The sequence below is a fragment of the Oncorhynchus tshawytscha genome, linkage group LG05 (genome assembly GCF_018296145.1).
Source record: "Oncorhynchus tshawytscha isolate Ot180627B linkage group LG05, Otsh_v2.0, whole genome shotgun sequence".
Taxonomy (NCBI): domain Eukaryota; kingdom Metazoa; phylum Chordata; class Actinopteri; order Salmoniformes; family Salmonidae; genus Oncorhynchus; species Oncorhynchus tshawytscha.
In genome coordinates, this window is record NC_056433.1 from 73,859,027 (window position 1) to 73,931,115 (window position 72,089).

The 72,089-nt window shown below is 42.0% G+C and overlaps 2 protein-coding genes across 2 annotated transcripts in view; both read right to left on the reverse strand.

The window, feature by feature from the left end:
- Window positions 1-5,548: 5,548 nt before the first annotated feature.
- podn (podocan) lies at window positions 5,549-41,661 on the reverse strand. Its single transcript, XM_024422275.2, has 13 exons — window positions 41,417-41,661; window positions 39,903-39,963; window positions 39,187-39,555; window positions 33,694-33,787; window positions 28,421-28,485; window positions 22,581-22,690; window positions 20,235-20,391; window positions 19,859-19,974; window positions 15,403-15,616; window positions 14,642-14,846; window positions 11,846-12,084; window positions 11,407-11,555; window positions 5,549-7,019 (listed from the first exon to the last, which is right to left on the reverse strand). Exons 3-13 carry the CDS (start codon window positions 39,469-39,471, stop codon window positions 6,833-6,835), a joined length of 1,821 nt encoding a protein of 606 aa, XP_024278043.1. The 5' UTR covers window positions 39,472-39,555; window positions 39,903-39,963; window positions 41,417-41,661; the 3' UTR covers window positions 5,549-6,832.
- Window positions 41,662-70,165: 28,504 nt separating this feature from the next.
- The window catches only part of scp2b (sterol carrier protein 2b), a 15,146-nt gene continuing 13,222 nt past the window's right edge, over window positions 70,166-72,089 (reverse strand). The window contains exon 5 of the mRNA XM_024422276.2: window positions 70,166-71,209. Within this exon, the coding sequence (XP_024278044.1) occupies window positions 71,114-71,209 (96 nt within the window). The 3' untranslated portion in view covers window positions 70,166-71,113. The remainder of the gene's footprint in view (window positions 71,210-72,089) is intronic.

A 72,089-nucleotide genomic window follows, 5' to 3' on the forward strand; every position in this document is an offset into this window, starting at 1 on the left:
TCCACACAGCAATGCTGACCAACCCTGGTGCAGCTGTAAGCAAGCGGGTCGGATCTGCTGGCTAAAGTCTAATCTGAGAGACATTGGTCTTTCAGAAAATTGCCCTTCTTTCATTTTCTTCTTCTCTTTTATTTATTTTTATTTAGTATTTATTTTTTGCCTTAACGAAGCCGGTGGTGCTGAGTGGGGGAAAGAGGACTTTTCAAGGTTTGCTACTGATCATGAAATACCATTGATGTTACCCTATAGATGAAAGCTTCTCAATCTTTTTGTGCACTGATATACAAAGGTTACATTATTTTTAACGCTTTGTCCATTTCACTTTTTTTCTTTTTTGGAAGATATTACCTTTAAATGACATGTGAATAGAGGTGATGCTGACACGAGACATGATTCATTAAAAGTGGTGTAAAGTACTTCAGTAAAATTACTTAAAGGTACTGCTTAAGTAGTTTTTTGGGGTATCTGTACTTTACTTTGCTATTTATATTTTGGACAACTTTAACTTCACTACATTCCTAAAGAAAATGATGTACTACTTAAGAATTTTTGGGGGTATCTGTACTTTACTATTTATATTTTGGACAACTTTTACTTCACTACATTCCTAAATAAAATGATGTACTTACTCCATACATTTTCCCTGACACCCAAAAGTACTCATTACATTTTGAATGCATAGCAGGGCAATAAAATTGTCTAATTCACACACTTTTTAAAAGAACATCCCTGGTCATCCCTACAGCCTCTTATCTGGTGGACTCACTAAACACATGCTTTGTTTGTAAATGATGTCTGAGTGTTGGAGTGTGCCCATGGCTATCCGTAAATAAATAAAAAACAAGAAAATTATGCCGACTGGTTTGCTTAATATAGTGTTTTATACTATTACTTTTAATACCTAAGTTTATTTGATCAATTACATTTACTTTTCACTTGAGTCATTTTCTATTGATGTATTTTTACTTTTACTCAAGTATGAAAATTGGGTACTTTTTCCACCACTGTGAATTAGTTGGTTGGTTGGGTTACCTGTTGTATCGTACTAAATGGTAGTCATCATGTTCTGTGCAAAGTGGCCATCAATTACAATTATGTCAATGCTGGCCTCTTATGTCACACACAACCACAGTAGATTATCATGTGTTTCCTTCCATTATATATATTTCCTAGAACTAACTCAGCACTTCTATAACTGGCAGTCTTGAAAAAAACAAGCGCAACATCTGGGTTACATCTGGGTTACAGAAACTTCGTAGAGCATCCGTTGGCCTGTCATCACAGAGGATGTTGTTTGGAATATGGAACTGGAATATAGAACTGGAATATAGAACTGTGGAATCATAGGAACTATGGAACTAAGAGGCTGTGACATTCTAATGAGTGTGTCGTGCAGCATTGGGCTCAGGATTTTGCTCTGCTCGCATGTTTCTCATCACTCTAGGATTAGCACACCAATTGAGTAAGTCTCTGCTGTTCACGGTGTGTTGAGGGACGACGCCTTTACATTCCATCAGCCCAGTCCTGAACATACAGTATATCCACACTTCTTAGAGAGATCAATGATGGTGTAATTCAATAGAAAATTATTACGTCTCTCCAAACTGCTTTGACAAGGAAGATCAAACTGGCCCAAGTGAATGAGCCAATTTTACCCACTGAGTAAAATATTGGATTTGTCTCGGGGAGAAGTAAATGTCAGGCATTTTTGGTGAAATGTATCTCCACCTCACTCACAGTGGTTTATCTATATTCTGTTTTATTACCCTGTTATGTTCTCAATGACTTTCCTGCCTCCCTACATCCCGGCTATTTATTTTGCTCTCTTTTAGATTGAATGTAGTAGTAGAGTTGGATAAAGGGTAAATAGCAGGAGGATAGATTTCCCTGCTGGGCAGACAGGCAGACTGGAGGCAGACCTATGTTATTTGATTTACTGTTCTGCCATATAGTGCACCATTTTTGACCAGGGTCCCATAGGATACAGTTGAAGTCGGAAGTTTACATACACTTAGGTTGGAGTCATTAAAACTCTTTTTTCAACCACTCCACAAATTTCTTGTTAACAAACTATAGTTTTGGCAAGTCGGTTAGGAAATCTACTTCGTGCATGACACAAGTAACTGTTCAAACAATTGTTAACAGACAGATTATTTCACTTATAATTCACTGTATCACAATTCCAGTGGGTCAGTTTACATACACTAAATTGACTGTGCCTTTAAATAGCTTGGAAAATTCCAGAAAATTATGTCATGGATTTAGAAGCTTCTGATAGGCTAATTGACATCATTTGAGTCAATTGGAGGTGTAATTGTGGATGTATTTCAAGGCCTACCTTCAAACTCAGTGCCTCTTTGCTTGACATTATGATCAAAATCACCCAAGACCTCAGAAAATAAATTGTAGACCTCCACAAATCTGGTACATCCTTGGGAGCAATTTCCAAACGCCTGAAGGTACCACGTTAATCTGTACAAACAACAGTATGCAAGTATAAACACCATGGGACCACGCAGCCTTCACACCCTCAGGAAGGAGACGCGTTCTGTCTCCTAGAGATTAACATACTTTGGTGCGAAAAATGCAAATCAATCCTAGAACAACAGCAACAGACCTTGTGAAGATGCTGGAGGAAACAGGTACCAAAGTATCTACAGTAAAACGAGTCCTATATCGACACAACCTGAAAGGCCGCTCAGCAAGGAAGAAGCCACTGCTCTAAAACCACCATAAGAAAGCCAGACTACAGTTTGCAACTGCATATGGGGACAAAGATTGTACTTTTGGAGAAACGTCCTCTGGTTTGATGAAACAAAAATAAAACTGTTTGGCCATAATGACCATCATTATGTTTGGAGGAAAAAGGAGAGGCTTGCAACCCGAAGAACAACAACCCAACCGTGAAGCACAGTGGTGGCAGCATCATGTTGTGAGGGTGCTTTTCTGCAGGAGGGACTGGTGCACCTCACAAAATAGATGGCATCATGATGAGGGAAAATGATGTGAATATATTGAAGCAACATCTCAAGACATCAGTCAGGAAGTTAAAGCTTGGTCGCAAATGGGTCTTCCAAATGGACAATGACCCCAAGCATACTTCCAAAGTTGTGGCAAAATAGCTTAAGGACAACAAAGTCAAGGTATTGGAGTGGACATCACAAAGCTCTGACGTCAATCCCATAGAAAATTTATGGGTAGAACTGAAAAAGAGTGTGCGAGCAAGGAGGCCTACAAACCTGATTCAGTTACACTAGCTCTGTCAGGAGGAATGGGCCAAATTTCACACAACTTATGTGGAAAGCTTGTGAAAGGCTACCTGAAATGTTTGACCCAAGTTAAACCATTTAAAGTCAATGCTGCCAAATACTAATTGAGTGTATGTACTGACCTAAGACAGGGAATTTTTAAATGTCAGGAATTGTGAAAAAATGAGTTAAAATGTATTTGGCTAAGGTGTATGTAAACTTCAACTGTATGTAGAGTGCCATTTTGGAAGCAGACAAAATGAATAGTTGGATTACTTAAACGTGAAAATTCTTGTGAAACTGTTTGAACGTTGTTCAAAACCAAAATCACAACATTTGTTCTGGATTGTCTCTGTTTCTATCTATATGAGGATTTACATTTGCTCAATGTTTTAAGTTAATATGCTGACATCTAAAAAAAATAGTTTATTTATAAATATAAAAGGAATTTTATATACAGTAGCAGTCAAAAGTTTGGACACACCTACTCATTCAAGGGTTTTATTTTCTTGTTACTGTTTTCTACATTGTAGAATAATGTGAAGACATCAAAACTATGAAATGACACATATGGAATCATGTAGTAACCAAAAGTGCGAAACAAATCAAAATACATTTTATATTTTACATTCTTCAAAGTAGCCACCCTTTGCCTTGATGACAGCTTTGCACACTCTTGGCATTCTCTCAACCAGCTTCATGAGGTAGTCACCTGGAATGCATTTCAATTAACAGTTGTGCCTTGTTAAGAGTTAATTTGTGGAATTTCAGCCAACAGAGCCCTTGTTGGCTGCTTTTCCTTCACTCCGCGGTCAAACTCATCCCAAACCATCTCAATTGGGTTGAGGTTGGGTGATTGTGGAGGACAGGTCATCTGATGCAGTACTCCATCACACTTCCTGTGCCCTTACACAGCCTGGAGGTTTGTTTTGGGTCATTGTCCTGTTGAAAAACAAATGACAGTCTCACTAGGTGCAAACCAGATGGGATGGCCTATTGCTGCAGAATGCTGTGGTAGCCATGCTGGTTAAGTGTGCCTTGAATTTTAAATAAATCACAAACATTGTCACCAGCAAAGCACCCCCACACCATCACACCTCCTCCTCCATGCTTCTTGTTGGGAACCACACATGCGGAGATCATCCGTTCACGTACTCTGTGTCTCACAAAGACACGGCGGTTGGAACCAAAAATCTCAAATTTGGACTCATCAAACCAAAGGACAGATTTCCACTGGTCTAATGTCCATTGTTCGTGTTTCTTGGCCCAAGCAAGTCTTCTTCTTATTAGTGTCCTTTAGTAGTGGTTTCTTTGTAGCAATTTGACCCTGAAGGCCTGATTCACATAGACTCCTCTGAACAGTTGATGTTGAGACGTGTCTGTTACTTGAACTCTGTGAAGCATTTATTTGGGCTGCAATTTCTGAGGCTGGTAACTCTAATGAACTTATCCTCTGCAGCAGAGTTAATTCTGGGTCTTCCTTTCCTCATGAGACCCAGTTTTATCATAGTGCTTGATGGTTTTTGCAACTGCACTTGAACAAACTTTCAAAGTTCTTGAAATTTCCTGCATTGACTGACCTTCATGTCTTAAAGTAATGATGGACTGTCATTTATCTTTGTGTATTTGAGTTCTTATGTGTTCTTGCCATAATATAGAATTGGTCTTTTACCAAATAGGGGTTCTGTATACCACCCCTACCTTGTCACAACACAACTGATTGCCTCAAACACATTAAGAAGGAAAGAAATTCCACAAATGAACTCTTAACAAGGCACAACTGTTAATTGAAATGCATTCCAGGTGACTACCTCATGAAGCTGGTTGAGAGAATGCCAAGAGTGTTCAAAGCTGTCATCAAGGCAAAGGGTGGCTTAATTGAAGAATCTCAAATATAAAATCTATTTTTATATGTTTAACACTTTTTGGGTTACTACATGATTCCATATGTGTTATTTTATAGTATTTCATAGTTTTGATGTCTTCACTATTATTCTACAAATAATATGTGTTATTTCATAGTTTTGATGTCTTCACTATTATTCTACAAATAATTATTATTCTACAAATTAAGAAAAAACATTGAATGCGTAGGTGTGTCAAACTTTTGACTGGTACTGTACATTTCACGCTTAATATTGGGTTGTGCTCAGAAAACTGTTCATGCAGGAAGTTTATTTTTATTTTTCCATCGATGTAAAGGAAAATACTTCAAATATTTCATAATTTTTCAAATAATGAATTGCTGTGTGAAATCCCTACGCATAAATCCGAAGGTACAATACATAGAAAAGCATTGGTTCATAGCAACGAGATTAATTTAATAGCATGAGTTTTTCAGAAACCATATACAAATATTTGCAATCGTTATCATTGTAAAACAAGACTGGATTAAAGCAAGGCATTAGATTAGCAGCATGGATCAAGCTCCTGGTAGGCTGAGCGAGGGAGGAGATTGTGACACAGTCACGGAACTTCTGTGGCATATTAACGATGATATAAGAATAACAGAATGACATAAAGCCAGACTGTCTTACCAGGCCATGACACACAATCACAGCCAGAGCCAGTATCCACAAAGCATCTCAGAGTAGGAGTGCTGATATAGGATCAGTTTAGCCTTTTAGACCATAATGAATAAGAGCGGGGATCTGATCCAAGATCAGTACTCCTAGTCTGAGACTCTTTACTGTACAGATGTAGGATCTTCATTTGAGCCAGTTTGCTACAGCAGGAAAATAATCCTGCAGCAACAGGAAATGTGAATTATTATGTGGATTATAATTCATGAACATCTTTGTAGGAGTTGATACATTCTTTTGCAATGGAAAATCAAGTCTGAAATTTCAAAGTGAGAATTACAAACTCCAGAAACCTTTTTAAACCTCAAATACACTACAGTACACAATTTACATTTCCTGCATTGCAGGAAAGTTCTCCTGCAACAGGGTGATCAAATTAAGATCCTACATCTGTATGAATACAGGCTCAGAACTGATGACAATAACTTCAAATCTCAACATAATCTTTTTTGTATGGTGACACAGCTAGCACACAGTAAAGTTCAGAGATGGGACTCATACAGCATGATCAACATATGAGGTCTGACTGTCTCTTTCTTTCTGGTTACACTAACCTGGTGGTGAGACAAGCGGTGTCCCAATTGGCACACTATTCCCTATATAGTGCAGTACTTTTGACCAGAGCCCTATAGGCCCTAGTCAAATGTAGTGCAAACAATAGTGAATAGGGTGCAATTTGGGATGAACAAAAATCGACCGTATCTGTCGTTGCATAGACAAGCAAAGGCCAGAAAAATAATACAACAAACAAAAATACAATTTCATCTAGTATCCTGCACCAGAGATATGTGCATCTGCAATTCACAACTATATGCAATGGGACAAAATACCACGTTCCCCTTCCATTCATAGTTTAATTTACATTTTTGAATTGAGTCTGATCTACTGCAAAAATAAATGTTTCTGTACGTTCAAAATAACAGGACTTTGGGATGGCATCCCAAACAACTGCACCATTTGGTTCCGATCATTCAAGCAGCTTGTGTCCATGGGCTAAACTTATTAAGCAAATCCCTCTCCCACTTCCTCTATCTCGATCTCTTCCTCCTCCTCTTCCTCTTGTCCGGAGGGGGGTCCGAGGGAGCCAGAGGGGTCGGAGTGACTCATGTGGCCAATGTCTAGCACCCGCAGGTTGGTCAGGTGTTTGAAGGAGTTCTCCTTCACAGAGTGGGCTGACAGACGGTTGAACCTGAGAGGGGGACAGAGCAAAGGTCTGTGGGGGTCAGGGCCCGTATTCACAAACTGTCTCATAGTAGGAGGGCATATAGGATCCGTTTTGTCTTTTTGTCTTTTTTTTTTTCATCATTAGATCATGAATACGATTATATGGCCTGGAGGATCTGATCCTAGACTTGAATCCTATACAACTAGCAACTAATCATAACAAAATGAATCAGGTGCTGAATTTCTCAATATTATGTGATGATGACTGAGCAGATGCTGGAGTTTGATGTGTAAACCAGCACAGCAAGAGCTGCTAACCGATAGGACGTTGTGTTTAGAATCTGAACGAGCATATTATGAGAACCAATCCAATGTGGACATTGTCCATAAGGACCGGCACAACATGTGGTGTAAACAAATCAGGTGTTGAGATTCAGTAAGTAAATAAGCACAGTATGTGGTCTTAGCCAATCAGATTGTCTGTCTGCTGTTCTGTCTATGAGTCAACTCTGATACTCCCTGTAATGCATCAAGGGTACATGACACCATGTTATCCCAATCAAGCCAATGTCTTGAGTGTCAGTGAAGTGGATCCATCTTAGTTTATAATACACTCATGATCTGTCCCAGACACTCACACCTTCTACACACACACGCGCACACACATATTTACAGTTGAAGTTGGAAGTTTGCATACACCTTAGCCAAAACTGTTTACATACAGTTTTTCACAATTCCTGACATTTAATCCAAGTACAAATTCCCTGTCTTTAGGTCAGTTAGGATCCCCACTTTATTTTAAGTATGTGAAATGTCAGAATAATAGTAGAGAGAAATATATTTATTTCAGCTTTTATTCCTTTCATCACATTCCCAGTGGGTCAGAAGTTTACATACACTCAATTAGTATTTGGTAGCATTGACTTTAAATTGTTTAACTTGGGTCAAACGTTTTGGGTAGCCTTCCACAAGCCTCCCACAATAAGTTGGGTGAATTTTGGCCCATTCCTCCTGACAGAGCTGGTGTAACTGAATCAGGTTTGTAGGCCTCCTTGCTCGCACACTCTTTTTCAGTTCTACCCACAAATTTTCTATGGGATTGAGGGCAGGGCTTTGTGATGTCCACTCCAATACCTTGACTTTGTTGTCCTTAAGCCATTTTGCCACAACTTTGGAAGTATGCTTGGGGTCATTGTCCATTTGGAAGACCCATTTGCAACCAAGCTTTAACTTCCTGACTGATGTCTTGAGATGTTGCTTCAATATATCCACATAATTTTCCCCCATCATGATGCCATCTATTTTGTGAGGTGCACCAGTCCCTCCTGCAGCAAAGCACCCCCACAACATGATGCTGCCACCCCCCTGCTTCACGGTTGGGATGGTATTCTTAAGCTTGCAAGCCTCCCCCTTTTTCCTCCTAACATAATGATGGTCATTATGGCCAAACAGTTCTATTTTTGTTTCATCAGACCAGAGGACATTTCTCCAAAAAGTACAATCTTTGTCCCCATGTGCAGTTGCAAACCATAGTCTGGCTTTTTTATGGAGGTTTTGGAACAGTGGCTTCTTCCTTGCTGAGCGGCCTTTCAGCTTATGTTGATATAGGACTCGTTTTACTGTGGCTATAGATACTTTTGTACCTGTTTGCTCTAGCATATTCACAAGGTCCTTTTGCTGTTGTTCTGGGATTGATTTGCACTTTTCGCACCAAAGTACGTTCATATCTAGGAGACAGAACGCGTCTCCTTCCTGAGGGTGTGAAGGCTGCGTGGTCCCATGGTGTTCATACTTGCGTACTATTGTTTGTACAGATGAACGTGGTACCTTCAGGCGTTTGGAAATTGCTCCCAAGGATGAATTTTTTGGCTAATTTCTTTCAATTTTCCCATGATGTCAAACAAAGAGGCACTGCATTTGAAGGTAGGCCTTGAAATACATTCACAGTTACACCTCCAATTGACTAAAATGACTATCAATTAGCCTATCAGAAGCTTCTAAAGCCATGACATCATTATCTGGAATTTTCCAAGCTGTTTAAAGGCACAGTCAACTTAGTGTATGTAAACTTCTGACCCACTGGAATTGTGATACAATGAATTATAAATTAAATAATCTGTCTGTAAACAATTGCCGGAAAAATTACTTGTGTAATGCTCAAAGTAGATGTCCTAACCGACTTGCCAAAACTATAGTTTTTTAACAAGACATTTGTGGAGTGATTAAAAAATGAGTTTTAATGACTCCAACCTAAGTGTATGTAAACTTTCAACTTCAACTGTATATCAACGCACACTCAATGTAAACAGATGCATGCACAAGCTACACACACACAAACAAGCACACAACCCCCCCCCATCCCTCCCCCACTGAACCCATGCAGCATTCCATCCGCTGTAAATTGGCTCAGGCCAGCAGCTCCCACAGCTGTGGAGGGATTTAGAGGAAAAACAAGCGTTTCTAACTGCTGTGATACTTCAGCAGCTGCTGAGGCTGACCCCACAGCATGAAGAGACCAACAGGCTGGAGGACAGAGTGGGCTGGATGAGGTCAGGGCCTGTAAAGTCCTTGAGCTGATAAAACAGCCTAGAGCAGTCAGTCAGACTCCTGCTGAAAAAAACAGCTGTCTCTAAACCAACCAGACAAACCCTCAGGCCACCGTCCCACCAATCTTAGATTATTTACTTTCCAAACTGACCACTGGCCAAAATGTCCTGAAATGATTAGTGGTCTAAGAGGTAAAGTAATATGATGGAAACTGATACTAACCTGGCTAGCTACATACACCAGTATCTATTCAGACCAGTGGTAGCAAGCAGATGAGGAGACAAGGATGTTAATGGTTTAGACTTTTGGGACCCAACCCCGCCCACAGACAAGGAAGAAGTCCGAAGAGGACAGAAGGAAGGAAACTAAGAGAAAACTAGTTGGCAGGTCTGAGCTGTTTTAGTTGGAAATCCAATCATTTCACTTGATTTAATCAATAGTAAAAGCAGCAGAGCATCACAAGCCAAGAAACAGAACTAGACACAGAGGGAGTATCCCTAAATCTTTACCACCATCAGTTCTGTTCTATCCTGCAAAAAACAGATAAACAAGAATTTACACCCAAATGAAACAGTGACTTTTACTTGGTTATCAATGCTGAGTTTTAGAAAAGCACCTGATGAATTTACATAATATACATTTCATACCCCAACCAGATAATTAGGAGAGTTTAGGAAAGTAGATAAATTACAAAACAACCATCTGATGGGTACTTTACATTGCATATATGTGTAGGAGATTTTAATGAGTACAGTCAACACAGAGGTAAAGCAGAGAAGGACAACTTGTTCCGTCAGCAGCTCCCTCCTTCTCTGTGTCCGTTACATAAGTCTCCTCAGCACAGCGCAACATAGATCAGGTCCAAACAGAAAATAACCACACGTAAGGATGATGAGGGAACTATCAACCAAATATCCATCAGAGCCCTGGGCCTGCGTCCCAAATGGCATGCTAATTCCATATACAGTACACTACATTTGAGTAGGGCTCGTTTCAAAAGTAGTGCACTATATAGGGAATAGGGTGCCATTGGACGAAGCTTGGGACTCAATAGACTAGGGGCTATGTGGCTCTGTCTTACAGCTGGCATCAATCAACAGGACTTAGTCACACACTCCCAGTAGAGGATGAATGGTGATGATTTGAGCTGAGTAGAAGGCCAGAAATGTCTCATTCAGAAACAATGCAACAGAAACGGATGGAACAGTGGAGTGGAAAGGAGAACACTGGGCCTCAGAGTTAATGGAAGGGGTCAGGAGTTGAATGACGGTTTAATTATTGTTATCTAAAAAACATAGTAAAGTGTGTGTGTGTGTGTGCTCCAGTTTCAACTGTTCTGCCTTATTATTATTCGACCATGCTGGTCATTTATGAACATTTGAACATCTTGGCCATGTTCTGTTATAATCTCCACCCGGCACAGCCAGAAGAGGACTGGCCACCCCACATAGCCTGGTTCCTCTCTAGGTTTCTTCCTAGGTTTTGGCCTTTCTAGGGAGTTTTTCCTAGCCACCGTGCTTCTACAACTGCATTGCTTGCTGTTTGGGGTTTTAGGCTGGGTTTCTGTACAGCACTTTGAGATATCAGCTGATGTACGAAGGGCTATATAAATACATTTGATTTGATTTGATTTGTGTGTGTGTGTGTGTATGTGTGTGTGTGTATATATATATATATATATATATATATATATATATATATATATATGGTGATTTGAGAGAGTTTGATTGACACTCGCATTTGATATTGGGACTTGAACTTACTGAACATGAGCTGTGGGTTTGAACTGAGAAATAGGTTCAGGTGCGAGTGTGTTTCTAGTTGTGTCGGTGTGTGTGTGCATGCATTAGTGTTTAGTCTCTCACCGTAGGAAGATGCCCTTGATGTTGGGGGTGCCCTCGAAGGCGGTGGCAGGGACAGTGCTAATACGATTGGACTGAAGGTACAGGTACTCCAGAGACTCAGGCAGGTCAGAGGGGACATGGGACAGCTGGTTACTGGACAGGTCCAACGTCTGGACAAACACATCAATCAAATCAATCACCTTGTATTTATTGGGCCCTTCTACACCATCAGAGTGCTAACCAACTACCAACAGTTCCAACAACTGAAGGTCAGAGCCAGCAGCCAGCTTTATCACACAGAAAACCTGTAGGTTCAGTAAACTGAGAGGAAAGAAGTGGTTGAGGGGATCGGACAGATTGTAATGGTGAGGTGTGTATTGGGGGGGTCAACATACATCCTCTTCCTCTCTACTTCTCCCCTCTCCCCTCCACCTCACACACCCCAATCACCCGGTCTCACCGTCAGAGCTCTGAGCTCCATCCAGGCTCCCTGGTAGATGGAGTTGAGTTTGAGCTGGTTGTGGTTGAGGTGGATCTCCCTGAGCTTGGACATGCCCTGCAGCGCCCCCTCTGGTATGGAGGTCAGCTGGTTGTCCTTCACCCGGAGTACCTGCAGGGAGCGGGGAAGCCCCAGGGGCAGGGAGTGGAGGGCGTTCCCTGACAGGTCCAAGGTCTCCAGCAGACGCAGCTTCCTGAAAGCTGGACGATCAACGCGGTTTCATTAGAATATGTCACAATAGAGATATTTAACCACTGCGGTTACAGTTGAAGTCAGATGTTTACATACACTTAGGTTGGAGTCATTAAAACTTGTTTTTCAACCACTCAACAAATTTGTTGTTAACAAATTATAGTTTTGGCAAGTCGGTTAGGACATCTACTTTGTGCATGAAACAAGTAATTTTTCCAACAATTGTTTACAGACAGATTATTTCACTTATAATTAACTGTATCCACAATTACCACAATACCACAATTCCCGTGGGTCAGAAGTTTACATACACTAAGTCGACTGTGCCTTTAAATAGCTTGGAAAATTCCAGAAAATGATGTCATGGATTTAGAAGCTTCTGACATCATTTGAGTCAATTGGAGGTGTAACTATTTTTCAAGGTCTACCTTCAACCTCAGTGCCTCTTTGCTTGACATCATGGGCAAATCGAAAGAAATCAGACAAGACCTCAGAAAAGAATTGTAGACCTCCACAAGTCTGGTTCATCCTTGGGAGCAATTTCCAAATGCCTGAAGGTACCACGTTCATCTGTACAAACAATAGTACGCAAGTATAAACACCATGGGACCACACAGCCGTCATACCGCTCAGGAAGAAGACGCGTTCTGTCTCCTAGAGATGAACATACTTTGGTGCGAAAAGCGCAAATCAATCCCAGAACAACAGCAAAGGACCTTGTGAAGATGCTGGAGGAAACAGGTACAAAAGTATTTATATCCACAGTAAAACGAGTCCTATATCGACATAAACTGAAAGGCCGCTCAGCAAGAAAGAAGCCACGGCTCCAAAATCGCCATAAAAAAGCCATACTATGGTTTGCAACTGCACATGGGGACAAAGATGGTACTTTTTGGAGAAATGTCCTCTGGTCTGATGAAACAAAAATAAAACTGTTTGGCCATAATGACCATTGTTATGTTTGGAGGAAAAAGGGGGAGGCTTGCAAGCCGAACAAGCCGAATAAAGTGGTGATCCTAACTGACCTAAGACAGGACATTTTTACTAGGATTAAATGTCAGGAATTGTGCAAAACTGAGTTTAAATGTATTTGGCTAAGGTTTATGTAAACTTCCGACTTCAACTGTTTATATCATCTGAGCTGAAATATCAGTTATGATGATGAAGACTTTATTTTAATCCATTTCTGTTTCATAATGCATTCCAGTATACATTCTGATATTCATGTAGACAGACATACAGAACATGACAAACAGTACATAGTGCAAGAGTCATCTAACATTAGACATATAGTATTCACATAGACAATTTCTGTACAGCATGTAACAAAACACAAAAAAATATACATATACAGTTTATTCGGAAAGTATTCAGACCCCTTGACATTTTCCACATTTTGTTACGTTACAGCCTTATTGAATAATAGTTTCATCAATCTACACACAATACCCCATAATGACAAAGTAAAAACTGTTTTTTAGAATTTTTAGCAAATGTATTACAAATAAAAAACTGAAATTCCTTTTTACGTAAGTATTCAGATCCTTTGCTATGAGACTTGAAATTGAGCTCAGGTGCATCCTGTTTCCATATATCAACCTTTAGATGTTTCTACAACTTGGAGTCCACCTGTGGTAAATTCAATTGATTGGATATGATTTGGAAAGGCACACACCTGTCTATATAAGGCCCCACAGTTGACAGTGCATGTCAGAGCAAAAACCAAAAAACCAAGCCATGAGGTCAAAAAATTGTCTGTAGAGCTCCGAGATAGGATTGTGTCGAGGCACAGATCTGGGAAGGGTACCAAAACATGTCTGCAGCACTGAAGGTTCCCAAGAACACAGTGGTCTCCATCATTCTTAAATGGAAGAAGTTTGCAACCACCAAGACTCTTCCTAGAGCTGGCCGCCCGGCCTTGGTCATCGAGGTGTTCAAGAACCCGATTGTCACTCTGACAGAGCTCCAGAGTTCCTCTGTGGAGATGGGAGAACCTTCCAGGAGGACAACCATCTCTGCAGCACTCCACCAATCAGGCCATGATGGTACAGTGGCCAGGTGGAAGCCACTCCTCAGTAAAAGGCACATAACAGCACACTTGGAGTTTGCCAAAAGGCACACTAAAGGCCTCAGACCATGAGAAACAAGATTCTCTGGTCTGATGAAACCAAGATTGAACTCTTTGGCCTGAATGCCAAGCGTCACATCTGGAGGAAACCAGACCTGGTGGTGGCAGTATCATGCTGTGGGGATGTTTTTCAGCGGCAGGGACTGGGGGACTAGTCTGGATCGAACGGAGCAAAGTACAGAGAGATCCTTGATGAAAACCTGCTTCAGACCTCAGACTAGGGCAAAGGTTTACCATCCAACAGGACATCGACCCTACACCCAAAGTTAAGTCAACACAATCTCTGAATGTCCTTGAGTGGCCCTGCCAGAGCCCGGACTTGAACCCGATCAAACAACTCTGGAGAGACCTGAAAATAATCAAGGGTTCTGAATACTTTCCGAATGCACTGTATATAGGTGAAAGCCTTATGTTCCACGTAGGATTAACAGGTGTACCTTCTCGGTGCAGCTTGGGGCTAATGAGGCGGTTGTAGCTGAGGTTGAGCTCGGTCAGGGTGTAAAGCATCACCAGGTCATTGCGTCCAATCTCGTTGATGCCGTTGTGAAGCAGCATAAGGGTCTTGGCTCGGCGGGGTAGACCCCTGGGGACACGCTCCAGCTGGTTGTTGTACATGTGGAGGGTGTGTAGCTTCTTCAGGCCCTGGGGAGAAGAGAAAATTATTTTTGTGAACAATTTAACATTATTGTAAGCGCATATCATTGCACATTTCACATTTCTCATAAATCATTTAACATATACACAAATGATGATAATCATAACAACACAACAATTGTGCCCGACACTCTGTGGTGGTTCAACCTGACCAAACTAACCATCAGATCAAGCTATATAGCCATCTATCATATTTTTTATGGTCCTTTGAGCTAGATACACCTGTGGCGGTGTATCTATCCACAGTATAAGATTTAACAAGTTGAATAAAAAAGGCAACATTTAGATTTCCGTCTAAATACACATACCCAAACATAATTATTTTTCATGAGATGGCCATTAACAATAAATGGTCATGTTGCATAGTTTTAGAAAGGTCTGGTACTCACCTTTCTTTGTACAAATAGTTGTACTCACTTATGAAGACACAAGCTCAAATACATAGTAGAAATATATATATATTTTTCTATTCAACAAAAGTGGGGCAATAGGGCCATATGGGGGACTTAAGTAACCCAAGTATTCAGCAATGCTGTAGGCATACATGGAATGCAGCTTGGTGTATGGAGCGGGAGCGTAGCTGATTGTTGTGCAGCAGTAGGTACTCCAGGTTACGGCAGGCTATGAGGGCATCGCCAGGGATACTGCGGATGTTGTTCTTCTCTAGGTGTAGCAGTATCAGACCTCGAGGCAGACCCTGAGGAACCACACTCAGGTTGTTGTTGGACAGGTCCAGATACTCCAGCTTGGTCAACTGGCTGAGAGGGGAGAAGAGAGGGTGATGTTATCTTTGATAGAGAAGAGGTTAGGTTATCACTTTATCTTTAAAGCTCATCTTTCCATGAATAGGCGAATCTCACTTTTCTCTCCCAATTTGATATTTTCTCAGAATGTACCAGCTCAACCTAATATCTCACCATTGGCCTCTCTCTCTCCCCATCTCTCTCTCTCTCTCTCCACCCATCTCTCTCTCCACCCATCTCTCTCTCTCTCTCCCCATCTCTCTCCACCTCGCTCTCTCCATCTCTCTCTCTCTCCCCATCTCTCTCTCTCCCCATCTCTCTCTCCCTCTCTCTCTCTCTCTCTCTCCCCCATCTCTCTCTCTCTCTCCCCATCTCTCTCTCCATCTCTCTCTCCATCTCTCTCTGTCTCCCCATCTCTCTCTCTCTCCCCATCTCTGTCTCTCTCTCTCCCCATCTCTCTTTCTCTCTCTCTCTCTCTCTCTCAATTCAATTCAATTCAAGGGCTTTATTGGCATGGGAAGCATGTGTTAACATTGCCAAAGCAAGTGAGGTAGATAATATATAAAGTGAATATATAAAGTGAAATAAACAATAAAAATGAACAGTAAACATTACACATACAGAAGTTTCAAAACAATAAAGACATTACAAATGTCATATTATATATATACAGTGTTTTAACAATGTACAAATGGTTAAAGGACACAAGATAAAATAAATAAGCATAAATATGGGTTGTATTTACAATGGTGTTTGTTCTTCACTGGTTGCCCTTTTCCCTTTTCTGGCAACAGGTCACAAATCTTGCTGCTGTGATGGCACACTGTGGAATTTCACCCAGTAGATATGGGAGTTTTTCAAAATTGGATTTGTTTTCGAATTCTTTGTGGATCTGTGTAATCTGAGGGAAATATGTCTCTCTAATATGGTCATATATTGGGCAGGAGGTTAGGAAGTGCAGCTCAGTTTCCACCTCATTTTGTGGGCAGTGAGCACATAGCCTGTCTTCTCTTGAGAGCCATGTCTGCCTACGGCGGCCTTTCTCAATAGCAAGGCTATGCTCACTGAGTCTGTACATAGTCAAAGCTTTCCTTAATTTTGGGTCAGTCACAGTGGTCAGGTATTCTGCCGCTGTGTACTCTCTGTGTAGGGCCAAATAGCATTCTAGTTTGCTCTGTTTTTTTGTTAATTCTTTCCAATGTGTCAAGTAATTATCTTTTTGTTTTCTCATGATTTGGTTGGGTCTAATTGTGCTGCTGTCCTGGGGCTCTGTCGGGTGTGTTTGTGTTTGTGAACAGAGCCCCAGGACCCGCTTGCTTAGGGGACTCTTCTCCAGGTTCATCTCTCTGTAGGTGATGGCTTTGTTATGGAAGGTTTGGGAATCGCTTCCTTTTAGGTGGTTATAGAATTTAACGGCTCTTTTCTGGATTTTGATAATTAGTGGGTATCAGCCTAATTCTGCTCTGCATGCATTATTTGGTGTTCTACATTGTACACGGAGGATATTTTTGCAGAATTCTGCGTGCAGAGTCTCAATTTGGTGTTTGTCCCATTTTGTGAAGTCTTGGTTGGTGAGTGGACCCCAGACCTCACAACCATAAAGGGCAATGGGCTCTATGACTGATTCAAGTATTTTTAGCCAAATCCTAATTGGTATGTTGAAATTTATGTTCCTTTTGATGGCATAGAATGCCCTTCTTGCCTTGTCTCTCAGATCGTTCACAGCTTTGTGGAAGTTACCTGTGACGCTGATGTTTAGGCCAAGGTATGTATAGTTTTTTGTGTGCTCTAGGGCAACAGTGTCTAGATGGAATTTGTATTTGTGGTCCTGGTGACTGGACCTTTTTTGGAACACCATTATTTTGGTCTTACTGAGATTTACTGTTAGGGCCCAGGTCTGACAGAATCTGTGCATAAGATCTAGGTGCTGCTGTAGGCCCTCCTTGGTTGGTGACAGAAGCACCAGATCATCAGCAAACAGCAGACATTTGACTTCGGATTCGAGTAGGGTGAGGCAGGGTGCTGCAGACTTTTCTAGTGCCCGCGCCAATTCGTTGATATATATGTTGAAGAGGGTGGGGCTTAAGCTGCATACCTGTCTCACCCCACGACCCTGTGTGAAGAAATGTGTGTGTTTTTTGCCAATTTTAACCGCACACTTGTTGTTTGTGTACATGGATTTTATAATGTCGTATGTTTTACCCCCAACACCACTTTCCATCAGTTTGTATAGCAGACCCTCATGCCAAATTGAGTCGAAGGCTTTTTTGAAATCAACAAAGCATGAGAAGACTTTGCCTTTGTTTTGGTTTGTTTGGTTGTCAATTAGGGTGTGCAGGGTGAATACATGGTATGTTGTACGGTAATTTGGTAAAAAGCCAATTTGACATTTGCTCAGTACATTGTTTTCATTGAGGAAATGTACGAGTCTGCTGTTAATGATAATGCAGAGGATTTTCCCAAGGTTACTGTTGACGCATATTCCACGGTAGTTATTGGTGTCAAATTTGTCTCCACTTTTGTGGATTGGGGTGATCAGTCCTTGGTTCCAAATATTGGGGAGGGTGTCAGAGCTAAGGATGATGTTAAAGAGTTTTAGTATAGCCAATTGGAATTTGTTGTCTGTATATTTGATCATTTCATTGAGGATACCATCAACACCACAGGCCTTTTTGGGTTGGAGGGTTTTTATTTTGTCCTGTAACTCATTCAAAGTAATTGGAGAATCCAGTGGGTTCTGGTAGTCTTTAATAGTTGATTCTAAGATCTGTATTTGATCATGTATATGTTTTTGCTCTTTATTCTTTGTTATAGAGCCAAAAAGATTGGAGAAGTGGTTTACCCATACATCTCCATTTTGGATAGATAATTCTTCATGTTGTTGTTTGTTTAGTGTTTTCCAATTTTCCCAGAAGTGGTTAGAGTCTATGGATTCTAAGGATTTTAAGTCTATGGAGCTGATTTCTGACATGCTGTTCCTTCTTTTTCCGTAGTGTATTTCTGTATTGTTTTAGTGATTCTCTCTCTCTCTCTCTCTCTCTCTCTCTCTCTCTCTCTCTCTCTCTCTCTCTCTCTCTCTCGTACCATTGTCCCTGCCTGTTTCATTACATAATCTTTGTCCCTCCCTGTTTCATTACATAATCATTGTCCCTGCCTGTTTCATTACAGTATCAATATCCCTCCCTGTTTCATTACAGTATAATTGTCCCTCCCTGTTTCATTACAGTATCATTGTCCCTCCCTGTTTCATTACAGTATCATTGTCCCTACCTGTTTCATTACATAATCATTGTCCATGCCTGTTTCATTACAGTATCATTGTCCCTCACTGTTTCATTATAGTATCATTGTCCCTCCCTGTTTCATTACATTATCATTGTCCCTGCCTGTTTCATTACAGTATCATTGTCCCTCCCTGTTTCATTACAGTATCATTGTCCCTACCTGTTTCATTACATAATCATTGTCCATGCCTGTTTCATTACAGTATCATTGTCCCTCACTGTTTCATTATAGTATCATTGTCCCTCCCTGTTTCATTACATAATCATTGTCCCTGCCTGTTTCATTACAGTATCATTGTCCCTCCCTGTTTCATTACAGTATCATTGTCCCTGCCTGTTTCATTACAGTATCATTGTCCCTGCCTGTTTCATTACAGTATCATTGTCCCTGCCTGTTTCATTACAGTATCATTGTCCATGTCTGTTTCATTACAGTATCATTGTCCCTGCCGGTTTCATTACAGTATCATTGTCCATGTCTGTTTCATTACAGTATCATTGTCCATGTCTGTTTCATTACAGTATCATTGTCCATGTCTGTTTCATTACAGTATCATTGTCCCTGCCGGTTTCATTACAGTATCATTGTCCATGTCTGTTTCATTACAGTATCATTGTCCCTGCCGGTTTCATTACAGTATCATTGTCCATGTCTGTTTCATTACAGTATCATTGTCCCTGCCGGTTTCATTACAGTATGATTCCCCTGCCTGTTTCATTACAGTATGATTCCCCTGCCTGTTTCATTTTGCAGTGTCATTGTCCCAGCTTTACATTGGCGTGTGTTGTAAAGTCTATAGGTCTTTGCTTTTCATCAATACCCTCAGTAATAATGTAATAGGTGTCCTGGGATATATTGAATCGTAGAAGAAGACTTTGCTCAGGTGGACTTAATGGCTCTCTGTTGTGTTTTTGTGTTTGTCTGTAAGTCTGAGTATCATACACACATTGACAGTAAATGGTACTACAGTACCTGAAGGTCTCGTTGTCCATGCCTTCGTTGCTAAGCAGGTTGTTCTGTAGGTAGAGCTCTCTGAGCTGGGTCAGGCTATCAAACACCCCTGATGGGATCTTCTCCAGCATGTTGTTCTGTTGTACCAAGAAGACACACACAATCATCATCACTTATGATTATCACAGACACTTGTCAATATTTTTGTTTCCTCTTCTCCTTTAATCCCCCTCCTCAATTCCCACTAACATGGAAGGTGTGGAGAAGACAGGAGGAGAGAACATGAGTAATCGAGGAAATTGAGAAAGAGCCTCAAATGCTTGGCTGTATGTATGTGGAGTGTGCTGTTCTGACGCGTCTTAATTGTCTAAGGTCAGGTAGTCTGTACATACAATACCTTTAGATGTAGGCGGTAGAGAGCAGAGGGCAGGTTCCTAGGGACGTAGCGGAGGAAGTTACTGGACATGATGAGAACCTCTAGGCTGTCAGAACCGTTAAACATGTTCTCTGGTAGCCCTGCATCTGTCAGTTTGTTGTTATGGAGATACACTGACCTGGGGTGGAGTTAGGACACAGGGGAGAAAGCATGTTATTAGTGGTTAAATTTGTTATGCTATGAAAGAAGCAAGGTAATTAAAGGCAATATAACACCTATAGCAACATCAAATCAAATTGTATTTGTCACATGCGCCGAATACAACAGGTGTAGGCCGTACAGTTAAATGCTTACTTATAAGCCCTTAACCAACAATGCAGTTTTAAGAAAAATACGTAAAAAAATAAGAAATAAAGTAACAAATAATTAACGGGGAGCAGTAAAATAACAATGGCGAGGCTATATACAGGGGGTACCGGTACAGAGTCAATGTGCGGGGGCACCGGTTAGTCGAGGTAATTGAGGTAATATATACATGTGGGCAGAGTTGTTAAAGTGACTGATGCATAGATAATAACTGAGAGTAGCAGCAACATAAAATGGGGTGGGGGACAATGCAAGTAGTCTGGGTAGCCATTTGTTTAGATGTTCAGTAGTCTTATGGCTTGGGGGTAGAACCTGTTTAGAAGCCTCTTGGACCTAGACTTAACGCTTCCGTACCGCTTGTCATGCAGTAGCAGAGAGAACAGTCTATGACTAGGGTGGCTGGAGTGTTTGACAACCAGTGGTTGCATCACTGCCTGGTATGACAACTGCTCGGCATCCATCCTCAAGGCACTACAGAGAGTAGTGCGTAAAGACCAGTACATCAAGCTTCCTGCCATCCGGGACCTCTATCCCAGACGGTGTCAGAGGAAGACCTTAAAAATTGTCCCCAAAAAATGTGTCAATGCAACATGGATGCTCTCGATGGTGCAGCTGTAGAACCTTTTGAGGATCTGAGGACCATTGCCAAATCTTTTTAGTCTCCTGAGGGGGAATAGGTTTTGTCGTGCCCTCTTCACGACTGTCTTGGTGTGCTTGGACAATGTTAGTTTGTTGGTGATGTGGACACCAAGAAACTTGAAGCTCTCAACCTGCTCCACTACAGCTCCGTCGATGAGAATGGTGGCATGCTCGGTCCTCCTTTTCCTGTAGTCCACAATCATCTCCTTAGTCTTGATCATGTTGAGGGAGAGGTTGTTTTTCTGGCACCACACGGCCAGGTCTCTGACCTCCCTATATGCTGTCTCGTCGTTGTTGATGATCAGGCCTACCACTGTTGTGTCATCAGCAAACTTAATGATGGTGTTGGAGTCATGCCTGGCCGTGCAGTCATGAATGAACAAGGAGTACAGGAGGGGACTGAGCACGCACCCCTGAGGGGTCCCTGTGTTAAGGATGCGCGTGTCGGATGTGTTGTTACATACCCTTACCATCTGGGGGCGGCACGTCAGGAATTCTAGGATCCAGTTGCAGAGGGAGGTGTTTAGTCCCCGGGTCCTTAGCTTAGTGATGAGCTTTGAGGGCACTATGGTGTTGAATGCTAAGCTATGGTCAATGAATAGCATTCTCACATAGGTGTTCCTTTTGTCCAGGTGTGAAAGGGCAGTGTGGAGTGCAATAGAGATTGCATCATCTGTGGATCTGTTGGGGCGATATGCAAATTGGAGTGGGATACTGGTAATGATGTGACCCATGACCAGCCTTTTAAAGCACTTCATGGCTACAGACGTGAGTGCTACAGGTCGGTAGTCATTTAGGCAGGTTACCTCAGTGTTCTTGGGCACAGGGACTATGGTGGTCTGCTTGAAACATGTTGGTATTACAGACTCAGACAGGGAGAGGTTGAAAATGTCAGTGAATACACTTGCCAGTTGGTCAGCGCATGCTCGGAGTACACGTCCTGGTAATCCGTCTGGCCCTGCGGCCTTGTGAATGTTGACCTGTTTGAAGGTCTTACTCACAACGGCTGCGGAGAGCGTGATCACACAGTCGTCCGGAACAGCTGGTGCTCTCATGCATGTTTCAGTGTTACTTGCCTCGAAGCGAGCATAGAAGTAATTTAGCTCATCTGGTAGGATCGTGTCACTGGGCAGCTCTCGGCTGTGCTTCCCTTTCTAGTCTGTAATAGTTGAATAAGACCTTTCTACCGTGAGAATGTAATGTAATCTACTGTGAGAATGTAATCCTCCTACACAAAACCTCCCACCAACCTACACACACACACACACACACACACACACACACACACACACACACACACACACACACACACACACACACACACACACACACAGACAGACAGACAGACAGACAGACACTTACTTCAGTCCTGGCTTCTGGCCAAATGTGTACGGGTAGATCTTTGTGAGTGAATTTGCAGCAAAATCAGCACTGACCAATGAGGGAGGCAGGTGTCTGGGTGCTGTGGTGAGCTGGAGGGAAAAAGACAGGAAGAGAAGAGGAGAGAGAGAGAGAGAGAGAGAGAGAGAGAGAGAGAGAGAGAGAGAGAGAGATACTCTCTTCATTTCTTTTCTACTGTTGTACTGACCACTGGCAGTAAGGGTTCATTTACATTCCTTCAGAAAGTATTCACACCACTTTACTTTTTCCACATTTTGCTGTGTACCAGCCTGAATTTAAAATGGATTAAATTGAGATTGTTTTTCACTGGCCGACACACAATACCCCATAATGTCAAAGTGAAATAGTGTTTTTTTAAACATTTTTACAAATTCATTAATAATGTAAAGCTGGAAAGTATTCAACCCCTTTGTTATGGCAAACCTAAATATGTTCAGAAGTAAGAATGCGCTGAACAAGTCACATAATAAGTTCCATGGACTCACTCTGTGTGCAATAACAGTGTTTAGCATGATTTTTAAATGACTACCTCATCTCTGTACACCACACATACAATTATGTGTAAGGTCCCTCAGTCGAGCATTGACTTTCAAACACAGATTCAACCACAAAGACCAGGTTTTCCAACGCACCTATTGGTAGTTTTTTTTTAAAGCAAACATTGAATATCCCTTTGATCATGATGAAGTTATTAGTTACACTTTAGTGTATCAATACACCCAGTCACCACAAAGATACAGGCGTCCTTCCTAACTCAGTTGTCGGAGAAGAAGGAACCCGCTCAGGGATTTCACCATGAGGCCAGTGGTGACTTTAAAACAGTTAGAATTTAATGGCTGAGATAGGAGAAAACTGAGGATGGATCAACAACATTGCAATTGCTCCACAATAATAACCTAATTGACAGAGTGAAAAGAAGGAAGCCTGTACAGAATAAAAATGATTCCAAAACATGCATCCTGTTTGCAACAAGCCACTAATGAAATACTGCAAAAAATGTGGTAAAGCAATTCACTTTTTGTCCTGAATACAAAGTGTTATATTTGGGGCAAATCCAAAACAACAAATTACTGAGAACCACTCTCAATATTTTCAAGCATACTGGTGGCTGCATCATATTATGTGTATACTTGTAATCTCTAAGGACTAGGGAGATTTTCAGGATAAAAAAGAAACAGAACGTAGCTAAGCACAGGCAAAATCCTTGAGGAAAACCTGGTTCAGTCTGCTTTTCACTTGTGTTTATTTTGGTTTAATTAGCTTCCCTATATGTAGTAGTTTGACCCGCCCTTGTTTTGTGCGGGATTGTCTTAATGTTACGTGTGTGCATGTTAGGTAGTGGTGTCTTTTCCTTACGTGGCACCCTGTGGTTTTTGGGTTGTCTTGTATAGTCAAATCAAATCAAATTTTATTTGTCACATACACATGGTTAGCAGATGTTAATGCGAGTGTAGCGAAATGCTTGTGCTTCTAGTTCCGATAATGCAGTAATAACCAACAAGTAATCGAACTAACAATTCCAAAACTACTGTCTTATACACACAAGTGTAAGGGGATAAAGAATATGTACATGAAGATATATGAATGAGTGATGGTACAGAGCGGCATAGGCAAGATAGAGTAGATGGTATCGTGTACAGTATATACATATGAGATGAGTATGTAAACAAAGTGGCATAGTTAAAGTGGCTAGTGATACATGTATTACATAAAGATGCAGTAGATGATATAGAGTACAGTATATACATATACATATGAGATGAATAATGTAGGGTATGTAAACATTATATTAGGTAGCATTGTTTAAAGTGGCTAGTGATATATTTTACATAATTTCCCATCAATTCCCATTATTAAAGAGGCTGGAGTTGAGTCAGTGTGTTGGCAGCAGCCACTCAATGTTAGTGGTGGCTGTTTAACAGTCTGATGGCCTTGAGATAGAAGCTGTTTTTCAGTCTCTCGGTCCCAGCTTTGATGCACCTGTACTGACCTCGCCTTCTGGATGATAGCGGGGTGAACAGGCAGTGGCTCGGGTGGTTGTTGTCCTTGATGATCTTTATGGCCTTCCTGTGACCTCGGGTGGTGTAGGTGTCTTGGAGGGCAGGTAGTTTACCCCCGGTGATAAGTTGTGCAGACCTCACTACCCTCTGGAGAGCCTTACGGTTGTGGGCGGAGCAGTTGCTGTACCAGGCGGTGATACAGCCCGCCAGGATGCTCTCGATTGTGCATCTGTAGAAGTTTGTGAGTGCTTTTGGTGACAAGCCGAATTTCTTCAGCCTCCTGAGGTTGAAGAGGCGCTGCTGCGCCTTCTTCACGATGCTGTCTGTGTGGATGGACCAATTCAGTTTGTCTGTGATGTGTATGCCGAGGAACTTAAAACTTGCTACCCTCTCCACTACTGTTCCATCGATGTGGATAGGGGGGTGTTCCCTCTGCTGTTTCCTGAAGTCCACAATCATCTCCTTAGTTTTGTTGACGTTGAGTGTGAGGTTATTTTCCTGACACCACACTCCGAGGGCCCTCACCTCCTCCCTGTAGGCCGTCTCGTCGTTGTTGGTAATCAAGCCTACCACTGTTGTGTCGTCCACAAACTTGATGATTGAGTTGGAGGCGTGCGTGGCCACGCAGTCGTGGGTGAACAGGGAGTACAGGAGAGGGCTCAGAACGCACCCTTGTGGGGCCCCCTAATGTCCTGTATTTTGTTGGGCTTATTATTTTGGTGTGCAAAAGTAAAGCACTTCAAATTAGTTATTTCTGTATTTCATTTTCAGTAAATTTTCAAAAATGTCCCATACGTCAACAGGAAGTTATTGCATTGTTGGCATACAGTGCATTCAGAAAGTACTCAGATCCCTTGACTTTTTCCACATTTTGTTACATTACAGTCTTATTCAAAAATGTATTAAATTACATGTTTTCCTCATCAATTTACACACAATACACTATATTGACAAAATGAAAACAGGTTTTTAGAAATTTTGTGTTCAGACCCTTTGCTATGAGACTCGAAATTGACCTCAGATGCATCCGGATTCCATTTATCATCCTTGAGATGTTTATACAACTTGACTGGAGTCCAACTGTGGTAAATGCAATTGTTTTGACATGATTTGGAAAGGTACACACCTGTCTATATAAGGTCCCACAGTTGACAGTGCATGTCATAGAAAAAACAAGTAATTAGGTTGAAGGAACTGTCCATAGAGCTCCAAGTCAGGATTGTGTCGAGGCACAGATCTGGGGAAGGGTACCAAAACATTTCTGCAGAATTGAAGATCCCTAAGAACACAGTGGCAGCCGTCATTCTTAAATGGAAGAAGTTTGAAACCACCAAGACTCTTCCTAGAGCTGGCTGCCCGGCCAAACTGAGCAATACGGGGAGAAGGGCATTGGTCAGGGAGGTGACCAAGAACCCAATGGTCACTCTGACTAAGCTCCAGAGTTCCTCTGTGGAGATGGGAGAACCTTCCAGAAGGACAACCATCTCTGCAGCACTCCAACAATCAGGCCTTTATGGTAGAGTGGCCAGATGGAAGCCACTCCTCAGTAAAAGGCACATGACTGCCCACTTGGAGTTTGCCAAAAGGCACCTAAAGACTTTCAGACCATGAGAAACAAGATTCTCTGGTCTGATGAAACCAAGATTGAACTCTTTGGCCTGAATGCCTAGCGTCACGTCTGGAAGAAACCTGGCAGCATCCGTATGGTGAAGCATGGTAGTGGCAGCATCATGCTGTGGGGATGTTTTTCAGCGCCAAGGACTGGGAGACTAGTCGGGATCGAGGGAAAGATGAATGGAACAAAGTACAGAGAGATCCTTGATGAAAACCCAGACCTAGTCAGGACTTGAACCCAATCGAACATCTCTGGAAAGACTTGAAAATAGCTGTGCAGCGACGCTCCCCATCCAACTTGACAGAGCTTGAGAGGATCTGCAGAAAATAATGGGGGAAACTCCCCGAATACAGGTGTGCCATGCTTGTAGCGTCATATGCAAGAAGACTCGAGGCTGTAATCGCTGCCAAAGGTGCTTCAACAAAATACTGAGGAAAGAGTCTGAATACTTATGTAAATGTAATATATATATTTTTTATATATATATAAATGTGCAAAAATGTCTAAAAACCCGTTTTTGCTTTGTCATAATGGGGTATTGTGTGTAGATTGATTAGGGGGAAAAAATGATTTAATCTATTTAAAATAACGTAACAAAATGTGGAGGGGTCTGAATACTTTCCGAATGCACTGTATGACTGTGGCAGGCTTTACTCTCCCCTCATCTAAAACAGGGTAAAACTCCTTTCAGTCACTCCTCTGAATATTTGATCAACTATTAGAAATGTAGTAACAGAGAGAGATTACAGAAATAGGAGTAACTGCTACAGTAGTAGCAAGCTTAACGTTAGTGTTACATGGCTTTATATCTGCTCCCCTATCAACATGCTTTTATGGATTAAAGAAACATGGGTTTCTTTTAGGCTTAGTGAGCACTTTAAAATCCCCCTTTCTTTCTGTTTCTCTCCCTTTCTCCATCTCTCCACCTCCCCCTCTCCCTTTCTCTCCCTTTCTCGCTCTCTCTCCCTCCCTCCCTCTCCCCCTCACTCTCTCTCTCTCCCTCACCCCTCTCTTGCACAGTCAAAAATGACTGTATGCCACAGCGACATTTTAGATCTGACCAGCTGGCATGGATACACTGGAAGTGATTACAACCATAAGCGGGCACACACTGGGTGAGAAGAGAATGGATATCGCCTGGTTGACTGTCTGCCACCTTTCCTTCTGGCAACAGCAGCACTGCTGGCAAACATACAGCATCACAACATAAAATAATATATTAGACATTTCACACAGAATTGTACTTTGACACACTAAGAATAGGAGATCCTGGGTGGAAGATCCAAGTATGGAAGGGAAAGGAAAATGTTAATTCTAGAACCAACAAAAGCATGAGTTTCAAATTCCATTTTTTTAACGGGTATTTCAGCCATTTGGTTATTTTGCGGTTTTGTTCAGAAAGCAATTACTCTTTGGAGGGAGATATTGTGTTATGGCTGTAGCCTGAGTCATTACATATTTGTATAGCTGAATTCTTGTGGATGTAGGACTTTGGTTGTCTCAACCTGGAGATCATCCAAGCTCACTCAGTATGGTTTGTATTGCTCAAAATAAAACTTTAAAACTGTTTTTTTTCTTATTATGATTCCTATAGGAGTAGAACCAAGTGGAGGTGTGAAGATGGTTTCAGAGAGCTCCATGGTGACCCTAGCAGCACTTTTAATGAGCACAGTACACTATACTGTGTGCTACTCTCTCCTGGGAGTTCTGATTATGTATGATTACCACATGTGAAAACGGTAAAACTTTAATTGGATAGTTCATCTGTAGATGCTCTAAAGACTATCTACTAATCCTAACCCTTATCCTAATCCTAACTCTAACCCTTATCCTAATCCATCTGTAGATGCTCTACAGACTATCTACTAACCCTAACCCTTATCCTAATCCTAACCCTAGCCCCAGTCTTTACCTTTACCCTAACCCTTATTCTAAACCTAACCCTAACCTTAGCAAGCAGTTACTTACCAGCAGATAGTTTGTTGATAGTATGACCATCTGTAGAGCATCTACAGATGGGAAATACGGAATATTCAAATAAAGTGTGACCATGAAAACGAACTGAAGAATGTTTACATAGGCCCAAATGAACCAGATTCAAGTTCTGTAACAGTGAGGGAAGAATAGTGACTTGTTTTTTCTGAAGGCGAAGGTCTGTGTTTACGACTGTGTTTATAATGACCCACCTTGTTATTGGCCAAGTACAAGTAGGTCAGCTGTTCCAGCACTGTAAACCCTTCATCTTCAAGGCCTGAAAACACACACACATGCACACACACACACACACATAAACACACACGCAAACTAAATGGAACATGAATATAGAACATGTTATTCAGCCTTCAACCCATGCTTAAAAGCATATACAACACAGAAGATAAAGATCGGACTGCTTTGCTTAAGTGAAAAAAGCTGGACAGCAAATAAGAGAAAATAACACACATATGTTAATCATAATTCCAGCTAAGCATATATTATAAATGGGGTGGATCTAGAAGAACTGGAGCCCAGTCTGTAAACCCGACAGTCTGCCAGAGGCTGCGATTCCACATGGACCCAGACAGAGAAAGACAGAAAGAACAAGACAATAATAATAGACACAAACAGAGTTCTCACAGTTTGTTGTCAACAAATAAAGAAATGTCCAACCATACATAATGTCTGTATCTCCACTAGCTACTTTCAGATATCCGTCCCCTGATGTCATTCATTTGTTGTTTTCATTTGATTCTTTCTCTCTTAGTCTCTGTGTCTGGTTTATCTTGCATGTGTAACGGATGTGAAACAGCTAGCTTAGTTAGCTGTGGTGCGCGCTAAATAGCGGTTCAATCGGTGACATCACTTGCTCTGAGACCTTGAAGTAGTAGTTCCCCTTGCTCTGCAAGGGCCATGGCTTTTGTGGAGCGATGGGTAACAATGCTTCGTGGGTGACTGCTGTTGATGGGTGCAGAGGGTCCCTGGTTCGCGCCCGGGTATGGGCGAGGGGACGGTCTACAGTTATACTGTTACACATGGTCAGACTAATGTCTGTCTGTCTCTTTCTCCCTTGGCTACTTTCAGACTAAATGTCTGTCTTTCTCACTGTATGCCTGTCCTGTCTGTCTGTCTGTGTGTCTGTCTGTCTGTCTCTTGCTCCCATAGTAAACTTAATTAGCTGTTTGCTCTTGATTCTCTTCCAGTCTGACTAGTTTTTACCTTGCTCTCTTTCTCTGTCTAGTTTTTACCTTGCTCTCTCAATTCAATTCAATTCAAGGGGCTTTATTGGCATGGGAAACATGTGTTAACATTGCCAAAGCAAGTGAGGTAGATAATATACAAAAGTGAAATAAACAATAAAAATTAACAGTAAACATTACACATACAGAAATTTCAAAACAGTAAAGACATTACAAATGTCATATTATACATATATATATATATATATACAGTGTTGTAAGAATGAACAAATGGTTAAAGAACACAAGGGAAAATAAATAAGCATAAATATGGGTTGTATTTACAATGGTGTTTGTTCTTCACTGGTTGCCCTTTTCTTGTGGCAACAGGTCACAAATCTGTGATGGCACACTGTGGAATTTACCCCAGTAGATATAGGAGTTTATCAAAATTGGATTTGTTTTCAAATTCTTTGTGGATCTGTGTAATCTGAGGGAAATATGTGTCTCTAATATGGTCATACGTTGGACAGGAGGTTAGGAAGTGCAGCTCAGTTTCCACCTCATTTTGTGGGCAGTGTGCACATAGCCTGTCTTCTCTTGAGAGCCAGGTCTGTCTACGGCGGCCTTTCTCAATAGCAAGGCTATGCTCATAGTCAAAGCTTTCCTTAAGTTTGGGTCAGTCACAGTGGACAGGTATTCTGCCACTGTGTACTCTCTGTTTAGGGCCTCTCTCTCTCTAGTTCTTACCTTGCTCTCGCTCTCTCTTGATCTCTCTCTCACTCTGTCTAGTTTTTACCTTGCTCTCTCCCTAGTTCTTAACTTGCTCTCTCTCTCTCTGTCTAGATTTACTTTGCTCTCTATTTATTTTTTAAATATTTATTTTACCCCTTTTTCTCTCCAATATAATGGTCTTATCACATCCCTGCAACTCCCGTACGGACTCGGGAGAGACGAAGTTCGAGAGCCGTGCATCCTCCGAAACACGACCCAGCCAAGCCGCTCTCCTTCTTTGACACAATGCATACTTAACCCTGCCAGCCTCACCAATGTGTCGGAGGAAACACCGTACACCTGGAGACCGTGTCAGCATGCATGTACCCAGCCCACCACAGGAGTTGCTAGAGCACGATGGGACAAGGACATCCCTGCCAGCCAAACCCTTCCCTAACCCGGACGACGCTGGGCTTATTACGCGCCGCCCCACTGGTCTCCCGGTAGCGACCGGCTGCGACAGACCCTAGACTCGAACCAGGATCTCTAGTAGCACAGCTATCACTGTGATGCAGTGTCTTAGACCACTGCGCCACCCGGGACCCCTCTGTCTTTTATACTTGCTCTCTCTCTCCCGTCTCTGATTAGTTTTTACCTTTCTCTCTGACTAGTTCTTACCTTGCTCTCTGACTAGTTATTACATTGCTCTCTCTCTCCCGTCTCTGTCTAGTATTTACCTTGTTCTCTCTCTCCCGGCTCTGTCTAGTATTTACCTTGCTCTCTGTCTAGTATTTACCTTGTTCTCTCTCTCCCGTCTCTGTCTAGTTTTTACCTTGCTCTCTCTCTCCCGTCTCTGTCTAGTATTTACCTTGCTCTCTCTCTCCCGTCTCCGTCTAGTTTTTACCTTGCTCTCTCTCTCTCTCTCTCTCTCTCCCGTCTCTGTCTAGTTTTTATCTTGCTCTCTCTCTCCCATCTCTGTGTAGTTTTTACCTTGCTCTCTCTCTCCCGTCTCTCTCTAGTTTTTACCTTGATCACTCTCTCTCGTCTCTGTCTAGTTTTTACCTTGCTCTCTGTCTAGTTTTTACCTTGCTCTCTCTCTCCCGTCTGTCTAGTTTTTACCTTGCTCTCTCTCTCCCGTCTGTCTAGTTTTTACCTTGCTCTCTCTCTCCCGTCTGTCTAGTTTTTACCTTGCTCTCTCTCTCCCGTCTGTCTAGTTTTTACATTGCTCTCTCTCTCTCCCCTCTCCGTCTAGTTTTTACCTTGCTCTCTCCCGGCTCTGTCTAGTTATTACCTTCCTCTCTCTCTCTCCCGTCTCTGTCTAGTTTTTACCTTGCTCTCTCTCTCCCGTCTCCATCTAGTTTTTACCTTCCTCTCTCTCTCCCGTCTCTGTCTAGTTTTTACCTTGCTCTCTCTCTCCCATCTCCATCTAGTTTTTACCTTGCTCTCTCTCTCCCGTCTGTCTAGTTATTTGCTCTCTCTCTACTGTCTTCCTTGCTCTCTCTCTCCCGTCTCTGTCTAGTTTTTACCTTGCTCTCTCTCTCCCGTCTCTGTCTAGTTTTTACCTTGCTCTCTCTCTCCCGTCTCCATCTAGTTTTTACCTTCCTCTCTCTCTCCCGTCTCCATCTAGTTTTTACCTTGCTCTCTCTCTCTCCCGTCTCTGTCTAGTTTTTACCTTGCTCTCTCTCTCCCGTCTCTGTCTAGTTTTTACCTTGCTCGTCTCTGTCTAGTTTTTACCCGTCTCTGTCTAGTTTTTACCTTGCTCTCTCTCTCCCGTCTCTGTCTAGTTTTTACCTTCTCTCCCTCTGTCTAGTTTTTCTCTCTCTCCCGTCTCTGTCTAGTTTTCCCGGCTCTGTCTAGTTTTTACCTTGCTCTCTCTCCCGTCTCTGTCTAGTTTTTACCTTGCTCTCTCTCTCTCCCTCTCTCTCTCTGTCTAGTTTTTACCTTGCTCTCTCCCTCTCCGTCTAGTTTTTACCTTGCTCTCTGTCTAGTTTTTACCTTGCTCTCTCTCTCCCGTCTCTGTCTAGTTTTTACCTTCTCTCTCTCTCCTCTAGTTTTTACCTCCTCTCTCTCCCGTCTCTGTCTAGTTACCTTGCTCTTTTTACCTAGTTTTTACATTGCTCTCTCTCTCTCTGTCTAGTTTTTCTCCTCTCTCTCTGTCTAGTTTTTACATTGCTCTCTCTCTCCCGTCTCTGTCTAGTTTTATCTTGCTCTCTCTCTCCCCTGTCTAGTTTTTACCTTGCTCTCTCTCTCCCGTCTCTGTCTAGTTTTTACCTTGCTCTCTCCCTTGCTCTCTCTCCCGTCTAGTCTTTTTACCTTGCTCTCTCTCTCTGTCTCTGTCTAGTTTTTACCTTGCTCTCTCTCTCCCGTCTCTGTCTAGTTTTTACCTTGCTCTCTCTCCCGTCTCTGTCTAGTTTTTACCTTGCTCTCTCTCTCTGTCTAGTTTTTACCTTGCTCTCTCTCTCTCGTCCTGTCTCTTGCTCTCTCTCTCCCGTCTCTGTCTAGTCTCTGTCTTTTTACCTTGCTCTCTCTCTCCCGTCTCTGTCTAGTTTTTACCTTGCTCTCTCTCTGTCTAGTTTTTACCTTGCTCTCTCTCTCCCGTCTCTGTCTAGTTTTTTTACCTTGCTCTCTCCCTCTCTGTCTAGTTTTTTCCCGTCTCTGTCTAGTTTTTATCTTGCTCTCTCTCTCCCGTCTGTCTAGTTATTACCTTGCTCTCTCTCTCCCGTCTCTGTCTAGTATTTATCTTGCTCTCTCTCTCCCTCTGTCTAGTTTTTACCTTGCTCTCTCTCTCCCGTCTGTCTAGTTTTTACCTTGCTCTCTCTCTCCCGTCTCTGTCTAGTTTTTACCTTGCTCTCTCTCTCCCGTCTCTGTCTAGTTTTTACCTTGCTTTTACTGTCTAGTTTTATCTTGCTCTCTCTCCCGTCTCTGTTAGTTTTTACCTTGCTCTCTCTCCCGTCTCTGTCTAGTTTTTACCTTGCTCTCTCTCTCCCGTCTCTGTCTAGTTTTTACCTTGCTCTCTCTCTCTCCCGTCTCTGTCTAGTTTTTACGTCTTGTCTAGTTTTTACCTTGCTCTCTCCCGTCTCTGTCTAGTTTTTTTTCTCCTCTCCCTTGTCTCTGTCTAGTTTTACCTTCTCTCCCGTCTCTGTCTAGTTTTTACCTTGCTCTCTCTCTCCCGTCTCTGTCTAGTATTTATCTTGCTCTCTCTCTCCCCTCTGTCTAGTTTTTACCTTGCTCTCTCTCTCCCGTCTCTGTCTAGTTTTTAGTTTTGCTCTCTCTCTCCCGTCTCTGTCTAGTTTTTCTCTCTCTCCCGTCTCTGTCTAGTTTTTACCTTGCTCTCTCTCTCCCGTCTCCGTCTAGTTTTTACCTTGCTCTCTCTCTCCCGTCTCTGTCTAGTTTTTACATTGCTCTCTCTCTCCCGTCTCTGTCTAGTTATTACCTTGCTCTCTCTCTCCCATCTCTGTCTAGTATTTATCTTGCTCTCACTCTCCCGACTCTGTCTAGTTTTTACATTGCTCTCTCTCTCCATGTCTGGTGTTTAGCTTGCTCTCACTCTGTCTAGTTTTTACTTTGCTCTCTCTCTGTCTAGTTCTTACCTTGTGTGGTCAGACGGTTGTTTTGCAGATTTAGTGTTTCCAGTTGCTGCAGACGTGCCAGGTCCTCAACAGTTAATAGTTCTATCCGGTTGTTCTAAGACAAAGCGGAGGCATAGAGGAGACATAAATATTATTTGCCAGAACAGCAATGGCTCATTCATTCATTATTGATTGACATAGACTCATTTGACTTCCACCTTGGAGAGCATCCACTAATGCTTTTAAAACCTTACATCAGTCCTATGAAGGAAGATCTATCAGGTTTTAGGTGTGTGTGACCCACTTGTGGTAAAATCTATCAAACATTGGGTGTGTCTGTCAATGTCCAATTCACTCATGCTAACTGACTGATATGTGACTAATGCAGGGGTGTCAAACACATTTCGCCCCGGGAGTCACAATCTTCAACAAAGTCCGGAGGGCCTCACTGAAAATGTGTTGTATTTCCTTGCCATCACAATTTTCAAAAAATAGTCCTCTATCCATCGTTTTTGGATTTTTCGATGCTCCCTGACTATCTAGCTTTCATTTGGGTGATTATTAACGAGCTGGACACAGTGAAGAAACTGTATGAATACAGGTCCATTATCATTTCTATACAGTTTCAATTTAGTTTTAATAATTTTAAAGTACAGTACCAGTCAAAAGTTTGGATACACCTACTCATTCAAGGGTTTGTCTTTATTTGTTACTATTTTCTACATTGTAGAATAATAGTGAAGACATCAAACTATGAAATAACACATATGGAATCATGTAGTAACCAAAAAAGTATTAAACAAACCAAAATGTATTTTAGAAAACATTTCATGTTACAATTAGTTTTGTTCTGTAGAAAAAAAGAAAGAAAGAAAGAAAATGTATATACAGTACATACAGTATATATACAGTATCAGTCAAAATTTCGGACACACCTGCTCATTCAACAGTTTTTCTTAATTCTTAATATTTTCTACATTGTAGACGAATGAAGACATCACAACTATGAAATAACACATATGGAATCATGTAGTAAGCAAAAAAGAGTTAAACAAATCTAAATATATTTTATATTTGAGATTCTTCAACATAGCCATCCTTTGCCTTTATGACAGCTTTGCACACTCTTGGCATTCTCTCAAACAGCTTCATAAGGAATGCTTTTCCAACCGCCTTGAAGCAGTTCCCACATATGCTGAGCACTTGTGGGCTGCTTTTCCTTCACTCTGCGGTCCAACTCATCTCAAACCATCTCAATTGGGTTGAGGTCGGGTGATTGTGGAGGCCAGGTCATCTGATGCAGCACTCCATCACTCTCCTTCTTGGTCAAATAGCCCTTACACAGCCTGGAGTTTTGTTTTGGGTCATTGTCCTGTTGAAAAACAAATGACAGTCCCACTAAGCGCAAACCAGATGGGATAGCGTATCACTGCAGAATGCTGTGGTAGCCATGCTGATTAAGTGTGCCTTGAATTCTAAATAAATCACTGACAGTGTCACCAGCAAAGCACCCCCACACATCTCCTCCATGCTTCATGGTGGGAACCACACATGCGCAGATCATCCGTTCACCTACTCTGTGTCTCACCAAAGGACAAAAGAACAGATTTCCACTGGTCTAATATCCATTGCACTTGTTTCTTGGCCCAAGCAAGTCTCTTCTTCTTATTGGTGTCCTTTAGAAGTGGTTTATTTGCTGCAATTCGACCATGAAGGCCTGATTCCCACAGTCTCTTCTGAACAGTTGATGTTGAGATGTGTCTGTTACTTGAGCTCTGTGAAGCATTTATTTGGGCTGCAATCTGAGGTGCAGTTAACTCTAATGAACGTATACGGTGCAAGAGATGTAACTGGGTCTTCCTTTTCTGTGGCGGTCATGACAGCCATTTTCATCATAGCACTTAATGGTTTTTGAGATCACACTTGAAACTTTCAAAGTTCTTGACATTTTCCGGATTGACTAACCTTCGTGTTTTAAAGTAATGATGGACTGACTGTAGGTGGGTGCCGGTACAGAGTCAATGTGCAGGGGCACAGGTTAGTTGAGGTAGTATGTACATGCAGGTAGAGCTAATTAAAGTCACTATGCATAGATGACAACAGAGAGTAGCAGTGGTGTGGAGAGGGGAAGGGGCAATGCAAATAGTCTGGATAGCCATTTGACTAGATGTTCAGGAGTCTGCAATAGAGACTGCATCATCTGTGGATCTGTTGGGGTGGTATGCAAAATGGAGTGGGTCTAGGGTTTCTGGGATGATGGTGTTGATGATGATGGTGTTGATGAGCCATGACCAGTCTTTCAAAGCACTTCATGTCTACAGATGTGAGTGCTACAGGTCGGTAATCATTTAGGCAGGTTACCTTAGTGTTCTTGGGCACAGGCACTATGGTGGTCTGCTTAAAACATGTTGGTATTACAGACTCGGACAGGGAGAGGTTGAAAATGTCAGTGAAGACACTTGCTAGTTGGTCAGCGCATGCTCGCAGTACACGTCCTGGTAATCCGTCTGGCCCTGCGGCCTTGTGAATGTTGACCTGTCTAAAGGTCTTACTCACATCGGCTATGGAGAGCGTGATGACACAGTCTTCCGGTACAGCTGGTGCTCTCATGCATGTTTCAGTGTTATTTGCCTCGAAGTGAACATAGAAGTAGTTCAGCTCGTCTTTTAGGCTGTTGTTACTGGGCAGTTCTCGGTTGTGTTTCCCTTTGTAGCCTGTAACGGTTTGCAGACCCTGCCACATCCGACGAGCCTCAGAGCCGGTGTAGTACGACTAGATCTTAGTCCTGTAAATTTTTGCTTGTAAGCAGGAATCAGGAGGATGGAATTATGGTCAGATTTGCCAAATGGAGGGCGAGGGAGAGCTTTGTATGAGTCTCTGTGTGTGGAGTATAGGTGGTCCAGAGTTATTTTCCCTCTGGTAGCACATTTAAAATTTGTTCAAACTGATTTAAGTTTCCCTGCATTAAAGTCCCCGGCTAATAAATCAAATCAAATCAAATTTATTTGTCACATACACATGGTTAGCAGATGTTAATGCAAGTGTAGCGAAATGCTTGTGCTTCTAGTTCAGACAATGCAGTAATAACCAACAAGTAATCTAGCTAACAATTCCAAAACTACTACCTTATAGACACAAGTGTAAGGGGATAAAGAATATGTACATAAAGATATATGAATGAGTGATGGTACAGAGCAGCATAGGCAAGATACAGTAGATGGTATTGAGTACAGTATATACATATGAGATGAGTATGTAAACAAAGTGGCATAGTTAAAGTGGCTAGTGATACATGTATTACATAAAGATGCAGTAGATGATATAGAGTACAGTATATACGTATACATATGAGATGAATAATGTAGGGTATGTAAACATTATATTAGGTAGCATTGTTAAAAGTGGCTAGTGATATATTTTACATCATTTCCCATCAATTCCCATTATTAAAGTGGCTGGAGTTGAGTCAGTGTGTTGGCAGCAGCCACTCAATGTTAGTGGTGGCTGTTTAACAGTCTGATGGCCTTGAGATAGAAGCTGTTTTTCAGTCTCTCGGTCCCAGCTTTGATGCACCTGTACTGACCTCGCCTTCTGGATGATAGCGGGATGAACAGGCAGTGGCTCGGGTGGTTGTTGTCCTTGATGATCTTTATGGCCTTCCTGTGACATCGGGTGGTGTAGGTGTCCTGGAGGGCAGGTAGTTTGCCCCCGGTGATGCGTTGTGCAGACCTCACTACCCTCTGGAGAGCCTTGCGGTTGTGGGCGGAGCAGTTGCCGTACCAGGCGGTGATACAGCCCGACAGGATGCTCTCGATTGTGCATCTGTAGAAGTTTGTGAGTGCTTTTGGTGACAAGCCAAATTTCTTCAGCCTCCTGAGGTTGAAGAGGCGCTGCTGCGCCTTCTTCACGATGCTGTCTGTGTGGGTGGACCAATTCAGTTTGTCTGTGATGTGTACACCGAGGAACTTAAAACTTACTACCCTCTCCACTACTGTTCCATCGATATGAATAGGGGGGTGTTCCCTCTGCTGTTTCCTGAAGTCCACAATCATCTCCTTAGTTTTGTTGACGTTGAGTGTGAGGTTACACTCCGAGGGCCCTCACCTCCTCCCTGTAGGCCGTCTCGTTGTTGTTGGTAATCAAGCCTACCACTGTTGTGTCGTCCGCAAACTTGATGATTGAGTTGGAGGCGTGCGTGGCCACGCAGTCGTGGGTGAACAGGGAGTACAGGAGGAGCGCCAACTCTGGGTGAGCGTTTTCTTGTTTGCTTATGCCAGCCTCTGACTGTGGTGGTATGTAAATAGCTACAAAGAATAGAGATGAAAACACTCTAGGTAGGTAGTGTGGTCTACAGCTTATCATAAGAAACTCAACCTCAGGCGAGTAATAGCACGAGACTTCCTTAGATATTGTGCACCAGCTGTTGTTTACAAGAATACATAGACCGCCGCCCCTTGTCTTACCAGACGCTGCTGTTCTATCCTGCTGGTACATCGTATAACCAGCCAGCTAGCTGTACATTAATGTTGTCGTCGTTCAGCCACGACTCCGTGAAGCATAAGATGTTACAGTTTTTAATGTCCCGTTGGTAGTTTAATCTTAACCGTAACTCTGCGATTTTATTGTCCAAAGATTGCACATTTGCTAGCAGGACTGAGGGAAGTTGGGGTTTATTCGATCGCCTTCCACTTCTCGGCAGGCAGCACACTCTCTGGCCTCTTTTTCTCAGCCTCCTCTTCATGCAGATCACGGGGCTCGGGGCCTGTTCCCGAGGAATCCGTATATCCTCCGCCTCGGGCTCGTCAGAGTCGTGAAAGAAGAAAAAGGATTCTGCTAGGTCCGTGGTGAGTAATCGCAGTCCTGATGTCTAGAAGTTATTTTCGGTCATAAGAGACGGTAGCGGCAACATTATTTACAAAATGAGTAAAAAAATAAGTCACAAATAACACAGATAAACAAACAAATAACACAATCAGTTGGGGGCATGTAAAACGTCTGCCTTCTGCTCCGGCCCCATTTTAATTTACTATGGATTGGTCTTTTACCACATAGGGGTCTCTTCTGTATACCACCTCTACCTCGTCACAACACAACTGATAGGCTCTAACGCATTAAGAAGGAAAGAAATTCCGCAATATAACTTTTAACAAGGCACACCTGTCAATTGAAATGCATTCCAGGTGATTACCTCATGAAGCTGGTTTGAGATTGCCAAGAGTGTGCAAAGCTGTCATCAAGGCAAAGGGTGACTACTTCGAAGAATCTCAAATATATTTACACATTTTTGGTTACTAAATGATTCTATATGTGTTATTTCATAGATTTGATGTCTTCACTATTATTCTACAATGTAAAAAATAGTAAACATAAAGAAAAAACCTGGAATGACCTGGACCCCCTCACAGACTGGATCGAGCTGACAGACCGTATGTTAAACCCTCCCCACAGGTCTAATGGATGTGTGATTACCCACCTGTAGGAAGAGAATGTGGGTGTTTGGTGTGTATGACCCACCTGCAGTGAGAGAATGCGCGTGCTCTCAGACAGCTCACTAGGAAAGTCCATGAGGTCAACCCCAGCACAGTCCACTGCTCCCTCCTCTGTACAGCTACACTCGCCAGGACACACCACCGGCTCCACCTTTGCCACGGCCGGGACCAGGAAGGTCTCTATCTCTGTCTCCTCCATGGGATCGTCCTCTTCCTCTTCCTCCTGGGGCTCCAGAGGGGCTTGGCAGTGCACCAGAGCCCAGGCCAGGAGCAACACAGTCAGGCCCTGCAGCAGAGATGTCCTGGCCATGTCTGCTGGTGGTGCCTGGTCGTCTCACTTCTTCAGCTACCTGACCTACCTGAGCTGCCCTGTACCACCGATGGTCAGATAGGTCTGGAAAACAGTTTAATAACAGTGTATTGCATCAAAGCATGGATAAATTAAGTAGATATTGTGTAATCAGTGCCCATAGATAACATATCACAATTAATAAGAGGGACACATTTTTTTATGTTGCCTTTATAGAGGTTTTCAACAGAAAATAAATGCTTACATTTACATTTTAGTCATTTAGCAGAAGCTTTTATCCAGAGTGACTTACAGTAGTGAGTGCATACATGTTCATACTTTTTTCATACTGAGCAAATAGAGCAATGGTCCTGCATAGCCAAATTATATTTTGACAGGAGAGATAAAACATAAAAGGATGTGTACTACAGAAGGTAGCTCATGTTGCTCACATTGTCAGAACAGCAGGCCTCCCGGCGGTGGTTAGGCGAAGGAGGACACGAAGTGTAGTATCTGTGACAATAAAAAAAACATCTTAAATTTTAGTTCCACTGCCCCAACAACCAACCCTGGAGTGCTGAGCAGGGCTGGCCATCCCTGACCACCTGCAAGGACTGTTAGACATTCTGTTCCTGTTTGGCTTATTTTTCAAATCTGTTCTCTCATACCTTGTGTTGATTTTATGGGTTGACCTACAGCACCCAGCATCCATGTTCTCTTTTATTAAAATGTCTTGTCCAATTCAGGTTGACTATTTTCCATATAGTTGAGTGAAATATACACAAAGTCTGTTGTTGTTGTTTTGTGTGTGTTTTTTTGTACAATAAAGACATTGCGGTGCTGCTATGCAGTGTAGTTAAGTTGCCTTCTCTTGTGCTGATGGACATGTTCCAAACAGGCACTCTGCTCTCCTGGCTAACCTTTAAAAAACATTCATCTACCAGAGAGCGGATAGTGTGTGTGTGTGTGTGTGTGTGTGTGTGTGTGTGTGTGTGAACCAGGGGACTCACAGTGTGTCTAAACACCAGCCAACTGTCTATGTTCACATCAGATGAGAAAAACATGTGACCCTGAGTATGGTGCTGTATCCCCCACACAAATATGTGCACACATACCACCCACTCTGGCAATAACAAATGCACAACGCATATAGCAGGAATCCATTAAACCCCACATGCACTATGCTACTCATAAACCGACTGATCACATTCTCACACCAACCTAAATTATTAGTTTACACGCTCAAAAACATTGAACATTGAATCAAAATCTCAGCTATATAATATTTTTATATGTTTTATGTGATAGTCTGTAAAAGCTCGTACACATCTGGACAGCTGTGCACTTGCACAGCTTACTATTATTCGCTAAGATAATGGTTGGCACTCTGCCACTCAGTCCATAAACAGTCCAGTCATTCACTACCATATTGCTATATGATTGGTGGCACATTATCAATTCATAGTCAGCCCATAATGCATTACGAACATTAGACTGTCCACATGAGAGCCATATAACTTGAGCCAGTTTGCTACAGCAGGAACATCATTCTGCAGCAACAGGAAATGTGAACTATTATGTGGATTATAATTCATGGACATTTTTGCATGGGTTGACACATTTTTCATTAGGGAAAATCAAGTCTGACATCTCAAAGTAGATTTAACAAACTTCAGAAACCTTTTTAAACCTCAAATATGCTATACGTTTAAAATTGCACCATTGCAGTTTTCCTGCAACAGGGTGATCAAATTAATATCTTACATTATATACAGAGCATCTATTTAAAGCTCTGGTCCACATGTTCAAAGTGCCATGAAAGAGTGACTATGGAACTATGGAACTGACAATCATATTCCACCGTAGCATTATCTAACAAGATAATAACGTATAAAGTAACAAGCGTGCATGCATAAATACATACTCAAATATTACAGAAGATATCCAGTATACATGCATTCTTTACCTTCTCTGACAGAGGGAGGTTAGCATAGACAGAGACAGAGGCAAAGCAGTCTGGTTTCCAGTCCAGCCAGAGACAGTCCCATAGCAGGATAGAGAGGAGCCACAGTAACTACACAGTCACTCCCAGGGCCGGCCCTGGTCAGTTCAGATCCAGATCCCCACCAGATGTGACAGGAGAGTGGGAGTGAGAGAGGGAAAGTTCAGAGAAAGAAGGAAAGAAGGAAAGAGAGAAGAGAGAGAGGGAAAACAGTGCGAGTGGGAGAGGAAACTGAGTTGAAGGATAGCCAAATGCCCAGAATTCTTTGCTTTCTTGCTTCTATTTTTTTAGTCGTCCGAGACAGGTTTTTACCAATCCCTATATGGTAATGAAAACATTTCATGTTGCAATTTGTTTTTTCTGTAGAAAGAAAGAAAGAAAGAAAGAAAAATGTATATACAGTACATACAGTATATATACAGTACAAGTCAAAAGTTGACACACCTAATCATTCAAGGGTTTTTATTTATTTTTACTATTTTCTACATTGTAGAATAATAGTAAAGACATCAAAACTATGAAATAACACATATGGAATCATGTAGTAACCAAAAAAAGTGTTAAACAAATCTAAATATATATTTGATATTTGATATTCTTCAAAGTAGCCACCATTTCCTTGATGACAGCTTTGCACACTCTCGGCATTCTCTCAACCAGCTTCATGGGGTAGTCACTTGGAATGCATTTCAATTAACAGGTGTGCCTTGTTAGAAGTTAATTTGTGGAATTTCTTTCATTCTTAATGTGTTTGAGCCAATCAGTAGTGTTGTGACAAGGTAGGGGTGGTACACAGAAGATAGCCCTATTTGGTAATAGACCAAGTCCATATTATGGCAAGAACAGCTCAAATAATTTATGGCACACTTAACCAGCATGGCTACCACAGCATTCTGCAGCAATACGCCATCCCATCTGGTTTGCGCTTAGTGGGACTATTATTTATTTTTCAACAGCACAATGACCCAACACACCTCCAGGCTGTGTAAGGGCTATTTGACCAAGAAGGAGTGTGATGGAGTGCTGCATCAGATGACCTGGCCTCTGCAATCACCCGACCTCAACCAAATTGAGATGATTTGGGATGAGTTGGACTGTAGAGTGAAGGAAAAGCAGCCCACAAGTGCTCAGCATATGTGGGAACTGCTTCAAGGCGGTTGGAAAAGCATTCCAGGTGAAGCTGGTTGAGAGAATGCCAAGAGTGTGCCAAGCTGTCATAAAGACAAAGGTTGACTACTTAGAAGAATAGAAAATATATTTAGATTTGTTTAACACTTTTTTGGTTACTACATGATTCCATGTGTTATTTCATAATGTAATGCCTTCACTATTATTCTGCAATGTAGAAAACAGTAAAAAATAAAGAAAAACCCTGGAATGAGTAGATGTGTCCAAACGTTTGACTGGTACTGTATGCATTTCTCATGAATCAACAGAGATTAGTATCACAGCAAAACTGAGTGAGTATATTGGACTGAAAGTATCTTGGATGAACTTAAAAGTAATTTCACTTCAAATAGATGATGTTGCTGAATCATACATTCCCTGTTTCTTCTTTGAGCCTGCTACAAAGAGAGTTATCATGACCCAGGGAGCCAGGAATGGCAGTAACATTGTCTTGTGCAGTAACATTGTCTTGTTAGCAATTTGTTCCCTCAAAGGCCTAAACATCCTCGCCTGTTTTCTCATTATATCACATCGAACAACTGCAGTGCTTGAGATTAAATAAATAAACATTTTACTAAAGATGAACAAAAATTGTAACCAATATGAGCCTAGAATCTGATCAGTATTAGAAAACAAGTATTTATAGAGAACTCATGTAATCCACATTTATCTTGAAAGGGCATTTATTTTGAAGACATTTCATATAGACAGGAAACAAGAGTCTGCCCGAAAGAGGCGACAGACAGGATATGGCCTAATAACTCACACGTTGTGTCGAAGGGTCTCTCTCTACATAGTCTATACCTCCCATTAGGCGTTATGGTGTTGTACATCTGCTTTCTGTAAAAATGTCTTTGTATCGCAAATTCCACCAACAGCAAGCCTATTTTTCTATATTCCCTAAGACACTTCTCAGAGGACATTCCGCCGGAGTTATGTCACATAAATTATAGGACTAAACCTGGATCAAAAATAAATTGTAAAGTATGACACAGTGGCTCCCTTCCTGATTCCTATGGCTGTAAATTGTGAATTTAGATAATTACTTCTTTCTATCACTTTGGTGGCAGTTTCCCAGACAGATATTAAGCCTAGTCCTGGACTAAAAAACACTTTCAATGGGGGGGGTGTTATGTGTTAAAGGGGAACTCAAAATGATCTTTTAGCATTTTTTTCATTAGTCCACTGTTGAAAGAGTCCCAAAATGTGTTGCATGTCAGCAGTCAAGTTTTCAAGATATTGGACATTCAAGAAGCAAAGTGTCACTGGCCACATCATCATGATGATGTAAAATGTATCCACTTTAAAGTCAAGTGAAGAGAGAGTCTGACTAGACTGGCCGTGCACGTCTGCAGAGCCGCATTCCCATCTGAGGCTATGAGGCCTTGATTTGGGCCTGTATTTTTATTTTATTTATTTTTATTTCACCTTTATTTAACCAGGTAGGCAATTGAGACCTGGCCAAGATAAAGCAAAGCAGTTCGACACATACAACAACACAGAGTTACACATGGAGTAAAACAAACATACAGTCAATAATACAGTAGAAACAAGTCTATATACAATGTGAGCAAATGAGGTGAGTTAAGGGAGGTAAAGGCAAAAAAAGGCCATGGTGGCAAAGTAAATACAATATAGCAAGTAAAACACTGGAATGGTAGATTTGCAGTGGAAGAATGTGCAAAGTAGAAATAAAAATAATGGGGTGCAAAGGAGCAAAATAAATAAATAAAATAGAATAAATACAGTAGGGAAAGAGGTAGTTGTTTGGGCTAAATTATAGGTGGGCTATGTACAGGTGCAGTAATCTGTGAGCTGCTCTGACAGCTGGTGCTTAAAGCTAGTGAGGGAGATAAGTGTTTCCAGTTTCAGAGATTTTTGTAGTTTGTTCCAGTCATTGGCAGCAGAGAACTGGAAGGAGAGGCGGCCAAAGAAATAATTGGTTTTGGGGGTGACCAGAGAGATATACCTGCTGTGCTACAGGTGGGAGATGCTATGGTGACCAGGTGGGTGCTGCTATGGTTACCTAGCAGGGTCTTGTAGATGACATGGAGCCAGTGGGTTTGGCGACAAGTATGAAGCGAGGGCCAGCCAACGAGAGCGTACAGGTCGCAATGGTGGGTAGTATATGGGGCTTTGGTGACAAAACGGGTGGCACTGTGATAGACTGCATCAAATTTGTTGAGTAGGGTATTGGAGGCTATTTTGTAAATGACATCGCCAAAGTCGAGGATTGGTAGGATGGTCAGTTTTACAAGGGTATGTTTGGCAGCATGAGTGAAGGATGCTTTGTTGCGAAATAGGAAGCCAATTCTAGATTTAACTTTGGATTGGAGATGTTTGATGTGGGTCTGGAAGGAGAGTTTACAGTCTAACCAGACACCTAGGTATTTTGTAGTTGTCCACGTATTCTAAGTCAGAGCCGTCCAGAGTAGTGATGTTGGACAGGCGGGCAGGTGCAGGCAGCGATCAGTTGAAGAGCATGCATTTAGTTTTACTTGTATTTAGGAGAAATTGGAGGCCATGTATGCAGGGGTGGAAGTAACAAATTACAAATAATCTTGTTACTGTAATTGAGTAGCTTTTGGAGTACTTGTACTTTTTTTTTCAAAGTCAGTCATTTTACTTTTACTTAAGTATGTTCTGAATGAAGTATTGTACTTCGCTACCTTATTAAAACCATCCGTTATAGAGTACAATTTTGTAGGCTGTTCATAATAGAAGATCATGACGGAATGGAAATTTTGCAACTCTGAGCCAGAAAAAAATGCTCTTCGTTGTCTAGTCAGTGACCAATTAAATCAAATTTCACTCATTGCGCCAATCAAATCAAGCTGTGCACACAAACTGATGATGGTCAGAAGATTTTCAAAAGGGCAAAAATAACTTAGTTTAGTATGAGACATGTCGTGAAAGATTGGAATGTTTTATATCAAAGCAGTTTGTGTGAAAACAATGGAGATGGAGGAGACTGTTTAGTTTAAATGAGTTTAATTTATTGCACCAAAGAAAACAAGTGATTAACAACAATACAGATAAAAACAACAACACAAAAACGGTGTGCAGGTGTGGTTGGAAGCCCAAGGGCTTATATGGAAACCACAACACAAAAACGGTGTGCAGGTGTGGTTGGAAGCCCAAGGGCTTATATGGAAACCACAACACAAAAACGGTGTGCAGGTGTGGTTGGAAGCCCAAGGGCTTATATGGAAACCACAACACAAAAACGGTGTGCAGGTGTGGTTGGAAGCCCAAGGGCTTATATGGAAACCACAACACAAAAACGGTGTGCAGGTGTGGTTGGAAGCCCAAGGGCTTATATGGAAACCACAACACAAAAACGGTGTGCAGGTGTGGTTGGAAGCCCAAGGGCTTATATGGAAACCACAACACAAAAACGGTGTGCAGGTGTGGTTGGAAGCCCAAGGGCTTATATGGAAACCACAACACAAAAACGGTGTGCAGGTGTGGTTGGAAGCCCAAGGGCTTATATGGAAACCACAACACAAAAACGGTGTGCAGGTGTGGTTGGAAGCCCAAGGGCTTATATGGAAACCACAACACAAAAAAATATATACAATAGATAAGTACAAACATAAAAACAGTTAGTTAAAACAGATAACAAAACTATTAATTATAAATGTATAAATTAACTGATCAGTAATCACAAACATTTTTAGTTTTGTTTAAATGTGTGTGTGTAAGTGTGCATGTGAGTGTGTGAAAGTTAGGCTATATGGAGGAGATTACTGAGTAGTGTGCTTCATCAGGCTGACCCCCAGTCTTCGCTTTAAGTTATTGTGAGTATGTGAGAGTTAGGCTATATGGAGGAGATTACTGAGTAGTGTGCTTCATCAGGCTGACCCCCAGTCTTCGGTTTAAGTTATTGTGAGTATGTGAGAGTTAGGCTATATGGAGGAGATTACTGAGTAGTGTGCTTCATCAGGCTGACCCCCAGTCTTCAGTTTAAGTTATTGTGAGTATGTGAGAGTTAGGCTATATGGAGGAGATTACTGAGTAGTGTGCTTCATCAGGCTGACCCCCAGTCTTCGGTTTAAGTTATTGTGAGTATGTGAGAGTTAGGCTATATGGAGGAGATTACTGAGTAGTTTGCTTCATCAGGCTGACCCCCAGTCTTCTCTTGAAGTTATTGAGGGATGATGATGTTTTAGCAATGTGAAGATAATAATTCCTGAGTATGGTACCTCTGTATCTGATAAAGAATTGACTATGTGAGGTGTGGCAGTGGGGAAGGTGAAGGTTATCGCAGTGTCTTGTGTTGTTTCAGAATTAACCTGGAAGAATCCATTGAAGGGTTTAGGTAGACTTGTGGGAGGTATGAGTATTTGTAGATGGAAGTGCATAATTGGTGTACATTAATGTTGTAAACAGAAAAGATATTGAGTTTCTTAAACAAAGGTGCAGTTGGAGCCAGGTAATTAATTAGGAGACGGCTAGTCTTGAACATTTATTTTGTATGATAAGTAATTTGTGTAGGTAGGAGGCATATATACTGGCACAGACAATATGTCACGTAGAGTAGGCCAGATGGCTAAACTGGATAACCTAACCTCTATAAAAATAAAAAGATGGCGGAACCGCAAAAGTTCTTCTGTGCAAAGGTGTTTATTTACAAGTGATTCCGGAACAGAAAATAACAGTACTGCCATCAACGTCTACCTTATGGGACAGCTTAACAACAATGCTGCCCCATCCACAGCTCAATCCAAAAAAATCCCCCTTAGAGACTGGATTGAGGCTCCAGTCTCTAAGAAGGCGTGGGTTCAAATCCCACCACTGCCACCATATGTCACGTAGAGTAGGCCAGATGGCTAAACTGGATAACCTAACCTCTATAAAAATAAAAAGATGGCGGAACCGCAAAAGTTCTTCTGTGCAAAGGTGTTTATTTACAAGTGATTCCGGAACAGAAAATAACAGTACTGCCATCAACGTCTACCTTATGGGACAGCTTAACAACAATGCTGCCCCATCCACAGCTCAATCCAAAAAAATCCCCCTTAGAGACTGGAGAGAGGCTCCTTTTGTAGGGCTAGCCCCTCCCCTCAGAACAATTAACCCTAATTAATTAATCAATTAACAATACAAACCTACATTTTCCATGAACTAAACATACTAAAGGATATACATTGCAACACGGTTTTAAACAATATCACAACATAACATTTACAACATTACATCATTACTGACAATATCTTTCAATATGCCCATATGCATTAATGAGCCATTTGGGACAGGCACTATAAAGCCAACCCAATTCCCTTAGTGAATGGAGCAGCCCTATTGTCATTGTCCCAAAGAAGGATGGCTCTTTGCGCGTCTGCATGGACTTCCGTAAGGTGAATGCCATCTCCCAGTTTGATGCCTATCCCATGCCCCGCATTGACGACTTACTGGAGAGAATAGGTAGAGCTCATTACATCACCACATTGGATCTCTGCAAAGGGTACTGGCAGGTGCCCCTGGATGAACAATCCAAGGCCTACACTGCATTCCGGACGCCAATGGGCCTGTTCCAGTTCAAGGTCATGCCGTTTGGCCTTCATGGGGCCCCTGCGACTTTCCAGAGGCTGATGGACAAGGTCCTCCAGGACTGTGACGATTACTGTGCTGCTTACTTGGACGACGTGGTGATCTACAGCCACTCCTGGGAGGAGCACATACAGCATCTTAGCAGCGTCCTGGGGAAGATCCATGAAGCAGGCCTCACGCTTAACCTCCTGAAGTGTGAGTGGGCGAAACAGGAGACAAAGTACCTGGGTTACCAGCTGGGTAAGGGTGAAGTTCGGCCTCAGGTGGAGAAAGTGGAGTCCATCAGGAATAGCCCTCAACCCAGAACCAAGACACAGGTGAAGTCCTTCCTAGGTCTGGCAGGGTGGTACCGGAGATTCATTCCACAGTTTTCGACCATCGCTGTCCCTCTGACCAACCTCACTTCGAAGGGGGCCAGCAACCCTGTGAAGTGGACTGAGGAGTGTGAGGAAGCCTTCATGACACTGAAAAAACGACTGTGCTCATTCCCTGTTCTCCAGACCCCTGATTTTAAGAAGAGATTTCTCGTGCAGGTGGACGCTTCGGCTGTAGGAATTGGAGCTGTACTGGCCCAAGGGGAGCCAAGAGAAGAGCTTCCTGTGCTGTACCTGAGTCGGAAGCTGTTGCCCAGGGAAACCAGGTATTCTACAATCGAAAAGGAGTGCCTGGCTATAAAGTGGGCCCTAGATAGCCTCCGTTACTACCTTCTTGGGAGGGAATTTGACCTGCACACGGACCACAGAGCACTGACCTGGATCCAGACCATGAAGGACCGGAATTCTCGTGTGACCAGGTGGTATCTGGAGCTCCAGCCCTTCTGGTTCTGTGTCCGTCACAAGGCAGGAAAAGAGAACGTTACTGCGGACTACCTATCAAGGCTCCCGAACATGGTCGCTTCAGGAGAGGAGGAAGGTAATGTGACGTAGAAGTCCGTCACTGGCCGCGGACAGCATTTGGTTCTTTAACGCACACACATATTCATCACTCCCCCCTGCGCCATTATACCATAAGTTAACAATGTGGGTCGACACACAATTTAACTTCTGGTATAATGGCGCAGGGAGGAGTGATGAATATGTGTGTGCGTTAAAGAACCAAATGCTGCCCGCGGCCAGTGACGGACTTCTACGTCACACAATATTACATTAAATGAGATACGGGGAAATTAAGCTATTGTATAGAGTTTGGAAGCAAGCCTGATGAGCCAAACCACTAATATTTCTGATGATACCAACAGATTTCATCTCTTTGTTGCAGACAAATGAAATATGATCTTTCCAGGATAACTTCAAATCAATTAAAACTCAGAGGAAGTGGATGTGACTTGTTCCATTTCAATCCCACCAAATGAGATTCTGACTGTTTATTTTTCTAACTAGTGAATACAATACATTTAGATTGTTTAACATATAAAGATAAAACACTTATCTGGAACCATTCAGACAATTTGGCCATGCCTGAGTTGGCTTCACTAATTTGTTCATAAAAATTGTGTGATAAAATCAAATTGGTGTCTTCAGCAAAGAAGACGCCACAGGATATCTTGGCTCTGGTAGACGCACAGCCAGCTGCATAAACAAATTGTCCTCCAACCAATTATATGTATATTCATGAAAACCGTAATAATGCAATTTAGAAAGTAATATTTCATGATCAACAGTGTCAAAGGCTTTCGATAAATCTAAAAACATGCCAAGAGCGTATTCATTGTTGTTAAGGGCTGTAAAGATTTGATACACAAGTTGCAAAAGAGCCATATCTGTGGAGTAGTTTTTACAAAAAACATATTTGTGCTCATATAGAATTCAGTGTTGATTTAAATGTTTAAACATACTATTATAAACCAATTTTTCTAGGATTTTTTGAAAAACATGGTAGTACAGATATTGGGCGATAATTTGTAAAAGATCTTGGATCACCAGATTTATAGAGGGGGATAACTTTGGCAATTTTAAAATCTTTAGGAACAGTACCAGTTTGCTGTGACCAGTTCTCTTTCAAGCACAGTAGAGGCAATGTAATGCAAGCTTTGCTTACCCACGATGGCAAAGGTGGCAGCCTACAATAACTCTGCCTCAAACATGAGAAAACATTGTAGAGGTAAGATAACTAGCTAGCTATGAATGACAAAAACTGTGTTTTATGGATGGCTTTGGCAGCTGGCTATCTAATAGTCTAACTTATGTAAGTTCGCATTAGCCTAGTTGTCAAGAATACTAAAGTTAGCAAGCTATCCTTGCAGTAAGAGGCACAACTTTGGTTTTAGAAGTGGGGGGGCATAATAGTTTTTTTATCCAGTCGGATAAACACTCGAAACAGCCTACCCGACTGCTCAGAGGCGTCCGTGTGGCCCGAAAGCAGACTGTTGCCTCGTTTTGTATCACATTACAATTACAAAACTGGGGGTTGGGGGGTGCAATGTCATAATGTGGGGGGACATGTCTCCTCAGTGAAAGTTGCGCCCCTGCTTGCAGCTAAGTTAGCTGGCTAGCTACATGGCTAACCAACACTTGATGATGATAGTGACATTGAAGTGCAAGCCATAATGGCTATGTGTGGTGGTGGCTAGCTAGCTAGCCATGTAAGTTATCTGAACTAGCTAACAACATTAGACTAACATCAGCAAGTGAATTAGCTAGCTAGCAAGCTGACGTTAGCTTGCTTGGTCATGACATACCATATTTAGACATTAGCTGACTAAACTCCACTCCATAGTGAAGTAAGGTTTTGATGAACTCCACCAGCGTAGTGGAGCAGAGACCAGGCTTTGTGGAATTCAGCTCAGACTACATCAATTCGCCCAAGGTCAATACTTTAAAAAAGTACTATTATGAAACACTTACCTTGTACCTATTATTGTCCTCTGTAGTTTTTTTTAGGGGGTAGATAAGCTTTAATAGTGCAGATAGATTGTGGCTTCTATCACCATAATGGTCTGCATAATTTCCAATCCGCCATATACAGTGGGGAGAACAAGTATTTGATACACTGCCGATTTTGCAGGTTTTCGCTGAATGAATGTAGACAAAGAAGAGCTCTTCACTAGATAGCAAAACACTCAAAGGCGATTTTCTCAAAAGTGAGTTTACAAGTTCATCAACTTTCAACGCGGAATTACTTTCCTATTGTTCCTCAAATGCAGTGTATGACATACCATTTTGAGCCTCTACTTTTATCGAATGTAAAAAACACCACTTCAAATTTTGCCACATAAGACCAAATCCAGGTGGTGAGTTACATATCAAAATTAAACAACTTTTTAGGTCTGAGAACATCTGAAAAACTCACTACAGTCTCAGTATCTGAGATAATAAGTATGGAAAGTCTGTGTTTGGGCTATTGTAATGTGAGTGATATGATGAACTAAATTTCCACATAAAGAAGAATTTGCCAAAATATTCAGTATATGTATTTGTCACTATACAGGTTTGGTCTACCTGAAGCATCATATTGACACAATGACATAGGATGAGAGGAATAAGAGAAATAGGATGGGGCCGTACTGTAGGCTGCCGTCTTGCGAGCTCCGACCCAACTTTGCTATTTTGTGATTATTTTGCCGTTTATCTTTACAAAATGTGTCCACTATCATTTCTTATGATCAACAAGAACTGCCGAACATCAGATCTTCCGTTACTAAACTCAATTCAGGCTTCAACTTCGACTAATGGGCTCTTTGTGTAATTCCGAACCACTTTTCGGGCTATCCAAGAGGAAACGCAGGCAAAAAAAGAGTCAAGAGAGGGCGAGATTAAGGTGAAGCGAAAACTTGACACCTCTTCCCTCCATTCTATTGCCTGGCTTTTGGACAAGATAGCCCCCATGGCTATCCCACTCAATGGATTCTTCATTCACTGAGCAGACAGGACATTGGATTCAGGGAAATTGAAAGGGGGAGGGGTTTGCCTCTTCATCAACAGCACATGGTGTGCTGACACTGGCGCAGTGGAAGTTTCGACCCATTGTTCACCCATCTTGGAATACTTGGTCAAATGCTGACCCTTCTACTTCCCGAGAGTTTTCATCTTTTATCGTGACTTCTGTATATATTCCACCTCAGGACAATAAAAACAACAAGCTGGCACTTAACAAACTCTACAAGGCTATAAACAAGCAGCAAACCGTGCACCCGGAGGCTGCTTTGCCGGTGATTTCAATTCTGCATCATTAAGACACATATTGCCCAACTTAAATCAACACTTCTCCTTCCAGGGGCAATAAAGTCCTAGACCACTGTTACTCTACCCACAAGCAAGCATGCAAGGCCTTCCCTCGTCCCCCCTTCAGGGCAAATCAGATCATGACTCTATACTCCTGCTTCCTGTTTACAAGTAGAAGCTCAAACAGTGATGCGCTCCATTGAGAAATGGTCCTCAGTTTTGGAGGCTATGCTACAAGACTGCTTTGCTGACTCTCTCCGAGGCCAAAGTAAGGTATTTATTTTATTGTATATTTTACCCCCTTTCCAGGGCTCGAGAGGTGATGGTGGAGTCATGCATCCTCAAAAACATGACCCGCCAAACCGCACTTCTTAACACCCACCCGCTTAACCCGGAAGGCAGCCGCAGCAATGTGTTGGAGGAAACACCGTTTACCTGATGACCGAGGTCAAACATGCAGGCGCCCGGCCCGCCATAAGGAGTCCCTAGAGCACGATGAGCCAAGTAAAGCCCTCCTGGCAAAACCCTCCCTTAACCCGGACAACACTGGGCCAATTGTGCAGCGCCCTATGGGACTCTAGATCACGGCCAGTTGTGATACAGCCCGGGAGCGAACCAGGGTCTGTTGTGACGCCTCTAGCTCTGCAATATAGTGCCTTAGACCACTGCGCCACTCGGGAGGCCCAAAAGTAAAGTTTTTAATCAGGTCAAAACTCATAAGGCTGTGGGGCCGGACAGCATTCCAGGGTGCGTTCTCAGAGCATGTGCAGCTGGTAGGCATATTCACGGTCATTTTCAAACTTTCCTTGTCCCAGTCTGTTATCCCCACATGCCTCAAGCTGACCACCATAATTTCTGTTCCCAAGAACTCTAAGGCTACCTGCCACAATGACTACCACCCTGTAGCACTCACATCTGTAATCATGAAGTGCTTTGAAAGACTGGTTATGGCACACATCGACTCCATCATCCCAGACACCCTAGAACCACTGACTGCAATTTTCATACTGCCCCAACAGATCCATAGACAATGCAATCTCAATTGCACTCCTTACTGTCCTCATCCAACTAGATAAGAGGAATATCCATGTGAGAATGGTGATTATTGACAACAGCTCACCGTTCAACACCAGAGTCTCCTCTGAGTTCGTCAGCAACCTTGAGACCCTGGGACTGAACATTTCCCTCTGCAACTGGATCCTGGAATTCCTGACGGGCCGACCCCAGGTGGTGAGGGTAGGAAACATTAACTCAGCCATGCTACCCCTGAATGCGGAGGCCCCACAGGGGTGTGTGCTTAGTCCCCTCCTGTACTCCCTGTTCATCCATGACTGTGTGGCCATGCACGACTCCAACACCATCATCAGAAACAGCGCCTCTTCAACCTCAGGAGGCTAAAGAAATTCAGCTTGGCCCCAAGACTCTCACAAACTTCTACAGATGCATCATTGAGAGTATCCTGTCGGGCTATGTCAATGCCTGGTACAGAAATTGCACAGTCCGCAACTGCAGGGCTCTCCAGAGGGTGGTGCGGTCACACTGCCTGCCCTCCAGGACATCTAAAGCACCCAGTGTCATGGTGTCATAGCAAGTCCAAGAAGATCATCAAGGACCTCACCCACCTGAGCCACGGCCTGTTCACCCCGCTTCCATCTAGAAGGTGGAGACAGTACAGGTGCATCATAGCTGGGACCGAAAGACTGATATCTCCAGGTTGTTATACAGTCACCACTATCACCACTAGCAGGCCTATGCCCAGAACCCTGCCCTGAACCTTAGTCACTCTTACAAGCCGGCTACCACTTGGTACTCTACCCTGCACCTTTGAGACTGCTGCTCTATGTACATAGAGTCATTGAACACTGATCACTTTAATAATGTTTACATACTGTATTCTAGTCATGGCTTAACCTACTGCTGTACACACCTTTTCTATTCATATACTGTCCATACACACCATTATATACACTGAGTATACCAAACATTAGGAACACCTTAATAATAATGAGTTGCACACTTTTAACAAGTGACATCAACAAGGGATCATAGCTTTTACCTGGTCAGCCTATCTATGTAATGGGAAGAGCACGTGTTTTAATGTTTTGTATACTCAGTGTATATAGAACCAGTCAAACGTTTGGACACACTTTCTCATTCCCAGTGGCGATTTTACCATGCAAATCTTGGTGTGGCAAAAAATAAATAAAGTGGGATGCATACCAGCAAAGCCACTACACAACACTATACAATACATGAATTGCACTATAACAGTGACAAACGGTGCCCACAAACTGTTAGGGCCTACATAAAGCAGTCCCAACATCTTACCGCTGCTACACCTGGCTATCAGCGGAGCCTTGTCTGGCAGCAAAACAGTTCATTCAGCCTCATTTACTGCCTTTTAAAAGAAACATAGCTGATATGCCTGACTTGATTAAACAAATGTGGTTTTTAATGACAATTGAGATGTACAAACTATGGCTTTTTTTTTCATCTTTATTTAACCAGGTAGGCTAGTTGAGAACAAGTTCTCATTTGCAACTGCGACCTGGCCAAGATAAAGCATAGCAATTCGACACATACAACAACAGAGTTACACATGGAATAAACAAACATACAGTCAATAATACAGTAGAACAAAAGAAAACAAAAAGTCTATATACAGTGAGTGCAAATGAGGTAAGATAAGGGAGGCAATAAATGGGCCATGGTGGCGAAGTAATTACAATATAGCAATTTAAACACTGGAATGGTAGATGTGCAGAAGATGAATGTGCAAGTAGAGATACTGGGATGCAAAGGAGCAAGATAAATAAATAAATAAATAAATACTGTATGGGGATGAGGTAGGTAGATAGATGGGCTGTTTACAGATGGGCTATGTACAGAGGCAGTGATCTGTGAGCTGCTCTGACAGCTGGTGCTTAAAGCTAGTGAGGGAGATATGAGTCTCCAGCTTCAGAGATTTTTGCAGTTCGTTCCAGTCATTGGCAGCAGAGAACTGGAAGGAAAGACGACCAAAGGAGGAATTGGCTTTGGGGGTGACCAGTGAGATATACCTGCTGGAGCGTGTGCTACGAGTGGGTGCTGCTATGGTGACCAGTGAGCTGAGATAAGGTGGGGCTTTACCTAGCAGAGACTTGTAGATAACCTGTAGCCAGTGGGTTTGGCGACGAGTATGCAGCGAGGGCCAACCAACAAGAGCGTACAGGTCACAATGGTGGGTAGTGTATGGGGCTTTGGTGGCAAAACGGATGGCACTGTGATAGACTGCATCCAGTTTGTTGAGTAGAGTGTTGGAGGCTATTTTATAGATGACATCACCGAAGTCGAGGATCGGTAGGATGGTCAGTTTTACGAGGGTATGTTTGGCAGCATGAGTGAAGGATGCTTTGTTGCGATATAGGAAGCCGATTCTAGATTTAATTTTGGATTGGAGATGCTTAATGTGAGTCTGGAAGGAGAGTTTACAGTCTAACCAGACACCCAGGTATTTGTAGTTGTCCACGTGTTCTAAGTCAGAGCTGTCCAGAATAGTGATGCTGGAAGGGCGAGCAGGTGCGGGCAGGGATCGGTTGAATAGCATGCATTTAGTTTCCCCTGCGTTTAAGAGCAGTTCGAGGCCACGGAAAGAGAGTTGTATGGCATTGAAGCTCATCTGGAGGTTAGTTAACACAGTGTCCAAAGAGGGGCCAGAAGTATACAGAATGGTGTCGTTTGCGTAGAGGTATACCAGAGAATCACCAGCAGCAAGAGCAACATCATTGATGTATACAGAGAAGAGAGGGATGGGGGACTACCAAGCGTATATGAGGCAATCCGTAATTTTGATTAAGACATTAATGAGCGAGCTAGGATGGACGCAGTCAATATAACTATTTGTTTAGCACTTTTGGAATGTACAGCGACAGAATTCAGAACATGGGCCATTCTTACAGTGTTCTCCCTGTACACCAAGTCAGAACCATAGGATAAATAAAGGGGGCATATAAGCAGACAATAAAAGCTCTTACAATATTCAATGAATACATTTCTCTAAAACAGGTTATAGGCTACATAAGAAGGGCAAATACACCAAATTATTAGGGTGAGGCACATGGGCTACTAACATCTTACTACACAACATACACTTAGTATTACTTTCTTAGCTACAGTATACATATCTCCCTGGCATATTACATAATTTATGCAGCAGCATACAATACATTTTTGGACTCACCTTGTTGTGCTGTGCTCACTTGACCAAGGTGGCGCGGCTGTCCTTCATGGGCAAATTTTGTCATCAAAGTCTGGCATTCTCTGGATTTATGGTGCTTTCAAAACAACTGGGAACTCAGAAAAAAACAGAGTTGAATCATGATGATGTCATTGATCTTCAGGTCGTAGCTCTATAAAGAGGCCGGGTTTACAATTCCGAGTTGGATGACAGTTCAAAACATATTTTCCCAGCTGGAGCTCGTTTTTTCCAGACTTCCCAGTTGTCTTGAACTCACTGAAGTCAAGTTTGCACAGTTCCAAGTTAACAGTTGTTTGGAACGCAGCACAAATCATGCTTCATTGACAGCATTGCCAATGTTGAATGTTTATCATTTAAAACTTGCAAAAGAGCCTCTTAACCACACAGCCACTCCACTGAATAGCAGGCTAGTGATTGCTTTGCAATGCTTGCAGTTTGCCACTGTAACTGATTCCTTCCAAACCACTCATTGTTGAATTTGCAATTTTCAACTTGTTGTGTAATGTTTATGTCCAATGGCCGATAAGCACCGATACGTTTTATCTATAATTTCTCTTCATTATTTCTCTTCATATGACATGGATTAAGAAGGATTTGCCAGTAATTTGTCGACATGATTCATGATGGTGACTGCAAGCTAAGACTTTGAAAGTATGATGTTGACATGATCAGTCCAATCAAAACTACTATACATATAGCGTTATTGCTTTTGCGTCTTCTTCACTACGCTGTCTGTGTGGGTGGACTATTTCAGTTTGTCCGTGATGTGTACGCCGAGGAACTTAAAACTTTCCACAGAAAACACTCTAAAGTTTCTAAAACTGTTAAAATGATGTGAGTATAACAGAACTGATTTGGCAGGCGAAACCCCGAGGACAATCCATCCGGGGGGGGTTGAGGTCATTGGATTTTCCAATGCTTTTCTATGTCAAACCCAAATTATTAGGACTCAGATTGCAGTTCCTATGGCTTCAGCTAGATGTCAACAGTCTTTAGAAATTGTTCAATGTTTTTTTAAATGAAGAAATATTCGTATTCTTTCTAAGTGTCACTAAGGTGGACTCTAGTCTTTAGGTGCGTGTGAATGAGAGCGCTCCTCGTTGTTTTTCTCTGGTATTGAAAACAGTTTATTCCAACTTAAAATGTATCAATTATTTACATTTTAGGGTACCTGGGGTTGGATTAGAAACGTTGTTTTAAATGTTTGGACCAAGTTTACAGGTAATTTATTAGATCCTTTTTAGGCATGTTTTTGAACTCTGACATAGCGGCTGGATTAACAAGAAGTTTATCTTTTAAATTATGTAAAACACTTGTATAGTCATGAATATTTAATATTACGAATGTAGTATTTTTGAATTTCGCGCTCAAGCAATTTACCGGATGTTGTCAAATCGATCCCGTTAACGGGATTCTAGCTGTAGGGGATCCCTAAGAGGTTTTAATAGTCGCCATGGGTACAACAACACCAATGCACTTGCTAATAAACTCACTCACTGAATCAGCATATACATCAACGTTGTTGTTCGATGCTATCCGGAACATACCCCAGTCCACGTGATCAAAGCAATCTTGAAGCGTGGAATCAGATTGGTCGGACCAGCGTTGAAGAGACCTGAGCATGGGCGTTTCCTGTTTTAGTTTCTGTCTATAGACTGGGAGCAACAAAATGGAGTCATGGTCAGATTTGTCAAAAGGAGGGCGAGGTCGGGCTTTGTATGCGTTGCGGAAGTTAGAGTAACAATGATCCAGAATTTTAACAGTCCGGGTCGTGCATTCAATATGCTGATAAAATTTAGGTAGCCTTGTTTTAAGATTAGCCTTGTTAAAATCCCCAGCTACAATAAATGCAGTCTCGGGGTATGTGGTTTCCAGTTTACATGGAGTCCAATGAAGTTCTTTCAGAGCCGTTGAGGTGTCTGCATGGGGGGGATATACATGACTGTGATTATAATCGAAGAGAATTTTCTTGGTAGATAATGCGGTCGGCATTTGATTGTAAGGAATTCTAGGCCAGGTAAACAAAATGACTTGAGTTCCTGTATGTTGTTATGATCACACCTCAACTCGTTAATCATAAGGCATACACCCCCGCCCTTCTTCTTACCAGAGAGATGTTTGTTTCTGTCGGCGTATCCCGAGTGAGCCATGTTTCCGTGAAACAAAGAATGTTACCATCTCTGATGTCTCTCTGAAAGGCAACCCTTGCTCGGATTTCCTGTACCTTGTTGTGAAGAGACTGGACATTGGCGAGTAGTATACTCGGGAGCGGTGTGCCCGTCTACGGAGCCTGACCAGGAGACCGCTCGGGCTGCCCCTTCTGCAGCGCCGTTGTTTTGGGTCGCCTGCTGGGATCCGATCCATTGTCATGGGTGGTGGACCAAACATAGGATCCGCTTCGGTAAAGTCGTATTCCTGGTCATAATGTTGGTAAGTTGACATTGCTCTTCCATCCAATAGTTCCTCTCGGCTGTATGTATTAAGACTTAACATTTCCTGGGGTAACAGTGTAAGAAATAATACATAAAAAAACTAAATATGGCATAGTTTCCGAAGAACGTGAAGCAAGGCGGCCATCTCTGTTCTACAATGTAAAAAATAGTAAAAATAAAGAAAAACCCTGCAATGAGTAGTTATATATACAGTATATATTTTTCTGGACTCTGACATTGCTTGTTCTGATATTTCTTCATTTATTTATTTTTACTTTTTGGATTATGTAGTGTATTGTTAAGTGTTACCGTTGGAGCTCAATACACAAGCATTTCGCCGCACCTGCAATAACATCTGCAAATCTGTGTACTCGACCAATACATTTGGATTTTATCATGTTTGCTGATGACACGAAGGTAGTAGGCCTTATCACCGGCAACAATGAGACAGTCCACAGGGAGGTCAGTGACCTGGCAGTGTGGTGCCAGGACAACAACCTCTCCCTCAACGTAAGTAAGAACATGGAGTTGATCATGGACTACAGGAAGGGGGGGCGAGCACACCCTCCATCCACATCGACAGGGCTACAGCGGAGCGGGTCAAGAGCTTCAAGTTCCTCGGTGTCCAAATCACTAAAGACTTAAAATGGTCCAAACACATGCAATGAGTCGTGACGAAGGCAGGTTGAAAAGATTTGGCATCGGCCCTCAAAAACTTCTACAGCTGTACCATTGAGAGCATCTTGACTGGCTGCATCACTGCTTGGTAGGACCATGCCTCAGGACTACCTGGCATGATGACTCCTTGCTGTCCCCAGTCCACCTGGCCGTGCTGCTGCTCCAGTTTCAACTGTTCTGCCTGTGATTATTATTATTTGACCATGCTGGTCATTTATGAACATTTGAACATCTTGGCCATGTTCTGTTATAATCTCCACCCGGCACAGCCAGAAGAGGACTGGCCACCCCACATAGTCTGGTTCCTCTCTAGGTTTCTTCCTAGGTTTTGTCCTTTCTAGGGAGTTTTTCCTAGCCACCGTGCTTCTACACCTGCATTGCTTGCTGTTTGGGGTTTTAGGCTGGGTTTCTGTACAGCACTTTGAGATATCAGCTGATGTACGAAGGGCTATATAAATACATTTGATTTTGATTTGATATGGTAACTGCACCACCCCGATGGCATGGAGCTACAGAGGGTGGTGCGGACAGCCCAGTACATCACTGGAGCCGAGCTCCATGCCATCCAGGACCTCTACAGTGCATTTGGAAAGTATTCAGACCCCTTCCCTTTTCCACATTTTGTTACACTACAGCCTTGTTCTACATTTAATTTTCCCCTCATCAATCTACACACAATATCCCAAAATGATACATCGAAAACAGATTTTTTTTTACATTTTAGCAACAACAAAAAAAAGGACAAAAAATAAAATACCTTATTTACATAAGTATTCAGACCCTTTGCTATGAGACTTGAAATTGAGCTCAGGTGCATCCTGTATCAATTAATCATCCTGTTTTTCTACAACGTGATTGAAGTCCACCTGTTGTAAATTCAATTGATTGGACATCATTTATGGGCTCCCGAGTGGCACAGTGGTCTAAGACACTGCATTTCAATGCAAGAGGCGATACTGCTATGCCTGGATCGAATCCAGGCCGCATCACATCTGGCCGTGATTGGGATTCCAAAAGGGCGATGCGCAATTGGCCCAGCATCGCCGGGGTAGGCTGTCATTGTAAATAAGAATTTGTTCTTAACTGACTTGTCTAGTTAAATAAAGGTTCAATTTTTAAAAAGAATTGGGAAAGGCACACAATGAGAACTTGTTCTCAACTGGCCTACATGGTTAAATAAAGGTGAAATATGAAATAAAACACTCCTGCCTAAACAGTGCACTCAGAATGTATTCCAACTGGTCCGAAAGTTCACCTTCTAACAGAACAAAGACCTTAAGCATACAGTCAAGACAACGCAGGAGTGGCTTCGTGATACGTTTCTGAATGTCCTTGAGTGGCACAGCCAGAGCCAGGACTTGAACCCGATTGAACATCTCTGGAGAGACCTGAAAATAGCTGTGCAGCAATACTTCCCATCCAACCTGACAGAGCTTGAGAGGATCTGCAGAGAAGAATTGGAGAAACTCCCCAAATACAGGTGTGCCAAGCTTGTAGCGTCACACCCAAGAAGACTTGAGGCTGAAGGTGCTTCAACAAAGTACTGAGTAAAGGGTCTGAATACTTATGTAAATGTGATATTTATTGGGGGGGTTATACAATTGCACAAATTACTAAAAGCCTGGTTTTGATTTGTCATTATGGGGTATTGTGTGTAGATTGATGCGGATACAATCTATTTAATTAATTTTAGAATAAGGCTGTAAAGTAACCAAATGTGGAAACAGTGAAGGGGTCTGAATACTTTCAGAATGCATTGTATATCAAGCTATATGTGCTTCCGCACAGAAAGCAGTACCGGAGCATCAAGTCTGACACCAACAGGTTCCTGAACAGCTTCTATCCCGAAGCCAGAAGACTGATAAATAGCTAACAAAATGGCTACACAGACTATCTGCATTGACCCTTCTATTTTATGTTTGCACTATCTCTATGCACACTCACTCTGCACATTCTACACCCTCACTCACACTGACACTCCAACACAAACACACATTTCATTTGCTCTCTCACACACACACACACACACACACACACACACACACAACGAGCTGCTACTCTGTTTATCATATATCTTGATGCCTTGTCATCTTACCCCTATACATACAGTGCCTTGCGAAAGTATTCGGCCCCCTTGAACTTTGCGACCTTTTGCCACATTTCAGGCTTCAAACATAAAGATATAAAACTGTATTTTTTTGTGAAGAATCAACAACAAGTGGGACACAATCATGAAGTGGAACGACATTTATTGGATATTTCTAACTTTTTTAACAAATCAAAAACTGAAAAATTGGGCGTGCAAAATTATTCAGCCCCTTTACTTTCAGTGCAGCAAACTCTCTCCAGAAGTTCAGTGAGGATCTCTGAATGATCCAATGTTGACCTAAAAGACTAATGATGATAAATACAATCCACCTGTGTGTAATCAAGTCTCTGTATAAATGCACCTGCACTGTGATAGTCTCAGAGGTCCGTTAAAAGCGCAGAGAGCATCATGAAGAACAAGGAACACACCAGGCAGGTCCGAGATACTGTTGTGAAGAAGTTTAAAGCCGGATTTGGATACAAAAAGATTTCCCAAGCTTTAAACATCCCAAGGAGCACTGTGCAAGCGATAATATTGAAATGGAAGGAGTATCAGACCACTGCAAATCTACCAAGACCTGGCCGTTCTCTAAACTTTCAGCTCATACAAGGAGAAGACTGATCAGAGATGCAGCCAAGAGGCCCATGATCACTCTGGATGAACTGCAGAGATCTACAGCTGAGGTGGGAGACTCTGTCCATAGGACAACAATCAGTCGTATATTGCACAAATCTGGCCTTTATGGAAGAGTGGCAAGAAGAAAGCTATTTCTTAAAGATATCCATAAAAAGTGTTGTTTAAAGTTTGCCACAAGCCACCTGGGAGATACACCAAACATGTGGAAGAAGGTGCTCTGGTCAGATGAAACCCAAATTGAACTTTTTGGCAACAATGCAAAACGTTATGTTTGGTGTAAAAGCAACACAGCTCATCACCCTGAACACACTATCCCCACTGTCAAACATGGTGGTGGCAGCATCATGTTTTGGGCCTGCTTTTCTTCAGCAGGGACAGGGAAGATGGTTAAAATTGATGGGAAGATGGATGGAGCCAAATACAGGACCATTCTGGAAGAAAACCTGATGGAGTCTGCAAAAGACCTGAGACTGGGACGGAGATTTGTCTTCCAACAAGACAATGATCCAAAACATAAAGCAAAATCTACAATGGAATGGTTCAAAAATAAACATATCCAGGTGTTAGAATGGCCAAGTCAAAGTCCAGACCTGAATCCAATCGAGAATCTGTGGAAAGAACTGAAAACTGCTGTTCAAATGCTCTCCATCCAACCTCACTGAGCTCGAGCTGTTTTGCAAGGAGGAATGGGGAAAAATTTCAGTCTCTCGATGTGCAAAACTGATAGAGACATACCCCAAGCGACTTACAGCTGTAATCGCAGCAAAAGGTGGCGCTACAAAGTATTAACTTAAGGGGGCTGAATAATTTTGCACGCCCAATTTTTGAGTTTTTGATTTGTTAAAAAAGTTTTAAATATCCAATAAATGTCGTTCCACTTCATGATTGTGTCCCACTTGTTGTTGATTCTTCACAAAAAAATACAGCTTTATATCTTTATGTTTGAAGCCTGAAATGTGGCAAAAGGTCGCAAAGTTCAAGGGGGCCGAATACTTTCGCAAGGCACTGTATCTAACCCTACCACTCCAGTATCCCTACACATTGTAAAGATGGTACTGGAACTGACCCTGGACCCCCCCTTATATAGCTCACTTAATTTATTGTGTTCATTTTTCTATTTCTTGTGTGTCTGGTTGTAATAGCATTGTTGGGAAAGAGTAAGCAAAAAGGCATTTCACTTTTTTAGTGCATGTGACATTAAAACTTGAAACTTGTTGGACTGCTTTTCACTGCAAAGCAAGCCAGGATAGCCTCGATTCACTTTGAAAATCAGCGCCTGCTGAAACTGAACAGCAGGTTCTGAGAAGTGAAGGCGTTTGAACAGAACTCCTTTGTTTTTGCACAAGGACCACTACATAACCTAATGTACTCTGTACATGTTTATCAATCTAATGCATCATCTATAGCCCTTTTTCTATTTTAAGTGGGTTTGCACATTAATTTTGTGTTTCCATGATGTTCACAGTACTTCTACTTGAGTCGGATAGTACAGTTTCCACCCCTGCCCATATGTATAGCGCCTCAAAGCGTTGATACAGGATCATTTTCACCTTTCATAATGAATAATATTCTCCTGAGACGTTTCTTGAACACGGGTCCTGTTCTCAGATCAGAAAAGACAACACGCAGCAGAACATCTCTCTTAACTTTCTATGATTCACCATCCTCTTATCACAATTCTGCTCTTTGGTTTTCTCAAGGTCATATCGTGTGTTCACTAGTATTCATAATAGGAATAGTAACCATTTCTGAGTGCTTGGGGAGACTAAAACTTATGCATGTGTTATTGTGTTGAGTTATTAGTGTGACTGGGGGAGTCCATATACCATGTTAGAGAGATGTTATGAGATACAGTGATAGCGAGGGGATTGGTACTGACCGAGGCATCTCGAGATAGACCATAATGAATGAGGACACACGGTATAATAACCCCTGGTCTGTTTCACACTTACCACAACTTTAATATCACATCTTTAATGGAGTGCTTACTTGCGAAGCTCTCAGTCAGACAGAATGTGGGGGGAAAAAACTTAGTGAACTTCATAACTCATAATCAATTGCTTGCAAATCCTTCTTTCCTGGAAGGTCCTCAGTGAAATTGGATCCAGTCTTAAAAAATGGCTTTTTAACCAAAACATCTCAGATTGGCAATTGTGCCTGGTTTACACCCACACTGAAGCTGAACGGGGGGAGGCTCCAAGTTCCACCGCCTGTGTATGTGTCTGTGTGAAGACACTTTTCAGCTGTGCTGCTGTACTTCATCTTATTCCTCCATGTTAAACCAATCTCCCACACAGCTCCCAGCACAGATAGGATACAAGTACCAGCCTATTTAAAAGTACCAGCCTATTAAACTGTTTGGCAGGGAGAAACCTACATTGGCTATGGTAGTGAATGACATCACCTGGCACGGTAAATGAGAGGGCTGGCCAATGCTTAGAAAGATTGACATCATAAAGACAGAGAATTTTTATAAAGTTATAGGCAAAATAAGATAATATTCTGTGTGTTGTTTATGCACCTTCAATGAGTGGTGCAGCGGTCTAAGGCACTGCATCTCAGTGCTAGTGGCGTCACTACAGACCCTGGTTTGATTCTAGGCTGTATCACAACCGGCAGTGATTGGGAGTGTCATAGGGCGGCGAACAATTGGCCCATCATCGTCCGGGTTAGGGTTTGGCCAGGGTAGGCAGTCATTGTAAATAAGAATTTGTTCTTAACAGGCTTGCCTAGTTAAATAAAGGCTACATTTAAATAAAAATAATAATATTAAGATGATAATTAGGGGCAATCTGATAACCCCCGACAACAATTCTTCAAGAAGGCAATTTGGCTCAAAAATGTACCATCCATCTTTATGTTAAAAGGCGATTTCTCCTTTTTACATTCTACAAGCATATGTAACCTTTATTTAACTAGGCAAGTCAGTTAAAAACAAACTCTTATTTACAATGACGGCCTACGCCAACTAGACATAGCTAGCCTCTTATTTATTGGTACAATGTTACAGGGAGAATTTACAATAAAAAAAACACTTGAAAAGTAAAGTATGTGATTCAAGAGTGAACAAAGAGGTTGGAGCACAAAAAGGCCAGTTCATTCTTGTTAGTCTGTTTACATTTCACTCTTTCAAAGTCTCTCTATTCAAGAGCACTGAATAGGCAAACTAGATGACTGAGAAATGACACCCTGCTTATTAAAACACGTTTTATACATCTATTAAATAAACATAATATATGCACAATATCCTTTCAAATCTCATGGATATGGAACATTACATAGAATGGGACTAGTGGTCACGACTACCATAAATCAGAATAATAACCTTATACCACATACTATAATTGCTATAGAGGTCACACTCTACATACTTAACATTTCCTAATATTCACCTGTCCACACAGATTTACATTTTGGTGTGGGCATGAGTACAATTTCTGTAATTACTACATTTAAACAGTAAACAATATTAAAGTAGCATTGTTTATGCAAATACGATAATAGAAATGTTTGAGTACTTAAAAGTTGACATTTTAAATATTTAATTGTTGTCCAACACCACTTCACAACTTTTCTAAAATAAAAGAGCAAAGTAAGCTGTTTTTCATTTCATATTTTCCTAATCACTCAAACAAAATATCAAAACAATTTCAAAAACAGGTGGGTTATAGTTAACCCTGAAAAATGAATGTTACAAAACATTTTACACACTCCCTGCATAGAAAAACAGCCCTCTTCAGGGAGCGGTCAAAATGTACACAATTGTTACTGTACCTAAAGGGTCATGCTTTATCAATTTCACTCAGGGGGAGGGTTTAGTATTATTATTATTTTTAGTCCAGGACAGGGTCTTGAAATCTGTAACTGATTGTCGTATTGCTCAGGGTTTGAGAATTAGTTGGTTATTATAGTATCTCGATGTGTGCCCCTCATCCCTGATTCTCTGCTGGGTGAGCAATATCAAGTGTGCCTAGTGTAGTCTCAATCAAATGATCCATAGCCTATACTATAGGCTATAGACTATATGAAGAGCATGCTGGAAGAAGCAAAAAGCAAAGTTATATTCCTAAGAAAATGTTCTTCCTTCCCAAATCTTTTGTGCTGCTGGGATGGTGTATATAAAACTAGGCTACACTGCATTACACACCGCAATGGAAGAGCATTCCCAATCATGAGCCCTGGCCTGCCCTGCTCTTGCTGATGTAAACCTTTTTGTGCTGCCTCACCAATGACTGTGCTGTGTACGGAGGCACTTCAGGAGGTGAGTCAAAAGCTTCTTCAAACAATACAAAAAACATTTGTCAAAATAATTAAATATCTGTGCGCACGGACTAGGCCTACTGATGTCCTGTCCAGTTTGAGAGGGACAGCGTGAAAATGGGAAGGAGGACCGGAGGTAAGCTTGCTACTGCTATAATTGATTTTAATAAACAATATGTTTCATTGCCCATAACGAAGCTACTTATCAGAGTTATTGACCTCACAATAAGCCATAGTCATTTACATAACTGACATTACTATGAAGCGACAACTGCGGAGATGGACAGCGCATGGGTGCTTGGGAAGTAATGTTTGATTCTGTCACTATCAATTGACATTTGACATTTCAACAGGCTACTACAACATACTAACTCTAAATCAGTCAGGAGCAAGCCAGAAAGCCCAAGAAGGAACAAAAATGAATTATTTAGGCTATAGTATTATTTCAAGGCTATAGCCTGGCATTTAGGAAAATCAATTGTGAAGCATTTGTGACACTACAGGCTGGCAGAAGTGCTCAGCATTTCAACAACACAACAGCCCCTCAACAACACACCTATAAATTTCGCATTTGCCCACTATAATATTTATAGATTTTTTTAAATAGTTACTTCGAATTAAATAATAATGAAACAAAAACTGCCTTACAGTCATTATATAGTGCCTTTGAATTCACTTTTAGAAACACGAGTTTGGCCAGTCTAGCTTGAGGATCATGCGGTGAGCTATGCATGCCTAGTTTGTTCATTTAGTCTAGCAGATGCTCTTATATTCCCATGCCCTTATCACAGTCAACACAAATGTATTTTGTAACAACAATATCATGGAATAACATACATTTGAAAATTATAGTTTCCCAATTTCAAAAAAGTTACAAGTGTATGTAGCCCTACCTGATGATATGCGGCTGCTGTGTTAAAACAACAAATGTATTTTTCTCGAATTCAATGATGATCAGATGCTTCAGTTGTCACGGGTTCTGTTGGGCTACATTTTTACAGTTGATAGACAACTTCAGCACTGTTCCAAACTTTGACTATCCTCTTTTTTAACAATAGCCTGTAAAAAATCTAAACATCTCCAGTGTTGCTCTGTTGTGGTATTAAAAAAGATTCTGTTGTCTACAGTCATGTGAAATTATGTAGAATTGCATGAAATGCATTCATAAGATGCTAGTTTTTCACAGACCGCAAATAAGATGATAGATTCATGCACTTCTTTTATTAAAATGGATATATTTTCACCCCTACCCTTGTCCGCAGTAGTCGGCGAATCCACAACTTTCTGGCTACTTTGCCATGTAATGCTTCCAAAATGAAGAACAGTTTTTAAAAGTGCATATCTAAGGCTCTGGTCTGTCTTAGGAGTGAGGGTAAACATTAGGCATGTTCTCCACTCTCCAATTTATGTTTCAATTATTATTCGGGGTATAGGGGAGGGTCACGTTTTTTTTCAAGCGTTCATGGAGGGTAGGGTCAAAAATAGATTTCCCTGAAGGGAGGTCAGATTCTCTCCAGGTATTCCTCATTATAAATAATGTAGTCCCTTAAAAGGCTAAATACTTTACAAAACATGAAACATTTGACAGCCCTAAAAACAGTCATTGATTTGGTATCTATACTAAGTGAGTTTCGCAACTCTTTAGTCCAACTAAAGAGAGCTGGACCCAGAAGAGACCGGTGAGAAAAAAATCAGGCCAGAGCCAGGTCAGTTCTGCAGTACGTAGTGGAATATGGGTCAATCACACTCTCGCACGCTCTCTCTTATGCTCTGTTGCTCACATTTACAAAAGAAAAACTAAAGTGTGGCAGTGTATAGAACCAGGAACCAGGTCAATGGGGTTTGTTAGAGAGAGCAGAACCCTCAGAGCAGTAGGGCAGGATGACCCCAATGATCAAGAACTGCCTGCCTCCTGGCTAGGTGACATCAGACGAAATTAAAGGAAACTGAACAAATGGTGTGAAAGCTCCTTCATACAATGCCTTTGTACATTTGAGTTTCAACCCTGACTGGCACAGGAGTCTATCTAGAAAACAAACTCTCAATAACCGGTGTTAGGCAGAAAGTAGACAGATACTTTTTAAAATTCCAATAGACATGGAATTTAGCTGATTTTCAGTGTTCCTGTACGACAAATATCTACAAACGTTTTGACTTTGGAGTCTGGCATGACAAACCTCCAGCCTGCACATCCTGAGACCAACTTCTGTCTATTTCCTGCCAACACATCGCCGCTGTTCACACAATAAACCTGAGAGGTCGCCTTAAAGGAAAAATTCCCCCAAAACCACATTCCTATGATTTACAGTGTTACATAACACTAATATTTGAGAATAATATTTCTGTGAACAAATGTTGGTAGCAACATGTGAAAATTGTTGTGGAAATCAGTTGCAGCTCAAATCGACCACAAATCCACAAAGCAATGCTCTCTCTATGGGCTGGCTAGTTGGCTGGCTCACTAGCTACATAGCTAACTAGCAAACAAGGCTACACACAATAATACCAAAGTCAATATCAGCATGTGAAGTAGTTAGTTGTAAAATCGCCAATCTCACCATGTTCAACCTGCTGATCGATGTTCCTCACAGAGTGGAGACTGACATTCGCAACACCACCACGTAATGCACCCTGGACTGAAGAGTCAGACAAATAGTTATACGTTAGACCCTCTGTTAAATCACACATTTCTCCAGGTAGGAATATTGCAAAAATATAAATCAATGGCTCTCATTTGAGAGAAGACAACCTCCCGCGTTATGACATCAGCCAGTATTTAAATCTGACATGTATGATAGAGGTTTTGGCGATCTAAAAGGCGTATCCCTATTAACTTCCAGTGTAGTGAGAGCGGCTTAATCTTAATGCTACGCCAGACAAATTTCACCCTGCTTCAACGGCATGAAAACATGAAAGGACCCAGGGAATCGATAGAACATTGTCCAGAGATGCACAAAAATAACATAACATTCAATTGGTGAATCTTTACTTTAAGACATCTGATCAATGTTTCCCCTTCCTTAACCTCTACCGCGTGCGTCCCCAACAACCGGATATTCCAGTTCAGGGGAAATGTAAAGAGCCTATGGATGTTTTGGACGTTAACAAGGCGACACTCCTTAACTTCTCCTCCACATTTACTGGATTGGTTGAACAGTGTGGAAGAGGACCTCCCCTGACAGTTTTTTTCCTTCTCGTCAAGACCAGTATGTAGGGGATCTAGTTTCAGGCGTTTATTTTACTCCTGCTACGTTAGGTTACCCCTTCCTCAACATAAATCTACCATGACCATGGAACCGTAAAAGAGAAAGACTGCCTCCCTCGGCCCCTAGAAAACGGGGTCAGCAGTAGTCCAAAAAGAGTCTCCGGACTATGCATGGCCCCAGTTGGTTGGTATTATGAAACTTTGTAATCAGTAGCTCCCTCTATCTATCTATCCCCCTCCAACCCTTCATGCCCATCTAGGAGTAAACCAATTCTAAAGAGGGAGAATCAAACCTATTTCAGTGTTTATTAGTAAGAGAGTTTATTTAGTAGAAATCACTTTAGCATCATCAGTGGGTCAGATGGTCAGAGTCATAACAACATGGCTGAAAGTAACACAGTAACAAAGTAGGGAAATGTATGCACTCACTACTTACTGTAAGTCGCTCTGGATAAGAGTGTCTGCTAAATGACTAAAATGTAAATGTAACATTCAGTGGTCCAGCCATTCAGTCCTGTTTTAGATATAATATCAGCTTCATAATGAGACAGTATCAATGTTTTTACGCTTGTTCATGACACCAGGGAACATTCCACACCTGAGAGGCACTTCACTGTTTTATCCAGTCATCTCTCAAAGGCTGAATAGGGAGAAATTACTGTGTTGCACAGCTCTGAGACCATACAAGACATGATTCATCCTGTCCCAATTGTCAAGAGCAATTGTATTTCCATTACCAATACACACATGAAACTTAAAAGAGGAAAAAGGTCAGAAATCGCAGGAGGGGCTTGATTCAATTAATGACATCATACAAACATATTCTGTGAGTCATAATAAATCAGTTTGAATAAATATAAAATTACACAGTTGGAGAGAGTAGACTACACCCCTATGGTATATCTCTAGTCTAATGTGTTCTGGTCCTTAATATATTAGAAAAAGACAGAGGGGGTCAGAGAAAGAGAGGTAGATGTTGAAAACAGTATTTCTCTCCATCCATCATTCCATCTCTACTACCATCGTTTCCTCCTACAGTGCGCCCCCTCCCCCTCCTCACACTACTAGTTGGATGGTGGGGGCTGCTGTTGAGCTACAGAAAATGTAGAAGTTACCCCTTAGTGCAGGTCTTGGACCAGGTTTGTTGTTGTAACCCTTAGTGGTTAAGGTTAGGATTGTGATATGATGCACTGATCCTAGACCAGCGCTAGGGCGGTAACCTCTGCCTCACCCCAGGTTCTACCTCACAGCTTGGCTTTGCCTGGCTGGAGCTGCAGACTCTGGAGCTTCATGGCCATTCCCATGTTCCCTGTGATCTTCAGCTTGCCCTGGAAGAACGCCTGAGGATCAGAAGAGAGAGTCAGTCATTAGAACCAGAACAGAGAGAGTGAGAAACTTGTCCCGACAGTAAATCTCTAAGACAAAAATAATGGTGTTCCAAAAAAGGTCCAGTTGTCAGGACCACAAATACAAATTCCATTTAGACACCGTTGCCCTCGAGCACAGAAAAAAACTATACAGTGCATTCAGAAAGTATTCTGACCCCTTAACTTTCACATTTTGTAACGTTACATCCTTATTCTAAAACGGATCAAATAGTTTTTTCCCCCCTCATCAATACACACACACACAATACCCCATAATGACAAAGCAAAAAAGGTTGAGACATTTTTGCAAATGTATAAAAAAAACTGAAATATGACATTTACATAAGGATTCAGACCCTTTACTCAGTAATTTGTTGAAGCACCAGTGTGATGGCGATTGCATCGTCTGTGGACCGGTTGGGGCGGTATGCAAACTGAAGTGGGTCTAGGGTGGCGGGTAAGGTCGGGGTGATATGATCCTTGACTAGCCTCTCAAAGCACTTCATGATGACAGAAGTGAGTGCTACGGGGCATTGGTCATTTAGTTCAGTTATCTTTGCCTTCTTGGGTACAGGAACAAAGGTAGCCATCTTGAAGCATGTGGGGATGACAGACTGGGATAGGGAGCGATTGAGTATGTGCGTAAACACACCAGCCAGCTGGTCTACGCATACTCTTAGGACACGGCTAGGGAGGCCGTCTGGGCCAGCAGCCTTTCGAGGGTTAACACGTTTAAATGTCTTACGTCGGCCACGGAGAAGGAGAGGCCACAGTCCTTGTTAGCGGACTGCGACGGTGGCACTATATTATCCTCAAAGCAGACAAAGGAGGTGTTTAGTTTGTCTGGAAGAGT

What these genes read in the sequence shown, in the direction of transcription:
- podn (XM_024422275.2), bottom strand. Translation starts at nt 39,471, where the DNA reads ATGGCCAGGACATCTCTGCTGCAGGGCCTGACTGTGTTGCTCCTGGCC. An exon ending in TACACCAAGCTGCATTCCAT is followed by an intron (nt 14,847 to 15,402) that starts GTATGCCTACAG and finishes TCTTCTCCCCAG; the next exon opens with GGCCTGAAGAAGCTACACAC. An exon ending in TGGAGCTCAGAGCTCTGACG is followed by an intron (nt 11,556 to 11,845) that starts GTGAGACCGGGT and finishes GTGTTTGTCCAG; the next exon opens with ACGTTGGACCTGTCCAGTAA.